The sequence below is a fragment of the Herpailurus yagouaroundi genome, unplaced genomic scaffold, assembly GCF_014898765.1.
Source record: "Herpailurus yagouaroundi ecotype Mexico unplaced genomic scaffold, PumYag 192, whole genome shotgun sequence".
NCBI classification, from domain to species: Eukaryota; Metazoa; Chordata; class Mammalia; order Carnivora; family Felidae; genus Herpailurus; species Herpailurus yagouaroundi.
The window spans coordinates 2,628,053-2,700,141 of NW_024412423.1; the positions used below are offsets into that span (position 1 = coordinate 2,628,053).

At 43.7% G+C, this 72,089-nt stretch overlaps 1 long non-coding RNA gene across 1 annotated transcript; it reads left to right on the forward strand.

Annotated features, from left to right (window-relative positions):
* The first annotated feature begins 9,901 nt into the window (after window positions 1–9,901).
* LOC121010860 (uncharacterized) lies at window positions 9,902–30,835 on the forward strand. Its single transcript, XR_005781390.1, has 3 exons — window positions 9,902–9,912; window positions 13,346–13,351; window positions 30,700–30,835. It is a non-coding gene; the product is annotated as an uncharacterized LOC121010860 (long non-coding RNA).
* The last annotated feature ends 41,254 nt before the right edge of the window (window positions 30,836–72,089 follow it).

The following is a 72,089-nucleotide window of genomic DNA, read 5'->3' on the forward strand; positions in this document are numbered from 1 at the left end:
TGAGTTCGAGCCCTGTGTCTGGCTCTGTGCTGACAGCTCGGACCCTGGAGCCTGCTTCGGATTCTGTGTCTCCCTCTCTCCCTGCCCCTACCTGCTCTCACTGTCTCTCTCAAAAATAATAAACAAAAATAAATAAGTAAATTGTAACACCTTACAATTCTACTATCATGAAGGTCTTTGCTTTCAGCTACATTAATGAGAGCATATGGCGAAGTTTCTATTAAAGACCAGAGCGTGTCATTCCTCCCAGCCAGTGGACTGAAGCTAGTTACCAAACTCTATTCTACAGCAAGGAAGTCTGGAAAAATGTGGAGGGAATACTTGGAATATGTAGTAGGTGATATGGTCTTTGCCACACTCTGTGTAGGGATCAAGAGCTACTTCTCTGAAGAAGAGACATTTATTTAAGCTAACACATTAAGCAAGAGTGAGGGTAGTCAAAAGGAATAGGCAGAAAAGCATTTCAGGCAGAAGGAGCTATGTATACAGAGGCTGTGAGGTGGAAAAGAGCCTGATTCATTAGAGGCACTGAACAATGTCCAGTGTAGCTGTAATGTGGAACGAAAGAAGCAGGGTCGGGGGAGCTCATGTTAGGGAATGGACATAAACCAGATTAGGCAGGACCATATCATACTGGTGATGTTCAAGATTTTGGATCTTCTAGACTAAATGTAATAGAAATCCATTTAAGGGTTTTAAGCAAGGGAGTGACATTGTGACTGTGTTTAAAAATATCACCCTGCCCTCAAGGAGAAGGATTTATTGGAGAGGATAGGAATAGGTCTGGGAGAGGCACCTGGGTGGCTTAGTCAGTTGATCATCCAACTCTTAATTTTGGCTAAGGTCATGATCCCAGGGTCTTGGGGTTGAACCCTTCATTGGGCTCCATGCTGGGCATGGGGTCTGCTTAAGATTCTCTCTCTCCCCCTCTGACCCTGCTCTCAAAAAAAAAAAAAAAAAAAAAAAAGGTCTGGTAGACCAGTTAGAAGGTTTTCCAGAAGTCCAGGGGAGAGGAGACCATGGCTGAGGTCAAGGACAGAGCAAGGAAAGTGGAGAGAAATAGATATATTTGAGAAATCTAGGAAGTAGAATTAACAGAAGTGGGTGACTAGTTGTAGGGGTGAAGGGAAGAAGGGATCGGCCATGGTTCTGGGTTTCTTGCAAGAGCAACTCTGGAGCCTGGACATGTTGGAAGATGTTGGAAGCACAGCTTGCAGATTTGCCAGGTGTAGGGGTGTGCTGTGGGGAAATTGGTGACACCTTCAGTCTGAGACACGTAGAGTTGGGGTTGCTTGCTAGATATCTAAATGGAGCTGTCAACAGTTGGTTAGTTATATTTTTATGGGGCATCAAATAAAAGTCTGGACTGAAATTATGCATTGGAAGCCCTTGGCTCATATGTGGTAATTAAAACCATAGAAGGGAGGGCTTCAAAGAAGAGAAGAGCAGGCGGTCCAAGATGGACTTTGAGAAACTCAAGGAGTCAAAGTTTACAAGAAGAGTTGGAGGTGTGGGTGACAAAGAACAAGAAGGAATAGAGGAGGGGGAAGAGAGAAAGCTAGAGTGTGCAAGGGAAGGGAAGAGCTATTTCAAAGAAGGATTCCTTTGGGCATGGCTGATGAGGAGTCAAATAAGATGAAGTCAGAAAGTGTCATTAGATCGGGCACATGGATGTCCTTAGTGACTGGGCCAGAACAAGAGTAGCTTTCCTGGACCATCACTGTGCTTTTAGGTTTGCAGTTAAATTACAGCCCTGTTTGGCAGGTTCCCTGAGCAACAACTCTAACAACTGGATTTTTTTTTTTTTAATATTTCAGGATTTTTTTTATAGAACAGAACACTGTTTGACAGAATTGAGCACTTAACTGTTTCAGCACGCAGCAGATGCATACAATTGATAGAGAGTTCCAACACCGAGCATTAATGAACAATGACATTCTCAAGAAGGTTTCAAAATGAGTATGCAATTGGGACAACTGTGATCTAAAAGTGAAGCTGTGTATATCTTCTTAGTGTGCCTTCTTATTGGTTCTGAACTTCTTGTCTCCAGTTTGCTTTTTTATTTAAAAATGGCAGTCATGGGGCGCCTGGGTGGCTCAGTCGGTTGAGCGGCCGACTTCGGCCCAGGTCATGATCTCGCGGTCCAGGAGTTCGAGCCCCGCGTCGGGCTCTGTGCTGACAGCTCAGAGCCTGGAGCCTGTTTCAGATTCTGTGTCTCCCTCTCTCTGGCCCTCCCCCATTCATGCTTTGTCTCTCTCTGTCTCAAAAATAAATAAACGCTAAAAAAAAAAAAAAAAATGGCAGTCATGTGGGCTTCTGTCATTCTTTGATGGGGTTCTCTGGAGATGGGAGGTCATCATGTATCTCTAAGAGATGTCACTGGTAGGGGATTCTCTTGCAGTTTTTTTTTTCCTGCCTCCAGAAAGCTTTTCTATATTGCTGAGCTGTTTCTCTGTGCATAGGTACAGCCCTTCCAATGGATACGAGAGATTTTAGATAGACTGTATGGATGTCAGGACAACAAGGAGGAGTGGGAGAGGTGGATTACACTGCAGGAAAGGAAGACAAAACTGGGTATCCATGTTGCTGCTTCTGGAGTCTGTCCGTGCACAGCACACGGGCCCCCTTCTGATCATTTTCCTTCTTGCTCCTGGACTTCCGCCATGTTGTTGGAGGCCATTGGTCTCTTGCGCACTTTCTCATCTCTAATTTTGGGGTCTCAGAGGCCCCCACCTTCCTCCTTATTTGCCTTATAAGGAAGCAATAAACAATCCATGTCCAGATTGTCAGCTTTTTACACTTTAAGTGTGGCTGCTTGCTGACTTAACTGTGGTTCCAGAATAGCATTTGTTTTCCTTTGCAGAGTAAAGCACATCTAGATGTTCTGTTTTGGCTTTTTTTTTTTTTTTAAATCAATACAGCCCTGACTCTTAAAAGAATGAATTATTCTTAAAGACTTTGAAGGTTCTGAGCCTGGGTGGCTCAGTTGGTTACGCATCTGACTTTGGCTCAGGTCATGATCTCACAGTTTGTGGGTTCGAGCCCCATGTCGGGCTCTGTGCTGACAGCACAGAGCGTGGAGACTGCTTCAGATTCTTTGTCTGCCTCTTTCTCTGCCCCCACCCCCAATCATGTTCTCTCTTTCTCTCAGAAATAAAATAAAAACATTTTTAAAAAATTAAAAAAAAAAAAAAAAGACTTTGAAGGTCCCAAACCAAATTACTAAGTGGAGTCAAATACTGGACACTTGCCTTCCCTAAATCAGTTTCTGCCAGTTTTAGCTAGTGGAAAGTTTGTTTCCCCAAATTGCCAAAAGTTAAAATAAATTTCTCCCCCTTACATTAATATTCCTGATATCGTACAATCTACATTACAATGGTGCTTGGTAGAGGAGGATATGCAGACAAAAGCATATTCACACTAAAGCTTCTAGAAGAACCTGGGGAGGAATTAAAGACAGTGAACTTCACTTCCGATCTGCCATATCCATGGACCCTCGGGTCCTGTTGATGTTGCCTCCTTGATGTCTCTCAAATATGCCTCTTCTGTCAGTTGTGCCCATTACCTGCCCATTACAAACAGTCTCTGGTGTTTTTATATTCCCAGCTTCTAACGAAGACTGGCAAATAGGAGGTGTTCATTCAAAGACTCATGAAAGTACTCATCATAGTACTCATGATTGGTTGGGTGGACGAATGAATGAGAAAGGACTCTTGATTTCAGCTCAGATCATGATCTCATGGTTCATGAGATCGAACCCTGTGTCAGGCTCCTAGAAATTTGAACCTAGAAATTTGAGGGATCCTAGAAATTTGAGGATGGAATCCTATGTAAATGGGACTGGAGAGACTATTGTGGTTGTTGTTGTTTTATTGGAAAACTGGAAGAGAGAGTAAGGGAAGTAAACGGAGGGCTCAAAAGAACAAAGTGAATTTGAAAAAGGTAGAATCTGAAGACTGCAATGAATTTTTACACATCAACTGGGCAGAGAGGGGTAGTGTGGTTCAAGTTCCTGTGTGAAGACAGCAAATTTGTCTTTATTTACAAGCTAAACTTGAGCCATTATCAGGATAAGGGAATAAGAACCAGCACCATTGTGTATCAGATGCTCACTAGTACCTAGCATAATACTAAGCCTGTCGTGAACATCACCGTGCCTGTCAGGATGATATTGATGAACATCAACATCATTAGTCCACCGTGCCTGTCAGGATGATATTGATGAACATCAACATCATTAGTCCTTATACCAAATGTATACAGGCAGAGAATATTGTCCTCATTTTTACAAATGGAGGAATTGAGATTTGGAGAAATTAACTAACTTCCCCAGGGTGACTTGGGATGAAGTTGGAATTCGAACCCAGATCTGTCTGAATCTAGGTATTGTGCTATTAGCCTCTGTGCTGTGTTGGGCAGAAATACAGTTCAGGGTCACCTGGGTGGTTCAGTCGGTTGAGCGTCCGACTCTTGGTTTTGGCTCAGGTTGTGATCACACATTAGTGGGTTTGAACCTCGCATTGGGCTCTGTGCTGATAGCACACAGCCTGCTTGGGATTTTTTCTCTCTCCCTCTGCCTCTCTCTCCCACGCGCGTGCTCTCTCTCTCCAAATAAATAAATAAACTTAAAAAAAAAAAAGAGATACAGTTCATACACAGCATAAGGTGTAGAGATGTTGAATCATATGTTAAGTACCCAAAACTAATGTAACATTGTGTGTCAACTACAGTAAAATAAAAAATAAATAAATACTGCTCATACGTTGTATCTCCCTCATTTTAGTGAGGCTGGATAATCCCGTTTGCAAGAAGGAAGCAGCATGAAGGCAGGAGTATAAGCTTAAAGGACAATGAAAAATCCAGGGAGAGGGGCTTCATCCTGACTTATTGCACAATTTTGCCTAGGGTTGCTGTAATTATCCCGGAGTGTAGGCTAAGATTCTTAATGGTAATTATATATCAGGTACACACTTAATTCCCCCCTAAATTCATTTCTTAGACGAAGAAGCTAAGGTTTAGGGAGCTTCCTTGTATAGATTCATGTAGCTAATACCCTAACTGGGATCCAGCCCCCAGCCTGTCCGTCTTGAGGCCACGTTCTTGCTGTAACTACAAAGTGACCTTTTGTGTGGTAGCCAACATTTATTAGGCAGTTAGGCATGAATGAGGAGGGATGAGGCAGGTGATGGCCACACCCTCAGGCCACCCCCTGAGGGTTACAGCCACACCTTCAGAGCCACATCTGAGGGCTAACCAGACAGGAAAGGCTAAGTAGCCACAGAGCTGGCTCAAAAGCCACCAGGGGACTTCCAAGAGCTGAGCCAATGCACACAAAGGGTGCAAGTAAGCCCTTAAATACCTTTGAAGGTCACAACAGAAGCTCATTAGACACTCATAAGAATACAGCACACGAGTACATCCAGTTATAACAGAATGCATCATGGGTAGGCTCATGCGTGAAGCCAAACTATGAAAAAACCACCAGCTGCCAAGTAAAAATGTCAACCAAAGCCAGGTTTATGTGTACACAAAGCAGACTTAAAAGAATGCAGGTGGAGCTTCTTGGGGTCACCGTCATTCCTGCTCCAGCAGTGCATCCATTTTCAGTCTTGCAAAGTGTACTGTACTTACCTACTCAAACTCTGTCTCGCCATTCTGGTCTTGGGTCTCCAATTCTTTGCTGAATCTAGGCCAAGAACCCAGAAACCTCTTAACAGATTCATAATATATATTTAAGTTTATTTATTTTGAGAGAGAGAGAGAGAGAGAGAGAGAGGCAGAGAGAGGGGGAGAGAGAGAGAATCCCAAGCAGACTTCACACTGTCAGCATGGAGCCTGACGCAGGGTTTGATCTCACGAACCATGAGTTCATGATCTGAGCTGAAATCAAGAGTTGGATGCTTAACCGACTGAGCCACCCAGGCACCCGGATTCATAATATTTTGTAGTGAAAGGATAGCAAAGGGATTACATACCTCAATTCGTTCATTTTGCACTTGAGGAGACGGGGTAGTAAAGCAAATTGACTTGATCGTGATCGCAGAGCTAGTCAATGCGAAAGCTGTGCTAGGATCCAGGCTGCTTGCGTTTTATCTAAGTCTTCTTGCTCCCGGAATAAACTGCCTTTTTGAATTTCAAGGACGTTCTTTGATGAAAGCCATATCCAGATCTGTAAACCAACACAGTACAAGGAAGGGTGAATCTTTCCTTGTCTTGGGGCAGCACTCTCAGGGAAAGTGTATTACAAAGAGCCCCAATGTGGGCTCTGATCTGTTTTCTTTGGTGATGCCAAGTGTGTGGAATTAGATACCATTGACTTGCCTTCAGGCTTTCTGTTAGACTTCTAGGAAAAAAAAAATCTGCCTGTCAGCCGCTTCGAAACCAAGCCTAATTATTCTTCATTCTGCAGTGACAGACATCGTCAGGGATGGCGGGTTTGCGTTCAAATACTGCAAATACTTGACCTACATTATATTCTAAATACATGAATATATTGCCCCCAAGCAAAGAGTGTTTCCCTGCTAATAGCTGCTGAATTGTAGAATTCAGGGATTTTATGAAGCGGAGGAAACCCTGGAGAAATTAGCTTGGGAACAACAGACTGCTTTTCAAGGATAATCCTCTGTGTCTAAATTATATATGTATTATTGTCCTTCATTTGCATGACCAATTATAGGGAAGTTCCTTATTGTGAGATGCCATAATTTTATGTAATTGTAGTCATCTCAGCAGTTTTGAGGGAGGTTTCCCTAGTAGAACGCAGTCTCAGGGAAAGCAAATTATGTTGATTTACTAGCAATTCTGCAAATGGATAGGGTGTCTTTTTTATGCAGCACAAAGAAACTGCACGCCGTTTGACATTGTAAATTGCTTGCTTGGAATATGTCAAGCTGCAGACCTATAATTGCATGGTGTTGCCTCTGAGGGGCCACCATTTTGCACTTGGATTTGGAGACTTTCTGTGTGATGATTCAGAGGAAAAATGGTACTCATTTACCCAATAGCAGAGGGCAGGGCAGTGGCTATGAACATCCAGGAAAAAGCAGAAAAGAACCAAGTCTACGGTAAATTCCTGTCTAAGACAGCTCCGGTATCTCTGTGGTTTTACTGAAATTAGCTTATATGAATATTGTCACCAAATGAACGGGAAGAGAAGGGACCTTAACTGGCTACCTCAAAATCTCTCCTAGCCTCATAAGATCTAGGAAGAGGTGGGTTTTAGAGCTAATCTAGGCTGTGCTGCTGTCTGCGCCCTGGGCAGGAAAGCTGAGAGGTTAAATGCTATGTCTGGCAGGTGCACAGATGGATGGGGGAGGAGTCCAGGCTGAATTTTGCTGGCAGGCCGTTTCAGGTTCCATCAGGGTAGAGGATCCCTGGCAGGATGACGGTATTGGATAGGGTCTTGCAGAATTTTACAAGCACTTGTAGGGCTTTTTATTTCTTTCCTATGACACCCTAGAAATTGGTGATTTTCAGAGGGCTGAATGTGAGCAGTTGCTGAAGGAGACCAGGGAGCTGATTTCTTTTTTTTTTTTTTTTTTTAATGTTTAATTATTTTTGAGAGAGAGAGAGAGACAAGAGTGCAAGGGAGGAGGGGCAGAGAGAGGGAGACACAGAATCTGAAGCAGGCTCCAGGCTCTGAGCTGTCAGCACAGAGCCTGACGCGGGGCTCGAACTCATCAACTGTGAGATCATGACCTGAGCCGAAGTCGGATGCTTAACTGACTGAGCCACCCAGGTACCCCTTAACCTGCTGGATATTTTAAGCTTTTTATCGGTATTACTCATGTGGGACTTCTCTGTGACTTTTTTTTGTTTTACACTAGATTAGAATATTACAGAGGTCAGACCCTTAGTCTGAAATAGCTTGACATCTTCTGTCCTGCTTGGCATGGTGGTGCCTCACACACAGTGGGTTCTCGGTGTTGCTAAATGAATGGACACATCCCTGACCATCTCTGGACTTTTCACTCTCTGGATCTTTCCTGTGCCTGCACAAGGAGGGTTTCTGCCCATGATTTCTCTTCCTCCCAGATATGGGGCATAATGGCATGGAGACCTCTGCTTTGGTCCTGACATCCCCCTTACTCACTCAGTTTCTTTTTTCAAGACTTGTCTAGTAACAAGAAATCTCCAGGCGGCCCTCCAGACTTGGAGCTTTGTGCACATCAGTTTACTGAGTTCAGAAACTCAGTAAAAATTTTTTTTCACTGCCCAGACAGTACAAAGTATGCTTATTATATTTCTAGTGAGTTTGCTTAATGGGAAATATAACTGCCGTCATTTTAGAGAATTAGGTCCCTTTTGCATGACCGTGCAATTTTTTTTCAAGCATCTTGCTAGCATTATCAAAAATAGCCTAACTATGAAGAGAGTCCAAATGTCCATTGACTGACGACTGGATAAAAAAGATGTGGTGGGGCGCCTGGGTGGCGCAGTCGGTTAAGCATCCGACTTCAGCCAGGTCACGATCTCGTGGTCCGTGAGTTCGAGCCCCGCGTCAGGCTCTGGGCTGATGGCTCAGAGCCTGGAGCCTGTTTCCGATTCTGTGTCTCCCTCTCTCTCTGCCCCTCCCCTGTTCATGCTCTGTCTCTCTCTGTCCCAAAAATAAATAAACGTTTAAATCTACTAAGAAAAAAAAAAAAAAGATGTGGTATATAAATACAATGGAATATTACTCAGCCATCAAAAAGAATGAAATCGTGCCATTTGCAATGATGTGGATGGAACTAGAATGTATTCTGCTAAGTGAAATAAATCAGTTAGAGAAAGACAAATTCCATATGATTTCAGTCATATCTGGATTTTAAGAAACAAAACAGATGAACATATGAGAAGGGGGGGGAAAGAGAGAGGGAAACAAACCATAAGAGACTCTTAAGGGTAGAGAACAAATTGAAGGTTGATGGAGGGACATTGGGGGGATGGACATTAAGGAGGGCACTTTTGGGGACGAACACTGGGTGTTGTATGTAAGTGAGGAATCACTAAATTCTACTCCTGAAACCAATATTGCACTGTATGTTAACTAACCAGAATTTAAATAAAAATATGAAAAGGAAAAAAAATTCTTCTAGAACAGTGAATTGTTTTTAGTGTTTAGTTTTTCTGGAGCCACTATCATTCTTCTACCCCTTAAAACATAGAACATTGTAGAACCATTATTTTGGCAATCTCTCTGTGAAGTAGATTAAAGGCTAATAGGCCGGAGGGTGATTTTATTAAGTAGGTTCTCAAGAAAAGTTAGTTTTAGATTTGTGAATAAATCTTATAATAAAGTACATATGATTCTAAATGTATTCTGTGTGCACTCCTATGTGAGAGCAGAGTCATTTGACTATATCTTCACAATTCTAAAATAGAATTTTAGTAAGTCATTGCAATATTTTAGGTGGAGTAGGAGGAATTTGAGAAGGCCCTGGAGGTAGAGCTAAAGACCAGGTTGGATAAACTTGTCACCAAAAAAGCAGGAAGTGAAGGAAAAAGCTGAAGACAGAGGAGAAGAGAGAATTGACTAGAGCATGGGAGGAAGGGTAGTTGTGGTGGAAACTGAGTCAGTGTGTTAGAAATGACAGCGAGTGTAAGATATGTGATCTGGGAGAGGGGAGGAATACGTTTGTCTATGTTAGGTAGCTGTGGAAATATGCAGTTGGAATGGCGCCTGGGAATTGTGTCCAGAGTTTAGCTGAAAAGGGCTGGGCCCCCATCAGGTACTTGGGCATTGAAACCAGGGGCACCTGGGTGGCTCAGTAGGTTAAATGTCCGACTTCGGCTCAGGTCATGATCTCGTGGTCCGTGAGTTCGAGCCCCACGTTGGGCTCTGTGCTGACAGCTCAGAGCCTGGAGCCTGCTTCAGATTCTGTGTCTCCCTCTCTCTCTCTCTCTCTCTCTGCCCCTCCCCACTTGTGCTCTGTCTCTCTCTGCCTCTCAAAACTAAAGAAACATAAAAAAAAAAAAAAAGAAACTGATTCAGAACCATTGAAACCTTTTGCTCTCTAAGCATAAGCAAGGATAGAATCACTCTGTTCTAGAAATTTTATAAACCAGAGTGCATAGGACTCCCAAGGAATAAATATTCATCCTTGAAGATGAACTCGTGTTTAAAATTGACAGAGTACATAACTGAGATCCAGCAGATCCAACCAACAAAATAATTGGTATCCAAAAATGCAAACATAAATTAGAGAGAAATTATACACTGATAATATTTAGTATGAGTGTACAGATAAAAAAAAAAAGTATTCACTCACACCATGAAGGAACAAAATAGTACGAAAAAGAGCAGGTGGAATAGGAAAGAGGAACTGAACAGATGCGTAGGTGTAAAAAAACCAAAAATGCAGTCCTTGAAATTCACAGATTGAGAGATGAGTGAAATAGGGGATTAGGTACAGAAGAAGAGAGAATCAATTAAGTAACTAACATTAAAGGGAAATCCCTAGTGTGTCAGACAGATAAGATGGAAAGAGGCAAAGAGCAATCAATAGACAAGTAATTCACAGGAATAAAAGGCACAGCATGGGGAATGTAGTCAATCATTGTTGCATGGTGACAGATGGTGGCCACACTGGTGGTGAACACAGCACAATGTCTAAACTGGTCGATTTGCTCTGTCGTTCACCTGAAACTAACATAACATTGTGTGTCCACTCTACTCAAATAAAAACATTTTTTAAAGAGTAGCTCATAGATAAAGATGACCGGATAAGCGGTATAAAGTATGCAAGAAAGAGAAGGGAGAAGAGAGAACGTTTGAAGCGATAAGAATTTTTTACGTGAAGAAAGATGGAAGTCACATTTTAAGAATCACAGTGTATTCCTAGTAGAATAAAAAACCCTGTCCCCTACTATTCCCGTTATTTAATATATCATCCTCTTCATTGCAAACCTCATATTTAATTAGTTAATTAATGAATTAGCTTTTTGAGAGGGGGGAGGGGCAGACGGAGAGGGAGAGAGAGTCCTAAGCAGCTTCATGCTCAATCTTATGATCTCATGACGGTGAGATCGTGACCTGAGCCGAAATCAAGAGTCGGATGCTCAACCGACTGAGCCATCCAGGTGCCCCGCAAACCTCATATTTTAAAAATATATCCATGCTACTTTAAGTAATGTACCATGAATAAAAGATGGACTAAAACAGCCCCTATACTTGGGGAGCTCACAGTCATTCTCAGCATCATCAGCAAGAACATATATCAAGGGTCAGAAACTGAACTAAGCATTTAGGTCAATTACTTTATTATTTAAGTCCTATTTTACAGCTTGGCTAGACTAACTGAAAGATGACATCCTATATGTCTCCTGAATAAAATAAGGGGACCAAAATTAATTTTGCAGTAAAATGTTTTATCTTTTCTGACATTCCATGGGAAAAATCATTTTGCAGATGCATTTAGTGTAATTCAAATGGATGACCAGCACAATTAGATTAGTTTCTTTAAGAAATTCAGTAGGCATTTATTGGTCACCTACTATGTACATTAAGTGGTGTAGGCACTTTAAGGTATGAGGGTTTTTTTTCTCAGTTTTTTAATTCCAGTACAGTTAACATACAGTGTTATATTCATTTCAGGTATACAGTATAGTGATTCAACAATTCTATACAATACTCAGTGCTCATCATGATATGTGTGCTCTTTAATCCCCATCGAAGGTCTAAGGGTTTTACCAATTATAGTACACGTATCAATATAGCAGGACTTACAGGCTCAAAAAGCAAACATTTATTTGCTTATAATTCTGTAAGTTGACAATATGGACTGGGTTCAGCTTGGGACAGTTCATTTCTGTTCCCCAAGTTGAAGGCTGGGCTCACACATGCAGTTGGGCTTTGGCTCAGATGTCTGGCATGGCTAGGATGGCTGGAAAAGCAGGGACCTTACTCTACATGCTGTGACACCCCTCAAAAAGCTACCTAGGCTTTTTCCCATGGTGGTGGAAAAGTTCCTTGTAAGCAAGCACTTTTCAAGCCTCTGTTGTATCACATTTGCTAATATTCCATTGGCCAAAGCAACTCACATAGTCAAGCTCAGTGTCAGTATGTGTGTGTGGGGGTGGGGGTGGGGATAGCCAATGGGCATGGATACAGAGAGATTATATTCACTGGTGCCATTTAAAAAAAAATATTTATTTATTTTTGAGAGAGAGCTGGGGAGGGGCAGAGAGAGAAAGTTTCAAGCAGGCTCTGTACTGTCAGTGCAGAGCCTGATGTGGGGCTCAAACTCATGAACCATGAGATCATGACCTGAGCCAAAAATCAAGAGCTGGTCCCTTAATCAATTGAGCCCCCAGGTGCCCCCATTGGGGTGGCCCCATTTTTAAAACAGTTTACCTCAAAGGTAATTAAAATTTTAACTGGAGTTGAAATCTCAACCCAAAATTGTAGGACAAACAACATTTGAGTTTTATTACCTTTTAGTTTAAAAAATTTTTTAAATGTTTATTCATATTTGAGAGACAGAGAGACAGCGTGCAAGCGGGGGAGGGGCAGAGAGAGAGAGGGAGACACAGAATCTGAAGCAGGCTCCAGGCTCTGAGCTATCAGCACAGAGCTCCATGCGGGGTTCGAACCCACAAACCGTGAGATCATGACCTGAGCCGAAGTCAGACGCTTAACCAACTGAAAACACCCAGGTGCCCCGAGACTTATTACCTTTTAAGATTATAAACCTCAGTCATTTCTTAGATCATGACAGTCCATCATGAAGCATTCGTCTGGGCAATTTCGTCTAGATGGGCAGCCAATCTGAATTCTGAAGTTAAAGGCAGACTCTTGTAAAAAGAGCATCTGAGAATCTGTCCATTTTAGCTGAGTAGATTGGTCTTATACAGTCCTTCAAAAGGGGTCCTTTGGAGAGCTTACCTTGGAAGCAGTGAGTTATTGCTTCTGTGGAAGGATCAAGTGACTAACCTTCCATTCATATCTCACTGCCACAGGCAAAGAATCTCTTGACCTCCTTAGAAGCTGGAAGAAAGATGATGCCCTCTAGTACATTGGACAGTTCAGCCTGCAAGAATATAATTAATCATTACTTTCTGGGTCAGCTCCTCAAACGGCTCCTTTATCATCATCCATCTTTTTCTAGAAGGGATCTTTAAATTCTACTTTGTTAAAGAAAGAATAATGTGACTGCTTTTTGTGGGGGTGGGATATGAGTTTGGGGAGGGCATCACTCTTTTTCTTTTGAGAGAGAGAAAAAGATCTTTATTTTTATTAAAAATTTTTTTTAAATGTTTATTCATTTATCAGACATGGAGAGAGACAGAGCATGAGCAGGGGAGGGGCAGAGAGAGGGAGACACAATCCAAAGCAGGCTCTGGGCTCTGAGCTGTCAGCACAGAGCCCGATGTGGAGCTCGAACCCATGGACCGTGAGATCATGACCGGAGCTGAGGTCAGAAGGTTAACCAACTGAGCCACCCAGGCGCCCCAAGAAAGAGATCCCTAAACATCCGTAAGTATATTTGTTAAAGTCTTAAAGTTTTTCAGGATACTCGCGTCTCCAAAAATTATCACTGTACGGACTGTAACAGGCATTCCTTTATCTCTTCCCAGTAACTCCAGATTTCCGTGAGGCTCAATCCCTAGCTTCAAGAACTAAAGCCTGAGATTCCAATCAGACAAGCAATGAATTTTATTCTACTGGCATCAGTTCAGATGTGGGCAGGTAATGCCAACTATTATCATCAGATTGCGTTTGTGGGAAGGTTAGGGCAACTATTTTCTTTTCTGCAAGGAAGAAAAAGCATGCAGCGTGTGGAGTGGCAGATAGCTGTGCCTCTTAAGACCACAAACGGGGCCAGTGCTAGATGAAGAAAGCCATGCCGAAGGCAGAGTGGCAAGATAGGAAGAGGTCAGGTTCAAGGTGGCATCAGGGAGCTGTTGAATCAAGCTTTACCTGAGCAACTTTTCAGTTATGTGAACCAATAAATTACCTTTTCTTTTTTTAAATCTAATTTGAGTTAGGCTATTATATTTTCTGTAGCCTACAGCATCCCCACTAACGTACAGCCGACCTCAGAGAACAGATGATATTCTCCTTTTGTGAAACCCCTTGAAGCTACAGGGTAAGAGGATACTTTTAAAGGATGTTGACGAGGGAGAGGATGATTATGACCTAGAGGAGGAGGGAGAGCTTTGTCTAATACACTGTTCCCAGCAGATCCTTGACTGAGAAAGATCTTCACAGAGGGTATTTAATGGTGCAAACACTATCAGTGATAAAGAACTTATTCAGAAATTCAGAAAAATTATTCAGAAATGGAACTATGTTCTCGTATGGAATAAGGACTGTTTTAGTTGTTTTTTGTTTGTTTGTTTGTTTTTGTTTTTGTCTGGGACCAGTCTGCCTTGGCATTCCTCTTACACACAGTCATTTGTATAAAAATTGATTTCACAGGGGCGCCTGGGCAGCTCAGTCGGTGAAGCATCCTACTTTGGCTGAGGTCATGATCTTGCGGTTTGTGGGTTCGAGGTCATCATCTCGTGGTTTGTGGGTTCGAGCCCCTCCTTGGGCTCTGTGCTGACAGCTCAGAGCCTGGAGCCTGCTTTGGATTCTGTGTCTCCCTCTCTCTCTGCCCCTCCCCTACTCATGCCCTGTCTCTCAATAATAAATAAATGTTTAAAAAATTTTTAAACACTTATTTCACAGACATTTACTGAGCATCTATTATGTGCCGGATGCTTGGAATATGGAAAATAATAATAATCCCAATACTCAAAAATTCAAAATCAGTGGAAAGAGAGTGGGAGAGGTCCAGTAAAATAAACACAACTCAATGCTACAAATCTGTAGAAAGTGTTACAAGATGATGGAACAGCCAGTTCTGTCTGTAGTCGGGGACAGTGGTTCCCAGTTATCCATGGCTGGTTTTTTTGGTTACCATTGTTTTCCTGTGGCAAAAGGAGAAAATTAAGAACAACCAAATGAGTGAAATTTTCCTAAAACCAAATTCATGAAATTGAAAAACTCTCCTTTATTCTGAGGTGATATTCTTCCTGGGCTTGTTTGTTTGTTTTTGGTTCTAACTTATCCTCCATATTGTGGTAGGTACCTGTTTATGTGTGCATGAACAAAGTCAAAGCAGACAATACTATATTAGAACTTCCTTTGTAAATATTGATAATGCCTGTATTACCAAACTTTGGCAATCGCTCATCTAGATACTTGGAGAAGCTTTGGAGGGGTTATTCTGGAATGGATCTTGAAGAATAAATACAGTTTCAGCAGGCAGACTGAAGAAGGCAGGGGCTTAGCATATGCAAACACACAGATATGAAATGGGAAAGGGCTGTTTGGGGAATGGCATGTATTTTGGCATATTTAAAGAGGGGAGGGGTGCCTGGGTAGCTCAGCCAATTAAGCATCCGACTTCAGCTCAGGTCGTGGTTCGACCTAATCTCACGGTTCATGGGTTCAAGCCCCAAGTGAGGCTCACCGTTGTCAGCACAGAGCCTGCTTTGGATCCTCTGTCTTCTCTCTCTGTCCCTCCCCAGCTCACATGCACATTCTCTCTCTCTCTCAAAAATAAATAGACATTTTAAAAAAAAGGATACTTTTAAAGGATGAGAGAGAGAGAGACAGAGTGTGAGTGGAGGAGGTGCAGAGAGAGAGGGAGACACAGAACTCAAAGCACGCTCCAGGCTCTGAGCTGTACAGAGCCCAATGGGGGCTCAAACTCACAGACTCCCGGATGGTGAGATCATGACCTGAGCCAAAGTTGGCCGCCCAACCGACTGAGCCACCCAGGCGCCCCTAAATAAACATTAAAAAAAGAATATGAGGTGAATGGTGGCACTGAAGTTGAAATAATTGGCTTCATTCCAATATTAAAAGGCCTTGAATGTCATGCTAAAGAACTTGGATTTGATCTAACAGGCAGTTGGAGCTCCTGAAGCGTTTAAAATAGGGGAGTAACACGATCGGCTTCGTGATTTTGAAAGCTAATAAAAGTACTAGGGAAATGTGTCCGCTTCTTTGACAGTTACATTTCTTAACGGATCTAAAAGTAGAAACGGCGTTTCAAATATAAAGAATAAAACTCTTAAGAGGGCTCTGATATTTATCAGCACGCGCAATTGATTAGCGATTCGTGAAAACATAGGAATGACAAATGTGGCATTTGCTGGTTATTTTTCAAACAGTAAAGGGACCCCAATCTCCCCGTCCCACCCCCTCACACACACACACACACACACACACACACACACACACAGCTCCAGAGCAGAGCTCTTAATTTTCTGAGTGGTTCCCTTTCTTTTTATTTTATCTTAGAGTTAGGAACAGATCCTCGCCTGATTTGTTGCAGAAGCCAAACTGTGTTTCCAAGGGCGCACGTTCGGAACCTCTGGAAGGCGTCTACTCACCGTTATGAGGAGCCTGGGGAAGACAAGCTGGTAGACTCTGGGTCTCTCTAAGGAGACACTCAATTTAGATTAGGAGACAGTTGTTGGTGTCATTGGCCCATTCCAAATGAAAATAAAACCGAAGAGCAACTCAGCTGCCATTTGTATCCATATCTCAACACTAGCTTAAATCGAGGCGTAATCGAGTGGAAAGAAAATCCTTGTGATTGACAAGAATTCTGTGGGAGGTCCAGGTCCTTGATTATTAGCTCTGCGACCTTGGCCAAGCATCTTAACCTCTTTGGTCCTCAGGTCATGAGCCTACACTGTCTCAGAAAATTGGTAGGAGATTTCAGTGAAATGACATAAGTAAAGCCCAATCCCTGGCCTGTCATGCATGCCCACAGACTGTCAGTTGGCTTCTCACAGAATGGTGGGCTATTCTCATGTTATGTGTGCAGGGTCTGGGCAAGAGTGCAAATGGAAGCCTATGTCCCACGTGTCTAGATACTTAAAAGTTCTAAATCAAACGAGCAAACTTAAATACATCTGTCATAAACTTCTAGGTTGGCAAATATACCTTCATAGCGAAGAGTTGAAAACTTTGGTTAAAGAAAAGTTCATAACGGGGCGCCTGGCTGGTTCAGTCGGTTGAGCGTCCGACTTCGGCTCAGGTCATGATCTCACGGTTTGTGGGTTTGATTCCCGCGTTGGGCTCCGTGCTGACAGCTCAGAGCTTGGAGCCTGCGTCCGATTCTTTGTTTCCCTCTCTCTCTGCTCCTCCTCTCCTTGCACTCTGTCTCTCTCTCTCTCTTTCTCTCTGTCTCTCAAAAATAAATTATGCCTCCCCCCAAAATTAGTAAAGTTCATAACAAATCACTGTGGATATAGTGCAAATTTCAAATTAATTTCATAGTTGGCAAAGACCACACTTCTTTCCAGGAAGACTCACTGGCACCAGGTGAGGAGAGAAAGAGGAGAGATTTCTCCTTCGCTGGCTGGCTAGCTTGTGCATGTCCCTAGGCCCTTCTAGACTTTGTCTTCCTCTTCACACAGGGGAAGCTTCAAGATTTCTCTTCACCTCTTCAGTCTTATCCTCGTTAGCTCTTACCCACAAATTGCTATCAATACCCCTCCGCCCACCAGCATGTCCCATTTAAATCTTTCAAAAGAACCTGAAGCTGGAAGGCCCGGCCGGCACATTCACTCCAACCTCTGGCCTATTGTTTGTCTCCTTGCCTTTCCATATTTGTCTTTACCCTGAAATAGGGTTTCATGTGCTGGACACACCAGCCTGTAGGTCCGAGCTCTACCCACACATCACAATAGCTGCCCTTGCCTGTCCCCTGTGCCGAGGGGTATACACAGTGGTGGCCTTTCAGGAAGCTGGATCAGGGGAGAGGCCCAAGCACAACCTGGAATTGGAATTACGACCACTGGGGCAGGAATCTCAGAGTCCCTATACCCCGTATTATAGAGAAGGGGAGGCCCAGCCTATAAGTGGGCACATCACTTCTCTGTGAGCAAAGGTATAGAAACAGAAGGGCAAGAGGGGGCCCTTTAAAGCCTAGGGCTCAGCATAGGGGAGCTTCTTCTTTTTTTTTTAAGTCTTTATTGTTTTAATTTTTTAAATGTTTATTTTATTTTTGAGAGACAGAGAGATAGCGTGCCAGTGGGGGAGGGGCAGAGAGCAAGGGAGACACAGAATCCAAAGCAGGTTCCCGCTCCAAGCTGTCAGCACAGAGCCTGACGTGGGGCTCGAACTCATGAACTGTGAGATCATGACCTGAGCCAAAGTCAAAAGCTTAACCGACTGAGCCACCCAAGTGCCCCTGTTTATTTATTTTGAGAGAGAGCAAGAGTGAGCAGAGGAGGGGCAGAGAGAAAGGGAGAGAGAGAGAGAGAGAGAGAGAGAGAGAGAGAATCTTAAGCAAACTCCATGCTCAGCGCAGAGCCTGACGTGAGGCTTGAACTCACAAACTGTGAGATCATGACCTGAGCCAAAATCAAGAGTCAGACACTCACGTGACTGAGGCACCCAGTTGCCCCAGGAATCCCACTCTTAATCGTAATGCGGAGGACACATGCGGCAGGGGGTTCATTGCTGTGTTGTGTGAGAGAATGACGTGGGGGAGGTAAAACTTTGCCTCTCCCCATCGAGTTTTCAGTTCTGTAACCAAAAGACAGATTAACAAGAGAAAAACCAACAGTTTCTTGAGCAGCGCACATCACGTGGGAGAAACCTAAATGAGAAAAGCAAGTCGAAGCCTGTGGCTTAAAATTTTGGCTTACGTGGCATCTTCAGCAAAGAACAGAAGCGCATTTGTAGAAAAGTGACAGGACAAAGGAAGGCAGTTTTAGGCCTCTGGGGGCAGCACACTGTGGGAAGGTAAATATACGGGAAGGAACTAATGAAGTCAGGGTTGTTGGCAGATTCCTCTGGTTACATCTCTGGGCTGCTGAGAGTCTGTCTCCAGTGAAAGGAGACTTTATATTCTACTTTTAGGAAGAAAAAGGGGAACTTGCTTTGTGTTTGTAGCTTCTTAAATAACTTTGGTTCAAAAGATTTAAAACAATTTTTTAAAAGCTTATTTATTTTGAGAGAGACAGAGACAGTGGAGTGGGGGTGGTGCAGAGAGAGAGAGAGGGAGAGAGAGAGAGAGAGAATCCCAAGCAGACTCTGTGCAGCCAGCGCAGAGCCTAACGTGGGTCTCGAACTCACGACCTGAGCCGAAACCAAGAGTCAGACGCATAAGCGACTAAGCCACCCAGGCGCTCCCAAAAGATTTTTGGTGTCAAAGAGACATCTTTTGGGGGTGATACTCTCTAATTTCCCTCAATGGGGAGCTGGAGGTGGTTGGGAAGTCTATTACTGGAGGAGTGGATAGGCAAATGTGGTGGGTATGCATACACAACACGGATGAATTCATAAAAGCATGTTGATGCATGAAGTCGTAGAGAAGTCATACCATTATGTCAAATAAAACTTCATATATAAAAATAACATAGATTTCATGAGAACAAGAAAATCGAGGAGCCTCGTGTGGACTCATGATAATAGGCCATGGACAACAGTGATGAACTCAACTCTAGGCACCTGAAATTCAAAACAACAACATGGCATTTTTTGGGGGGTTATCCACCCATGGTCATTGAATCCTATCTCTTCAGCCGGCCAACAGCCATAGTCTCTAATGGCTTCTTGTGGTCACAGCCTCCTTGATATTTATTGTGCCCTTGATCCTTCACACCCTAGTAAGGGTCATGGGGAAAGGGGGCCAGATTACACCCTGCTGGGGAATCATCTGGCTCTCCCCTGAGGACTCTGGGAAGGCTTTGCCATACCTGCCTAAAAAAGAAAGTCAATTTGTAGCTCTAGTTTCTGCCAGGTATGGTGGCCTCAGGACCTTGGCCTAGAGTGTACCTGGTCTCATTTACTAGTTTTAAAAAATGATAGTAAAGGTTGCTTTGGGTTTCCCTTTTCTATCTCTCCCTTCCACTTTAGCACTGTGCCAACTAAAATAAAATAAAAATAGAATTATCAATGGAGCCATAGTGAGAGTCAACTGATTTATACAGAACTGGCTTGTGGTTTTGTGCAGTGATCTCCAAGGTTGGGTGTGGAAGAGAATCCATTGAGTTGTCAAGAGAAAGTTAGAAATGTCCATTTACTTTTTATTTTACCCTTAATTTTTTATTTTCCATATTTTTAAAAAACAATAACCGCAATACATTAAAACATATCAATTTTTTTAATGTGTATTTATTTTTGAGGGAGACAGAGCACAAACGGGGAAGGGGCAGAGAGAGAGGGAGACACAGAATCCGAAGCAGGCTCCAGGCTCCGAGCTGTCAGCATAGAGCCCGATGCGGGGCTTGAACCCACAAACTGTGAGATCATGACCTGAGCCAAAGTCGGACACTTAACTGACTGAGCCACCCAGGCACCCCAAAACATATTAATTAAAGGCGCAAACTAAAAGGTAGTTGGAGACCACTGCTTTAAGGAGACATTTATTTGCCTGAACCCTTTGGACCCTTTGATATGGGTGATTTGGCATTGGCCTACACAGAGGAAAATTGTGCAGTTTTCCACAAGCTTTTTTGGGTGATTTATACTTTTGGCGGGGAGGTTTGTGGGAAGGAGTTCCCTGCTGGCTCCCAAGCATTTAATCGCTTGCCTGTTATTGTCTAAAACGTAAGCTCTTCATTCCAGGACATCTCTTGTTGGTCCCATAATGTCTCTCCATGGAGGGAACTGGTGGAATTTTGGGAGGGCAGTCCTCCCTGGTGTGGGACCTCCTGAATCTCAGGACGTTTAGCACCCACTTGAAGGCAGAGGGTCTTTCCCATTCTTGGTGATAAACCCAAATCCCCCCAAGCATTTCCTCCAGCCCGTGGGGGTAGGGGTTATTACTTACCCCTTTAAGAACAATTCTCCTTGGGGCCCCTGGGTGGCTCAGTCGATTAAGTCCAACTTCAGCTCAGGTCATGATCTCACTGTTTGTTGGTTCAAGCCCCACATCGGGTTCTGTGAGGACAGCTCGGAGCCTAGAGCCTGCTTCAGATTCTGTCTCCCTCTCTCTCTGCTCCTCCCCTGCTTGCTTGCGCACTCATTCTCTCTCTGTCTCTCTTAAAAATAAATAAACATTAAAAGAAAAAGCAATTCTTCTTGATGCTCTGCTTGCCTTTCTGGACTTGTTGCAAACACCTGCTCTTCTGCACCTCCACCAGGATCCCCTCCCTGATTGCACCAACCCACAAAGATCTCTCCCTCCTGTGAATGCACAATATCATGTATGTGGCTTTATATATCATCTCGTGGCTTCTATTACACTGTTGTCTTAGGTCATTATTTAGTACACATATGCTTTATAAACTTTCATGTGTCCAGATATTACTTTCTCAACTGGCTTACAAAACAGGGATTCCTGAAAGGTGAGGGAGGGGAAAGAAAAGCCCTCACCATGTTTCCTTTTCTTTCTCTCTCTCTCTTTTTTCTTTTTTTACCGTATAATCATAACCAGAATTATTTTACTTTTTATTTTCATTTTTTAATTTAAATTTCAGTTAGCATACAGTGCGATATTGGTTTCAAGAGTACACTTCAGTGATGCATCACTTCCATACAATAGCCCATGTTCATCACGTGCCTTCCTTAATACCCATCACCCATCTAGCCCATTTTTAAAAAAAAAAATGCTCATTTATTTATTTTGAGAGAGAGACAGAGAGAGAGACAGAGAGAGAGAGAGAATATCAAACAGGCTCTGCTCTCAGATCCACCTGTGGCTCGATCCCAGGAACCTTGAGATCATGACCTGAGCGGAAATCAACAGTCAGACGCTTAACTGTGTAACTGACTAAGGCACCCATGTGCCCCTGGCCCATGTTTGATCAATGCCTCCTTCTAAATAAGGTTGCAATGCTAAAAGCCTTCATCCTCAGAAAGCCTGGACTAAGGGGCCCCAAGCAATTTAGGGAGGATCTGAGAAATTTCTCTGTGGATTGAGAACTTTACATTTTTTTGGGGGACTTGAGTTTAGCTTTGGGCCAATAAATACGGTTGGATCAATGAATTAAGGTTTGTAGTAACCAATGTCTTGTGAGAACTTGGTCGAAACAGCTTCCTTCGCTTACTAGGGTAACTGGCAAATTTCTGTTTCTCCATGAAAAGAGGAAAGATAAAAACAGAGCAAGAGGCAAACTGTAAGAGACTTTTAAGTCCAGAGAACAAACTGAGGGTTGATGGGGGTGAGGAATGGGTTAAATGGGTGACGGGCATTTGTTGGGATGAGCACTGGGTGTTGTAGGTAAGAGATGAATCACTGGGTTCTACTCTTGAAGCCACAACTACGCTGTATGTTAACTAACTTGAGAATAAAAAAAAGAAAAAGAAAAAGAAAAAGAAAAAGAAAAAGAAAAAGAAAAAGAAAAGAAAGAAAAGAGGAAAGAGTGTTCTCTCCTGTAAAGTCTATGTCCTGACCCTGAAAATCACCTAGGATTTTGGTAACATTGTTGCTAATGCCAAAAGCTCTTTTTTTTTTTTTTTCCTCCTGATTTGATAAGTGAGCAGAAAGGCAGTGACAATTTTAAAAAGTTTTTTTTTTTTCTTTTTCCTCCCCATGAGCATCTTGGAGGAACCTGTCTTTGGTATGAAAGACTTTTTTACAACTTCGTGCTTTTAGTTACCTTCAGCTAACAGCCAATTAAACGTGCATGGGGAAGGAGTCTAGGGAGAGCTTCGGGTCGCAAGAACAGAAATGCTAGGGAACATTAAGAACATACCATCATCATGGACCAGGCCTGTGAGCTTGTTAAGCTTGAAGCAGAATCAGTAAGATTCACCAGGTCAAGGGCCCCTAGCCCCTGTGTGTGTGAGGTAAGAGTCTTAACTGATAAAGGTCCAGCAACAGGGCAGTGGGGTGTTGGCTCCTGTTCTGCCAGTCGGGGGACCAGAACATACCACCCCCAAAATATGCCATTTGGTGTAGGGATTTTGAACTGGAGGCAGCAAGGCATTTTCCCAGACCTTCCCCCATCTGACTAAAAGCAGAAGCTTCTGAAACATGGGGAGTGCTGTGAATGCTCTCTCTTGGGGAAGTTTTATGGCCACCAAGAAGAGGGAAAGAAGCAGGGCAGAGATGGGAGGACATAATCTTTATTTCCTTCGTTTCCTAGTATATTACCTCCCCAGGGGGTGCCACCCTTGAAAGCTGACCACCCTTTTCCTTTGTCTTGTCGCTTGCCTGGCAATGTACTGTTCTTCTTTGGAAGATATCACAGAAGCCTACATTCTAACAATCCCTTTGCTTGACTCCTCTCTGCTGAATAAGCATCCGTTTGGGTATTTTTCTGGTCAATCCGTCTTTTGTCAATCTAATCTCCTGGGGCCCCAGGGCTGGGGGCACAACATTCCAGGTTGCAAGGATTTAAGAGATTTTCCGGATTGGCTCCAAACAGTGCAGCTAGCTCAAAACTCTCTATAAAAATTAAGTCTCCTTTTAGTGAACTCCACAGTGCATTTGTGGTAGGAAAATAGATGCGTTGCTGGTAGAAGTCATGCTGCCAGGCCAGCACAGCTGACACCGAACTAGAATTCTCCACAGTACACGTCTGAGTGCAAAACAGTTTGGAATTCACGGAAGCCGGCTGGTGTCAGACATGCACCACTCACAGTTTGGGGCTTTCCTAATGTGCCCCAGCCACACTGGCTCCCGAGCTGTTTCTTAGTGAGCAGCCATGTGCCCACCTCAGGGCCTTTGCACTTTAAAACAAAATTTTTAAAAAATATTTATTTTTAAATCAAAATTAAAAAAAAAATATTTGTTTATTTTTGAGAGAGAACACACAGAAGTGGAACAGCAGAGAGTTCTAGAAAGGGAGACCTAGAATCTGAAGCAGGCTCCAGGCTCTGAGCTGTCAGCAACAGAACCTGACATGGGGCTCGAACCCACGAACTATGAGATCATGACCTGAGTCCAAGTCGGGCGCTTAACCGACTGAGCCACCCAGGTGCCCGGGGCATTTGCACAGTTAAATTTTCTCTGTCTTGAGGCTGGTGGCCCAGAAAACGAAGTGGTCCACTCACTTCCTTTGGCTCTTTACCCTGTTAAAAAGCCAAAATTTGACAGAGTAAATTTGAAAATATAATTGGCTTTATTAAATGATTCATGAATTGGGAGCATGTGGAGAAGAGCTAGCATGTGGAGAAGAGCTCTGTGGGAGCTCCAGAAAAGGAAACGTTTTTCAAAGTGGGGGTGTAGGGCGTGGGGGGAGTGGTGGGTGTAGGTGGCGGAGGGGGGGTGCAGTTAACAAAGAATCCATTGTTTTAGGCTTGGTGGCCCTCCTAAGGGGAATTACCTTCTGGCTGTTGACCAGGAAATTCTAATTTGGCTGGTTAAAGGTCATGGTGAAGTTTTGGGGTGATGGGGTGGTCCAAAGCTGATGGCCAAGAAAGAATTCTTTGAAAGGGCAGGCCTACGCCAGCCGACTCCATCTTGTTCTGTGTCCTTCACCTTGACCACACCTCCTCCCCTTGAGTAACCCCCCCTCACCTGCCTAACAGGACTCGACCCTTCCCCAGGACCCTTCCCCAGCCAATTGGCTGAGGCCATAGCCATTACCTCACCAACTGCCCCAAGGCCCCAATAAAACCTTTGTCCTTTTGAAACTCGCCCTCTTTCCCTGGTATCTCACCGCTGAGTCGGTGCAGGTAGGGGATTGAGCTCGAGCTAGCTCGAATAAAGGCTCTTTGCTTTTGCATCGGACTCGGCTCCCTAGTGGTCTTTGGGGATCACGAATTCTGGGCATAACATTCTTGAAGACATCTTTGGTACAAAAATGTAATTATATTCAAGCATGGGGACAGGACCCACAGGCAGAAGAGCTGCACTGGGGTCCTGATGGGTAACTCATTATATACCTTCAGGTTGGGAGGGGGTCAGGGACTGAATAAAGCTCTAAGAAATTTTGGAAGCAAGGTTTCCAGGATCTTGAGGGGCTATCTGTTGCTAGGGAAACACCATTTATTACAGTTTAATAAAACCTCAGCCATGAGACCCTTCAGATGTATATCAGGAGGCCATAAACTTGGAGTGTGATTGCCAGTATGTATCCTGGGGCAGTTGGGATAAAGGAAGTAGATTTACAGATCCTCAAGGTTGGGACAATGTTAAGCCAAGGTTCTCTTTTGCCCCCAGCAGTGTCCTCATCCAGGCAGCTGAGCTCCTGCCTGTTTCAAGGACTTGTCAGTAGGCTGCAGGCAGTAAAGGAATTTAATTTTTCATTTGCCTTAGGTTCCCACATCAACATGGCAAGTGCTTAACCCCTTTTCCTTTCTTCTTGGGTAGCTGGGAGTGACCGAGGAATATCACACAGATGCCACCTGGGGTGGGGGGTGTGCCAGTCTGTATTTTGCCATCAGCTTGCCCCAAGCTCCCTCATCAGTTACATCCTGGTGGGGGAGGGGAACCAACAGTTAGGTTAAGTGCTAAGTCTTAGTTTACTGACATGGGGCCTTAACCTAAGTGACGCCATTTTGGCCCATTGGTTTACTTTTTTTTTTTTTTTTAATTTTTTTTTAACGTTTATTTATTTTTTTGGGACAGAGAGAGACAGAGCATGAACAGGGGAGGGGCAGAGAGAGAGGGAGACACAGAATCAGAAACAGGCTCCAGGCTCTGAGCTGTCAGCACAGAGCCCGACGCGGGGCTCGAACTCACGGACCGCGAGATCGTGACCTGGCTGAAGTCGGACGCTTAACCGACTGCGCCACCCAGGCGCCCCCATTGGTTTACTTTTTAACATCTCAATGACACTGTCTTCAGAAAGCTGTCCCTGGACACCCCCTCCAAAATTGTCTTGTCCTCTCCCCCACTATCTTTCTCTCAAGCTCTTGCGATTATTTAACAGATTCTGAAATGTACTCCCCATCTTTTTTCTCCACTCTGTGCCCCAGAACAGAGTATCAGCTTCATAAAAGGGAGGTTTTGTATTTTTTGTTCCCTGCTCTATTCTCCACACCTAGAATAGTGTTAGGCACATAGTACTGATAGAAGATAGGGTTCAGTAGGCAGAGAGGGCAAGGTTAGGGCCTGAGGTCCCTGGGTGGGGAAAAAACACCTATTTTGGAAAGGTGCTGGGAGCGTCTGACCACAGCAAACCCCCTCAGGCGAGAGGTTCCTCTTCAGAATGTAACAGAGCCCACCTCCTCCCCCAAAGGTTTCCCTCGGGAATTTGACAAAAGACCTAAGTATGGCCTCACGCAATGCAATGGAGCCAGTCAGGAATGGGTAGCCCAGCACCTGGAGCTATCAAACCAATAAGGGTAGAACCTGAGAAGGAACGAGGGGGAAGGGAAGGGCGGGGGTGGGGGGGTGGGGTTGCTGAACCTTATAAAACCTTATAAAAGAACCTTATAAAACAAGGACCCTGGCCTAGCATCCTCAGGCATTCATTTTCCAATGTCCCCTCTCTATAAAGAGAGCTTTCCTACTCTTCCTCTCGGATCTTATATTCTATTAAACCTTGGCCTGCTGGGGCGCCTGGGTGGCGCAGTCGGTTAAGCGCCCGACTTCAGCCAGGTCACGATCTCGCGGTGCGTGAGTTCGAGCCCCGCGTCGGGCTCTGGGCTGACGGCTCGGAGCCTGGAGCCTGTTTCCGATTCTGTGTCTCCCTCTCTCTCTGCCCCTCCCCGTTCATGCTCTGTCTCTCTCTGTCCCAAAAATAAATAAAAAACGTTGAAAAAAAAATTAAAAAGCAAACAAACAAACAAACAAAAACCTTGGCCTGCTGCTCATTTTGTGTCCACCTCTTTGTTCTTCCAAGCGGGGAGACAACGAATCGCGGGTGTTGTGGTAAAAAAAATCCTGCAGCAGTAGGACGTCAATAAATATTGGTGGAAGGAGCTGAGGGACTGACCTCCCCACTGGCCCAGCTGTCACTCTGCACTCCCGGAGCTCAGCCACCACCCAGCGCTCACACCCACCTCGCCTCCCCCAGCTCCTGGGTCCTCAGCTCCACCAGGCTGCCCTCTTTCAGGCGAGATGCCTCTCCAACTCTCTTAACTCCCTTAAGCCACTGCAAAACTTTTAAAATACTTTTTGCTGCAGGTCACTGATGTGGGAAACAGGCAGAAGGAAATGGCAGGTAAAATTAAATTTCCTTGTAGCCTGCAGCCCATTGACAGAGCCCATGGACTTGGAGGCAGACAGAGTAAAATGTTTCTCCAGGAACTCCCTCTGTCTTAAGGTTAATGCTTCGCTAGAGGGGAAAACCACCTTAGCTTGACAACAGCTAGGAAACCTGGGAGTCTTCTTTAGCATCTGAAAATCTCATTGGAAACTTCCCCTGGACTTTACCTTCTCAAACTCTACCGTATGTAACCTGTCTCTCGTGGTCCCTGGGCAGCTCTTTCTGCCCACGGGTGCTGTCCCCGTGCGTTAATAAAATCACCTCTTTGCATCAAAGGTGTCTTCAAGAATTCTTTCTTGGCCATCAGCTCCAGACCCCACGAACCCCACTATCACCCCCAAACCTGATCGGTAACAACATGTTAAGTTTTTTATTTTGAGAGAGACAGAGACAGTGCAAGTTGGGGAGGGGAAAGAGAGAGGGAGGGAGAATCCTAAGCAGGTTCCATGCTGTCAGCACAGAGCCCAACATGGGGCTCAAACCCAGGAAACTGAGATCATGACCTGAGCTGAAACCAAGAGTCCCATGCTTAACCTGAAAGGGCCGACCTATGCTGGCCGACTCCATCTTGTTCTGTGTCCTCCACCTTGAGCGACTATGTCCCCGACATGGCCCCTTTCCGGGAAAATCACAGAAACCTCAGACCATGCTTCCTCCCCTTGAGTAACCTCCCGCTCACCCATTCAAACTTCCTGATCAAAACACACCCGGCAACCTGTGTAAGGGACTCCGACCCTTCCCAAGCCAATTGGCTGAGGCCACGACCCTTCCCCAGCCAATCAGCGGAGGCCATGACCCTTCCCCAGCCAATCGGCTAAGGCCACAGCGATTACCTCACCAACTGCCCCTAGACCCCTATAAAACCTTTGTGCTTTTGAAACTCGCTCTCTCTCCCCGGCATCTCACCGCTGCATCGGTGCAGGTAGGGGATTGAGCTCGAGCTAGCTCAAATAAAGGCTCTTTGCTTTTGCATCGGACTCGGCTCCCTGGTGGTCTTTGGGGATTGTGAATTCTGGACATAACAAACCCACTGAGCCACCCAGGCGCCCCCATGCTGGTAACTACATTGAAGAAGAGGGGTTTCATAAAATAATGATAATGGAGATGTTACCAGTTATTTATACTTTGTGAAATTCATTATTAATATTATCCCTGAGTTCCAGCACAGTTTGGAGTATCTAGGCTTCTGTTCCTCTGTACCTATTTTTCTTTCTTAGAAGAGCCTATGAGCTCTGTCCTTTTGACCTATTTTTTGTCTTGCTACCTTCTTTTCACCTTCTTGGAGAGCAAGGTGGTTTTTATCCAACTGGAAGGAGTCCGTTCACCTGCACAAAATGGAAAGCCAAACACTGTATGTAGCACTGGCCTTTTGCGGAGAGAGATTTATTGCTTGCAAAGTGGTTAAGCAAGGTGAGATAGGAGGCTGGCTTCAATCTGTAACCCCCAACTGAAATTGGAACAAGCCTTCTAATAATCACAGGGATTGGCCTTCCATACATACTGAAGGAAAGGGCGGGGAAACTTACAACTCTTCATGGAGAAAGATAGCACGTGCACGTTGAGCAAACACATGCATAACACACATCCCCTGTCTATTTAGGGGTGGAGACTTAAAATGAGGCAAAATATCCGCCCCCCTCTAACCGCCATCAGGAGGTCACGGGTAGGACAAGGAGAAGGTTGTGCGCATGCCTAGAGTGCTGGTATAAACTGGATGGAATTTGGGCTCCTCCTCCCTGGTAAGAAATGCAGGGCCTTTGCGTGTGCATAAGCTGGAATCTTTTGTGTCAGTCCAGGCCTCTGCTGAGACAGCTAATGGTTAGTGGGGTTTGAAAACAAACAATAACTGATTGGGGAGAAACAGTTCTCTGAAAACACAGGGCACACCCCTTGTTGTCTAGGGGGTCCAGGCAGATGTGACCTTGGTGTTCATGTGGCAACGGTCAAGGAGCCTGAGGGAGCTTCCCCACAGGCACGCTGTGACAGGAGGCACTGGGAAGCCCCAGGGAGACCTGCCACCTCTGGTCTTCCCAGACTCTTCTTGGATGGTCCACACCCCTTCGGAAAGGTGTTCTAATGTGATGAGGGAGCAGAAGGCAAGCTGACCCCCACAAACACTCCCCACCCCCAGGGGGGATGTGTGTGATAGTCCTGGGGCACTCCTGGTGGCTCAAGAACAAAAGGAAAGGGGAAAAACAATTGGTTAACTGATAGAGATCACAGTCCTGCAGGACTTGAGTCTCCATTAGTTTACAACTATCTTAGTAAATTCCAAAAAAAAAAAAAAAAAGGAAGTCTTATCAATAGCCTAATCTCCAGAAACCTGTAGACTCAGTTTCCTGAGCCCAAACATCACTCTTCCACAGTGATATGGGGAACAAAGGCAGAAGGAAATGGCAGATAAAATTAAATTTCCTTATAGCCTGCAGCCCATTGACAGACACTTGAAGCCGGCAGAGTAAAACATTTCTCCAGGAACTCCCTATGTCTTAATGTTAATGCTTTGCTAGAGGGAAAACAACTTTTTTTTATTAAAAAAAATTTTTTAATGTTTTATTTATTTTTGAGAGAGAGACAGACAGAACATGAGCAGGAGAGGGGCAGAGAGAGGGGGAGGACACAGAATCCAAAGCGGGCAACTCCAACCCACTAACTGTGAGATCATGACTTGAGCCAAAGTTGGTTGCGTAACCAACTAAGCCGCCCAGGTGCCCCTAGGGGGAAGAACAACCTTAGCTTAACAATAACTAGGCCTCCAGTATCCTGTGAGTCTTCTTTAGCATACGAAAATCTCATTGGAAACTTCCCCTGGACAGTACCTCCCTCAACTCCCAAATACATAACCAGTGTCTCCACAGGGTCCCGGGGAAGCTCTTCCTGCCCATGGGTCCTGTCCCGTGCTTCAATAAAATCGTCATTTTTACACCACCATTTTTGCACCAAAGAGGTCTCAAGAATTCTTTCTTGGCTGTTGGCTCCGGATGCCACACCATTACCCCAAAACTGCATCATGACTGACGGAAAGCAGAAATTCCCTTGTTGTCAGGCTTCAAGAGGATCATTAGTTCCTGCTGGAGTCTCTGGTCCCCAGAGTCCTGAAGGCACCTCCAGTAGGCCCCCTCCTTCAGGGCTGGAGGCTGAGGCGTGGTTCTAGGGGCCAGCAGGGTGATGCTGGCAGGGAGACAAAGTTAGTGACCATAATTGCAACACTTGATTGCATAATTTCTAACACAGTCTAAAGTCATTTTGCCCCAAATAGTAGGGATTCCGGACCAACAGCAGAAAGAAGGGAACCACTATCAAAGAGATGGGGTTTAGAAGATTAAAAAGAACTTGGTCCACATTGTAGGTTCTTAAACGGTATTTAGGAGAGCGGATGCCTCCAGTCTTTAGGGAAGATCTCACTAGAGAGGAAATAGGTCAACGGTCAAGTGCCCGTGGAATATGGAAGGAAGCCAGGAAACCAAATTAGAGCAACTGAGGTTACGACTCTGTTCAGATCTCCTCTTCTTACAACCACACTGCAACCTCCTTACTCTGATTTCCTATTTTACTCAGGACCCCACAGTTAAATCCTTAATTACTGTTAGGATGTCCTTGGAACCACAGTAGAGGGGACGGCCATCTTGCCAGTGCAACCCAATGAAAAGCCCCTAGTAGCCAGAACGAATTGGATGTCAACCAATCACCGAGCGACAGCACGACCTGACGCGAAAAAGGCCCACCCAGACCTAAACCCGGAACTGCTGCAGCTTAAAAACCCCACCCCACACCTGGGTGCGACTTCCCTGACTCCTCTCTCTCTCTCTCCCTGGGTCACGGAACCTCACCAGAGACATTAGCTCCCAAATAAAGCCTTTGACTGCTAAAATTTTTTAGCCTCTGACTCCTATTTTTACCCTGCCTTACGCCTGACCCTAACAATTACCTCTCATTGTCTTAAATAATTTTTTAAAATGTTTTTATTTATTTTTGAGACAGAGAGAGACAGAGCATGAGCGGGGAAGGGGCAGAGAGAGAGGGAGACACAGAGTCTGAAGCAGGCTCCAGGCTCAGAGCTGTCAGCACAGAGCCCGACGCGGGGCTTGAACTCACAGACTGTGAGATCGTGACCTGAGCTGAAGTCAGATGCTTAACCAACTGAGACACCCAGGCGCCCCACCTCTCATTGTCTTAAATATGTTTGTTTTTCTTAGAGTTTCTTGAGGTTAGGAAACGTGTCCCAAACTTCTGTGTTGTTGAGGATGTATAATAAGAAGCTCTGGAATCAGGGTGCCTGGGTGGCTTAGTCTGTTAAGCAACTCTTGATTTCAGCTCAGGTCACGATCTCACTGAGATCAAGCCCCGGGTCAGGCTCTGCATTGAAAGCATGGAATCTGCTTGGGATTACTCTCTCTCTCCCTCTCTCTGCCCCTTCTCTGCTCATGCTCTCTCTCTCAAAATAACTAAGCATAAAAAAAGAATCTGTGGAATCAGGAAGTGTGTATCTTTTGTTTGAGAAGGAAACCATGCGGTGAAGTTGTGTCAAGTCTTTTATTTGGCTCTGGGTAGAAGTGGCTTTTGGGTACCGAGGTTTGCGAGGGAAGCAATCACCTTGGACTAAATTGCTTTGTGTATTCAGGTAGTGTGTTTTCAATTACCTTTCTGATAAGAATGGGGAAGGTTGAAGAGTGTCTTTGACTTAGTGAGGTAAACCCAGACTCACATTAATTGATTAATTAGGCTGAAAGGGCCTTAGATAAGATTAAATTGGTCCCTTATCATAAAGTAGAGACTTTCTCCGCGGTCTCTTCCTGACATTCAGTTCAAAGAAGTCAAGACTCTTAAGGTCAGATTGTTTTATTAAAGCAACTGGACCTATCGTAACTAGAGAGTGTAGCCCCTTAGCCCCAAGGCTTATCTTTAACCCCAAAGTTTGTAGAACGTATTATATTTACTTGACATAATAATATGTGTTTACTAGAAGGACTCGTATAATTTCAGAACATATAGATGCCATATTGTGTGTAGGGTGTAAATGACCTGCCTCTCTAGATTTTTTCTCTTTCTCTTCTTTGTTCTCCTAATACACACTATAGTCCATAGAACTCTGGGAGGGGAGAAATCGGTTATGCTTGCTCCTCTCCCCCGCAGCTGCTGGCATTGGAATAAAGATGCCCCCGGCTGTTTCTGATTCAAGTCCAACGCAAAGCTTTGTTTCTTCCGAATCCTCACGTTAGGCACATGGCAGGTGTTCAAGTCATACCTGTTGATTAACTGACTTGTTATTGATAAACTGTCTTTAATAAGGAACCTGGAGACCAGTAGGCATTTTCCTTTGGTGTTTTACATGAGACTATGCCCGGCCCTGCATTTGGGATAATCATCCCTGCTGGACACAGACTCTGAAGCATGTGGTGAGGATACAATTTCTTGCCCCCAGAAGTGTCCTGGGTAAGTTTCCAAGGTACTAATTAAACTCTCTTTTTCTGGGTTTAAATTAAAGCGAATGAAATGCAGGCAGCGAAAAAACACTGAAGCATTATTACCTTACTGGCCCCCAAAACAACAACAACAACAACAACAACAACCTGAAATTGTAGCCAATAATCTTATGAAAAAGAATGTCATTGAAACAGAGGATGCTGCTGCTTCTGCTCTCCAGGTTCTTGTTTGTTTCCTTTACGGTGACAATTTGGTGTGGCCCGGAGTTGCCTTTGACAGCAGGATCCTTCAGGGCAGCAGGGTATTGTGTGACTTGTTTTGTCCAAGAGCTATTCTATCCCCAGGAAGACTGACAGCAAATAGGGTTCTATCTGAATAACAAGTAGGGGGCGGGTGACAGGCTGATATTGTTCAGAATTTCTACAGTAACCAGTCAATCGGCTGTACCTTGGGGTCTGCTCCGCCTACAGTAAAACATTTAGGAAAACTGCAGAAGCCCCGATCCTTGTCCAAATGGAGCAGAAAAGCTTGATTCCAGAAGTGGCAGGCAGTTAAAAAAAATTCTCCCCAAAGCCGTGCCTTTCTGAATGAAGTGCAAATGCAACAGTGGCTGGTGTCCATTACCGAAATGGCGATGTGAAGAAATCAATTTCTGTTTAGAAGACCTTTTCCCTTTAGATTTTCAAAGTCCAACGTGGGGAATAAAGAAGTACTTCTTTGTCTTCGAGAGCTAGATGTGGCAGTGTGTTAGGTTGTAAACCCAGGGAGAGATACTTCGTTGAATTGAGTGGCAATAAAGGGGACTTATTTGAAGTTAATGAGATGTAAATGACTTGAAATCACATGTATGTGAAATCTGTGTGTATAAGTGATTTCCTATATACGTGATATACACACGATAGCATATATATGTGAAATATATATCTGGTTGCGATGGAGAAGGAGGGCACCGGGTGAGGACAGTGTGCCGCTGGATGGGGGCAAAGGACAGCTGCTGATGAATGTCACCTGTTTGACACCATGGATTAGGAATACTAGCCATCAGAAGGGCAGTGACCCTGTGTCTTTTCGCCATTTCCTGATGTTCTTTGTGAATGCCCTATGCAGCAAGAAGCTTCTGAGAGTCACACTCTTGACAGGCAGAGGAATGAGTGGAGGAGCCCCAGGGAATGTTTGGCATGGGAAAGAAAGGGGAAATCATTGGTCATATCCTGTATCCAGGAAAACTTCTCCTAAGGCAAGGTGATGAATTTCCTTCTTTCTTTCTTTCTTTCTTTCTTTCTTTCTTTCTTTCTTTCTTTCTTTCTTTCTTTCTTCTTCCTTCCCTTCCCCCTTCCCCTTCCTCTTTCTTTCTTTCTTTCTTTCTTTCTTTCTTCTCTTCTCTTCTCTTCTCTTCTCTCTCGCTGTCTTTTTTTGGGGCGGGTAGAAAGCATTCATGTAAACAATACAGGGGAAAGAAAGCAAAAAGTAGAAATCTTTGTAAAAAGTTTCATCACCCAGATAAAAGCGCTATTTGCTTTTTGTACAGCAGGAGATATGAAAGCCTGTTTATTTGCTGGGATTGAGCCAGTAGAGAGGGAAACCTTGATGATGTGACAGAGAGGGGGCAATCTCTAGTGCTTTGTCCTTGAGCAGGCGAGAAAAGATGGGATCTAGTTTACAGCTGAATGAATTTGCCGTCACTCAGGGTGTGTGGACAGTTCCAGCTACAGAGAAGGAGGGTGTGTTAGGGTAATAACTATTAGGTACAGTAAAAGAATGGTTCATGTAGTTCTCCTTCATATCACAGAGCAGAGCAGGTCTGGCTTCTCTTCTAGGCTGTCCCCCTCTAAATGGTGCTTCCAGAAATGGAGCTCCTGCCATGGTGTGGCTCTGCCCTACAGGGATCCTTTATTCCCAACCCTGCAAGGGAGATAGAGTCAAGAATCTCAATGGAGATTTTAGGGGCCAGGTATGGAAATGGCTTGTGTTCCTTTGGCTGCTATTCATGCCCTACCCCAATGGCAAGGAAGGCTGGAAAATGTAGTCTTCTGTGTTTTCAGGAACAAAAGAGAGAATTAATGAGCTTCCAGCCAGGCTCTGTCATAGGAAGGAAGGCAGGGCATCATCCAGATGCCAGTGAATTTTGTTGTTGTTGTTAGTTAATATGATTGTGGCAATGAGTGGAAGTTCTTTCCACTTCTTAGTGCAATGGGAAGTAAGGGGGTAGGGAGGCAGAAGAGTTGAAGGTTGGAGGAAAGAGAGAACGGTGTAAAATGCTAAAGGAAATGAGTGTAATACCTCTGAGGGAATGGTCAGTGGGTGAGCACAGGGGTTCGGCTTGTGGCTGATGTTGGTTGGCAGGGTTAGTAGTAGGGAGATGGGGCAGAGAGAGGAAGAGAGGGAGAGAGTGCAGAGCACCGACCCCCCAATCCCGTCCCCGCAGTGCAGGCCTCAAACTCAGGAACCTTAAGATCATGACCTGAGCTGAAGTTGGATGCTTAATCAACTAAGTCACCCAGGGACCTCTGTGTCTCTCACTTTTCTGACAGCTTTGACCTTTGGATAGTACCAGTTGCTGCTTCATTTCTGCCTCCTAAACATCACACACGTTCCTTTTTGGTCAAACTCTAACCAGCAGCCCTAGAGACAATGGAATTCTGGGAAGTATAGTTCCTCGCCTCAGTCAAGGTGACAAAAGCCCACTCCAAAGCCTACTTTATTTTTCACCAGAGTGTGTACCTATCACTTTCTGAAATGTTGTATATGTACTTTCTTTGTTTTGTTTTGTTTTCTTGTTATTATAAAATTCAACTCTGTGAAGATCCTGGTTTGCTTTGTCCCCTGTTATTATCCTCAGCACCTAGAACAATGTCTGGCATAGAAAATATTTGTTGAGTGAATGCATGGGTGTTTTGGGCATCCTTCCAGATGTCTTTCTACGTATGTACACACATACATGAACAGATATAGGAATTAAATTTTACAAAGATGGGATCACACTCTACATTTACAGTTCTATAGTCTTCTTTTTTTTTCTTATCACAAAATCAGACCTATTTCAGTAACAATAACTATCTGTCACTATCACATTTTAAAAATTGTTATAAGAACTCCTTCATGTCTATCACAACCTAACTAATGAATTCCATTGAGTATAATTAATTGACCCCTGATTGGTAGACATTGTGTTAGCCTGGCTCTAGGTTGATAAAACAGTCTTGATGAAAAACACAGAAGGGTCTTGATTGGATTCTTTGAAATTTAATAAATACAATATGACTTTTTAAAAAATTTATTTATTTATTTTGAAAGAGAGTGAGAGTATGTGTTCTCGAGTGGGGGAGGGCCAGAGAGAGAGGGAGAGAGAAAATCCCAAGCAGGCTCCGTGCTGTCAGCGTGGAGCCTGACACGGGGCTCAAACTCATGAACCATGAGATCATGATCTGAACTGAAATCAACAGTTGGATGCTTAACCGACTGAGCCACCCAGGTGCCTTTGACTTTTTCCATATAATCTCGGAATCACAAATCTGTACCACTATAGCTTGGACTTTCCCCCAGCCATACAGTGCTCTTTAAGGGGCTATCTATGGGCTAGCGGTTAGGGTGGTAGGATGTGGGATATACTCACCAGAAGGTCCTTATCAAACGGTAGAGTAGTTGGAGAAGATAGGACAGCTTGTGTTGACTTAGCAATATGGTCGAAGGCCCATGAAACTCAAACCTTAGCATGGTCAATTTCACAACGTGTCAGATGCCGATGTACCTTATTCCTACAAATTTTCGCCATTGCTCTGCTAACAGGATGTGAGAGGCATGGACCAATAAAAGATGAAGCTTACGGCTTAAGTGGTTTGGAGTAACCACGTGAAACCCAGTCTTACACAGTCCCCACTGGGGCTGAAGGCTGGAGGCTTCAATTGGGGAAGTGATTGTATAAGAACGCTCAAGGAGGAAATAGGCAAAAGTCTCTGAATCCAGGCCCAGGAAAGTGCAGAGTCTCTCTGTCACGTAGAAAAATATCCTGAGCATCCTTGAAAATCAAAAACCATGAGCATCCTTGAAAATCAAGAATGCAAAACCTTTGCAATATATCCAAACCACATCGTCCTCACCACAGACCAATTAAATCAAGTCTCGGCCTTTGCGAAATCTGACACAGTGAGCATGAAATTTGCCACAGGTAGACACGTTTCTCCAATTTCCATCTGTGCTTTGAGTCAGGGGGTCAGGGGGTCTGTGACTGCGTGAGGTGGGAGAGAGCAGTCTGGTGGTGGCGGCTTCAGGAGCAACCTGGCCAGAGAGTCTAGTTATCAGCGACCAGTCGGGACCTGCTGTCATTTACAGCTGGCAAAGCGCGAGCTTGGTCTGCCGAATAGTGCAGAACAGAACCCCGCAGCACGGCATGCCCCTGGGCTTGTGATGTGGCCACGTTCACGTCAGTTTTGATGGTTCGGTCTCAGCCTGCATGCACTAATTAGCTCTCCTTTCTGCTGTCACACAGATGGCAGCTGTGGCTTCCGTTGGCAAATATTTCTAGCTAATAATACACTATGTGTATAGTGCTTACCCCCTAGACGGAAGCCCCCAAGAGATCTCAGGAAGACGGTCTCGTTATGAATTTATAGAAATATGAGTATTTGTATGTTTCTCATGCAATTGTCCTAAGATTACAGTTTGTTTTGTTTTCCCTGAGAAAACTATGTTATAGTAAATATATATATAGGATCATCCATTTTTATAAAAACTAAGGTGGCCAAAGCTTAAAAGGTTACTAAATCTTGGTATGTTCTTGGAGAAAGGAATGGGATAAAGCATAATGTTGTTAACATTAGTATCTGGAGGTAGGAGTGGGAACAGGGCTGAGATGGGAGAGGGATAATGAGCGACAATTTTTGGATTGCGTTAATCACAAAGAGCACATTACTTTTGGAAAAGGGATTTCAGAAAAATCTCAAAATATATAATCAGAGGGATTTTTCAATCCCTTTTTGTTCAATGCACACTGAAATGGAGGAGGGCTTCTTATTTATTTAATGAAAAAAAATTTTTTTAATTCTTACTTATTTTTGAGAGAGAGAGAGAGAGACAGACAGACAGAGCATGAGCGAGGGAGGGGCAGAGAGAAAGGGAGACACAGAATCCGAAGCAGGCTCCAGGCTCTGAGCTGTCAGCACAGGGCCCACGAGGGCCTCAAACCCATGAACTGTGAGATCATGACCTGAGCCAAAGTAGGATACTTAACTGACTGAGCCACCCAGGTGCCCCTGAAGGAGGGCTTCTTATAGAAAAAGATGTTAGGGGTGCCTGGGTGGCTCAGTTGATTAGGCATCCGACTCTAGATTTTATCTCAGGTCATGATCTCATGGTTCCTGAGTTCAAGCCCCACATCAGGCTCCGTGCTGGCAGTGCAGAGCCTGCTTGGGATTCCCTCTCTCTCTCTCTCTCTCTGCCCCTCCCAGCTCTCTCTTGCTCTCTCAAAGTAAATAAACTTAAAGAAGTCTAATCTTACAAAAAAAAAAAAAAAGGAAGAAAGAAAAAGATGTTGGCATCTTGCTATTGATATTATTACCAGACCTGCAGTATTTGTTCATTCGTTCGTTCGTTCATTCATTCATTCATTCAGTGAATGTTAACTGAGCCATTGCCATGTCGCAAGTATTGTTCCAGGTGCTGGTACAGCAGCTAATGGGCAGGGTCTCTGTCTTCTCTTGTGGTCAGTCAGATGTTACACAAATGAAATATATGTCTGGTACTGTGGAATAGTAGTGGGGAAAGCTAAAGCAGGGTATAGGGATAGGGAAGGGGGATGGTGGTCAGGGAAGACCTTACCAAGGTCTGCAGAGATTTAAATCAAGCAAGGGAGTGAGCCCTGGAAAGATGGGGGTGGGTAGGAAATAAAGATCCAGACAAAGGGAGCAATATGTTCAAAGAATAGCAGGAAGGCATGGGTGCCTGGGTGGCTCAGTGGGTTGAGTGTCCGGCTTTGGCTCAGGTTGTGATCTTGCAGTTCGTGGTTTCAAGCCCCAAATCGGGCTCTGTGCTGACAGCTCGGATCCTGGAGCTTGCTTTGGATCCTGGGTCTCCCTCTCTCTCTGCTCCTCCCCTGCTCACACTCTGTCTCTCTCTCTCTCTCAAAAATAAAATAAAAAAAACATAAAAATAGATAGATAGATAGACAGATAGATAGATAAAAGGATCAGTCTGCCTATTGTGTGAATAGGGGGACCAAAATAGAAGTCAAGGGTTATATAGGAGACTGTTTCATTAGACCAGACAAAAGGATCTGGGAGACTGTTGATCTCTTTAACTTGCCGGCCAGTTCTTCATTGTTTTGGGACCTATTCTTTGTTGCTCTTGACCATGAGAAGAGCAAACCTCAAGAGTAGCCCCTGTGAGGTCATAGGTGTGGACAGATTGAAGGTATCACTACCAAAATGGATTGCCTGAGAGTCTGAGCCACTTGATCAAGTAATGTATTCTTGCATCTGGACCCACTCAAACCTGGTCTCCAGTGTGTCACTTTGGAATGCTCCCGTCCTTATGATCTCGTCTATGAGACCACACAGAGTTGTCAGTGGGCACTCAATTCGTGTAGTCAGTGGTATCCAGCGATCAGACCCACAGTTCCTACTGGGGACTATTAGCTCTGCGGGAGCTCTTTGTCCACAGGTACATAGTTTTCTGCCGTCAGGGCATGCCCCTGTTCTAGAATCCCAGGGATTCGTACTGTCTCCTGCTGGGGCTTGCCGGACGCTATGCAGCAAATTCATTGGCCAGAGACCTCCTATACAGTCGCACCTGCTGGCACACACAGCCCAAGAGAATAGAACACCTGACCGCAGCTTAGATATGCTGCGGAGCTTCGTTTTGAATGGGACCCTACCAGAAACTGTAGCTTTTTGCTATCTGATTAATAAGTGGGGCTCATTTTCCAAAGTCCAGCATAAATGGCTTCCAAAGCCCAAAGAGCCCTAGGACGTGCTATGCCTTTTGCTTAGTGGTATAAGGTACAATAATCTGTCTTTTACTTTTGCTGGACCACTGAATCCCTGAAAACATCACTGATGTGGCAGTTCCCTGATGTCAGGTTTGCTGCCAGTCCTCTGCATGCGTCTGTCTCACTAGAGCATCTTGGGCACCTGTCATTGTCTGCTCGTCAAGTTCAGTTGGGGTGATGTTGTCAGTATAGTGAAACAGCATGATGTCCCGTAGCTTGTCAGGGTGGTGAATTCTTTAGACTATACTTCGGAGGAGCGTGGGAGTGTGAATATAGCCTAAGGTAAAAGAGGGATTATGGAATACTTTCCTGGCAAAGTAAAGTTGATCTTCATACATTATTGGTGTGGACATCTTTGCAGAGGACATTATTATTATTCTGCCTTCCACAATCCTGATCCAACTGCTTCCTGTCAAGAGTATTCTATAGGTGAGGACTCTCCTCCTCCCAGCAAATGTTGTTAGTCTATCTACCAGAAAGATGGTCATCAGCATGATGACAAGCAGATTAATCTCGCTCAGTTGTCTTCTTCCCTTTCAGTAACTGGGATAGAAATAGAAGATTTCTTCTATTCCTTCCTTCCCAGATTGATCAGTTTTATACCACGGGAACAAGAATCTGGGGAACTCAGTTGTCAACATCTTTCTGTTATATTTATCAATCCTATTCTCTGTGAATCTCTTGACCTATCCATCAACTCTGTCCACCCATCCACCCACCCAGCCACCCATCCATCCATCCATCCATCCATCTACTCATCCTTCCACCCTTTAATTTGTACATCTGCATAAATTCATTCTGATGACTTATTTAAAATCATGGGCAGAAACTTTAGCTCAAATGTTAAGCATAAACAATCCATAAAACTAAGTAAAAGTTATTTGCTAGGAGAGGTAGGTGAGAAGACAGAGAAGTTGAAAAGGGACAAGGGAGAGGTGAAGAACTCCATCCTGGGAGAGACTGGGAAAGTCAGGTCTAGTAGATTCCTGGCCATTGTTTTATGAGTCAAAATGTGCCCCGTGAAGGGGACAAAAGCAAGCCATCTAAGGAGAGCTGCTCCCCTGAGCATTCTGTCAAAAGCATCCCCCTTCTCTCCTGTGTGGCCATGAGAGTAGAGAAGTCTCATTCTTCCCATGTAAGAACTTCCCAAACTGGGCTCGGTGTTCTCCCCTTCCCTCTACCCCCACCTCTCCTTTATTATTGTTGTCATTTACTAGGGAAATACAGATGTAGGGGAGGATGAATATCTCAACCTTAGTAAAAGCCTTTCCTCTGGGGGTGCCTGGGTGGCTCAGTCAGTTAAGTGTCTGATTCTTGGTTTCAGCTCAGGTCAAGACCTCACAGCTTGTGAGTTCGAGCCCTACAGGACTCTGTGCTGACAGTGCGGAGTCTGCTTGGGATTCTCTCCTTCTCTCTGCCCATCTCTCTCTCTCTCTCTCTCTCTCTCTCTCTCTCTCTCTCTCAAGTAAATAAATAAACTTAAAAATAAAAAGATTTTCCTCTGGGTTTTGTTTCTGATTTTTTGCCAGTTTTCTTTGGGACAGTTTTTTATGAAAAGAGAAATAAGAACTTCAACAAGGGACTTTATTTATTTCTTTAATGTTTTATTTATTTTTGAGAGAGAGAGAGAGAGAGAGAGAGAGAGAGAGAGGAGGACCCATGGGGGAGGGGCAGAGAGAGAGGGAGACACAGAATCTGAAGCAATTTCCAGGCTCAGTTGAGGGGCTCAAACTCAGGAACTGTGAGATGGTGACTTGAGTCAAAGTCGGACCCTTAACCGACTGAGCCACCCAGGTGCCCCAAGAGACTTTGTTTTTAATTGAAGTACAGTTGATACACATTATTGTATTAGTGTCAAGTGTACAACATAGTGATTCAACAATTCCATGCATTATGAAACTCACCGTGATGCGCATAGTGATCACCATCTGTCAACATACAAAGTTTTTACAATATTATTGACTATATTCCCCGTGCTGTACTTCTCATCCTTGTGACTGATTAATTTTATACCTGGAAATTTGTATCTCCTAATCCTTTAATATGGAACTTGGCAATTAAGACTTCACTTACTGGTCCCAGGCTCCCTTAAAAATTAACTTAAATGATGGGATATTTCAAACATGTTGAAAAGTCAAAGGAAAGGATATACATAGCATGTACCCATCACTAAGATTAAATGCATGTCAGACTGTTGATATATGTACTCAATGTTTCTCATTGTCTTTCATTTTTTAATTTGTAGGGAATAAAACATTACAAATGGGTTAAACCTAACCCCCACATCCTGACTTCCTCCTACCCCAGAAGTGCATTTTTATCTTTTGCAAGTATAGTTTTTTATGCTTTTAGCACACATTTATGTATTTATGAATACCATCCTGTTGCCACTTGCTTTCTGCAACCCACATTATGTGTTTGGTGTCTGTTCATGTTGATTCATGCAGCTCTCCTTTTAATTTTAATAGCTACATAAAATTTCATTATACAACTGAACTAGGCTATCTGTTGTCTGGTTCATTGACAGTTAAATTTTTCTAGTTTTTCTATTGTAAACAGCAGTGTAATGAGCATAAAGAGCCGGTTTCTTTGTGAATATTTGTAAGCATTTTTCCAGGATAGATGATAGGAGTAGATTTCTGTTCATTGTAGATCATAACGTATGTATACATGTGTCTCCCTATCTATCTATGTATCTATCTACCCTTCCTTCCTTCCTTCCTTCCATCCATCCATCCATCTCTCCTTCCTTCCTTCCTTCCTTCCTTCCTTCCTTCCTTCCATCTATCCTTCCATCCAACCATCCAACCATCCATCCATACATCCATCCATCTCTCCTTCCTTCCATCTATCTATCTATCTATCTATCATCTATCTATCTGTCTATCTATCTATCATCATCATCTGCATATATCTTCAACTTGGTCAATTTGTCTTCAAAGGGGTTCAACCAATTTACACTCCACTCACAAGATAAAGGAGTTGCTGTTACAGATCTCTTAAGTAGTTTGTGCCAAACTAGATACAGTGGTGAAGTAGGCCAGATTTGTCTACCAGCTGCCACTCTTTGGGAGAATTCTCCTTTTTTTGGCATCTCCACTTCTGAGGTGCCCAAAACACTCTGGGCTTGACTTTAGAAGTTGTACCTATTGAAAACGTCTTACTTTCTCATATATCAGTCACTGGGTTTATTAGACATTTTAATGTTTTGCCACTTTGATGGATGTAAGTTGTATTTCATTTTGCTACTTTCATTCATTTTAATAGCTGTACAGAACTTTCAATGAATAGAATTTCTCTAATTATTAGTGAGGTTAATCATTCTTTTATGTATTCAATGGCCGTTTGAATGTCCTCTTTTGTGATTTCCCAGTTCTTATTAATTATACATTTTTTCCTCGGATTGTTTGCCTTTTTTCATAAGTTTTTATTTGGCATATGTATTATTAATATCTTCTCACAGTCTGTGACTTGCCTTTTTACTTTGTGCTGCCTTTTGTAATAAAGTTGTTCATTTTAAGGTAGTTATATATATAATTTTCCTTATAAATTTGGCTTTTTGTGTTCTGTGTAGGAAATTAACTTAGGAAGTCATAACGATATACCCCAAATTTTAGAGGTTTGCTTCTTGTAGTTAAGACAGTAACTTACATGCATGAGTTGGAGATCTACTTTTGTGTTTAATTATATGAATTACCAAAACTTTTGCTGCCACTTATTGAATAGTGTATTTTTTCACTGTTTGATTTGTAGTATCTACTTTGTCATGTGCCAGCTTCCATATGTATATGGGCTCCCTGAGCCAGTGTTACATTGCCTAAATTATAGTCTCATAGTAAGTTGATACTTATAGAAAGAGTCCTCATGTATTCTTTTGACTGATGCTAAGGTGGCTCAGTTGGTTGAGTGTCCGACTCTTGATTTCAGTTCAGGTCATGATCCCAGGGTCATGGGATCAAGCCCTGCATCGGGCTCTGTGCTCAGCATGGAGCCTGCTTCAGATTCTCTCAATCCCTCCCTCTGCCCCCCTTCCTTCCTCACACACTCTCTTTCTCTAAAAAAGCCAAAAAAAAAAAAAAAACCCACACAACAATTTTGGCTGTTGTTGGCCTACTGAGTGAGTCTGGGGATCAGCTTGTCAAGTTCTATAAAAGTTTGCTGGGACTCTAACTACAGAGAACAAACTGACGGTTGCCAGAGGGAAGAGGGGGATGGGCAAAGGGGGTGAAGCGGGGAGGGAGATACAAGCTTCCGGTTATGGAGTGAACAAGTCATGAGGATAAAAGGTACAGCGTAGGGAATATAGTCGATGGTTCTGTAATGGTGTTGTGATGGTGGCAGATGATAGCCACACTTGTAGTGAACACAGCACAAGTATGGACTTGTCGAATCACTGTGTTGTACACCTGGAACTAATGTAACACTGTGTGTCAGCTGTACCTTAATTAAAAAAAAAACTCTTGAGAGTTTGATTGAAATTATACAGAATATATTAATAGATTTTCTAATGTTGGTGGCCCTTAAATTCCTGGGATAACCCCTGTTTCCCCCTGTTGTATTATTACTTTTCAGTATTGCTGTGTGCAGTCTGCTAATGGCTTCTATAGGACGCTTACTTCTGTATTCATAAGTGATATTTGCCTTTTCCTTCTTTTTAAAAAATTTTTATTTTATGTTCTACTTTAGAGACAGAGAGAGAGAGTGTGCATGTGAGCAGGGTAGGGACAAGGGGAGAGAGAGAAACTTCAGCAGGCTCTATATTCATCATGGATCCCAATGCTGGGCTCGATCCCACACCCCTCACCTTTTCTTTTTTACCCTAACCTGATTTGGGGATTAAGGTAAGAAAAGTCTCATTAAGTGAGTTGCAGAGATTTCCCCCTTTCCCCCTCATCTAGAGCAGGGGTTGGTAAACTATGCCAACTGAATTCAGTCCATTGTTTATTTTATAAATAAAATTCAGTTGAAGGGTGCCTGACTCGCTCTGTCAGTAGAACATGTGACTCTAGATCTCAGGGTTGTGAATTTGAGCCCCAAGTAGAGTCTAATTAAAATTTAAAAAAGATTCAGTCGGAGCACAGTTTTGGCCGTTGGTCAACGTATTGTCTGCAGCTGCCCTAATGCTGTAGCTCAGAGTTACATCGGACACTCTATTGCCCGCAGGTGAAAACAGGGCAAACGCATCATAAGTGGGGGAAGGAAATCATAAAACTGAAAGCCCACATTGATGAAAAAGAAAGAGAAAATAGAGAACACCAATAGAGCCAAAACCTAATTCTTGAAAAATGTGAATGAAGAAGATAAACTTCTTGCAAGATTATTCACAAAAATGAGGAGAAAATAAACATCATTAAGAATGAAAAGGGGGCATAAAAATGAATGCTACAGTTCAGGGTTCAGGGATATAAAAATCACAGTAGAATATGAATAATGTTATTTCAATCAAATCGGAAACTTGGATGAAATAGATATTCAGAAAGTAAAAATTGCTAGGAGAATTAGTTTTGACTCAAGAATGAATAGGACAGCTAATAGATAGATAATCATTAAGGAAACTGTGGTTAAAAATCTGAACACACACACACACACACACACACACACACACACATACACAAAGTGTCCAGTAGGACCAGATGATTTTATAAGCACGACCTATCAAATTTCAGGAACAGTCTTACATAATGTGTTCTAGACAAATTGAGGATATCATTATGAAATTAATCTCTTTAAAAATGACTATTATTGGATTGCCTGGGTGGCTCAGTCAGTTAAGCGTCTGGCTTCGGTTCAGGTCATGATGTCGTGGTTCTTGGGTTCGAGCCCCACGTCAGGCTCTGTGGTGACAGCACAGAGCTTGGAGCCTGCTTTGGATTCTGTATCTCCCTTTTTCTCTGCCCCTCCGCCACTCACACTTGGTCTCTTTCTCTATCTCTCTGAAAAATAAACATTAAAAAAATTTTTAAAAATAAATTAAGAATTACTGTTATTAATTTCTAAGCTCAAAGCTTCTTGGGCCAACTGACAGGGTCGAATTAACTCTGAGTCTGTCCAAGGTGTAGGCTCATGGTTACAACCTCTGAAGGAGACTTCTTTTCCTTATTCCACCAAACTCCAGGTTGAGGTAGACTCTCTTGTCAGTCTGTGATAGTGGGTAGATGCTATCAAGCCCGTATTTTCCCTGAGGGTACAGGTCTTTGAAGACCTTGTTTCTACCACTTGGCTTTACTTAGGCTCAAGACCTTATCTCTTGTCTCTGAGGAAGGACCAAAGCCCTTGGTGGCTGAGACATTCACCTTTGCACCTCAGTAGTCTAACTACGGGCAAACTTCATAACAGACATATACATTCCTCTAGAAGAAAAAAATCAAAATCAAAACCATGACCTGAGCTGAAATCAATGGGACACTTAACTGACTAAGCCACCCAGGTGCCCCTTCCTTTTTTTTTTTTTTTTTTTAGTTTATTTATTTATTTTGAGAGAGAGAATGTGTCCTGGTTAACATGGTTGTAGCCGAGTGCATATCTAAGTGGTTTTGGAAGCCAAAAGTGGCTTTCTTCGGGTCTAGAGGCACTGCCAGAGGAGTGGTCATATTTAAATACAGGGTTGGGAGCATTACAGATGAGGAGTAAAATTGACCATCAAATATATTAGGATGTTGAAGCTGAAAGAGTATTTTAGAAATAAGTAAGCAGCCATTAAGATAGGTCAGGTGGCTCTAAAAACAGGGCCATGAATACAGAGATGGTGGGAAGATTATTGGTTAGTTAATTGCAGGAGATGCAAATATAATAGAAAGTGTCTTGTTCTTTGCAAAATACGAAACACAGAAAGGTAATATTCTTCTTATGCATTTGGGAAAAAACCAACTAGTGTTATGTTATCACCAAAAAAACAAAAATGCTGCCAAGGTGCCAGACTTGGTCAAAGAATTAGGAGCACTGTGGAACCATCCTGCCCTAACCACTGCCTGCTATCCAATCAACACAGACACACACACACACACACACACACACACACATAGAAAATATTATTCTTATATGGAACGCACTGGAAACCTGGATAGACTCAATGACAGGATAAACAAAGAGGGATGGGGTCGATTCTATTTAAACATGTAGGGGCACCTAAGTGGCTCAGCCTGTTATGCATTTGACTCTTGATTTCGGCTCAGGTCACGATCTCACTATTTGTGAGATCGAGTCCCCCGTCAGGCTCTGCGCTGATGGCACAGAACCTGCTTGGGCTTCTGTCTCTCTTCCTTTATCTCTGCCCCTCCCCTTCTCATGCTGTCTCTCTCTCTTTTTCTCAAAATAAATGGAATAAACATTAAATTTTTTTTTTAACATGTAAAAATAATCAGCGTGTGTTCAAGAATTGCTCTGGGTATGATCAGCTGTGTTACTGTCAGTATAAATACAATCAACATTGTGGATTTGCTTTGCTTTGCCCAGGCACCTCCTAACACTTGCAGGACCCAAGGCAGAAGTAGAAAATGGAGGCCTAATACCATATTATAACAAGTTAGAATTTACAAATTAAGGCACCTGTGGAAAGAATAAAAACATGTTCTACCATTTTACCTCTGTGTGAAAGTAGGTTCAATGTTGCAATTTTGAGACTCCTAGGAGTTCCATACCAGAATGTGGCCTCATGAGGCCTTCTGACCCTTTCTCCATGGTCCTTCCCATTCCTCCAGGTGACTCTCACCATCACATAGAAGATTTTTCCTCTTTCTGCCAACTTACAATTCCTGGAACTAACAAAATGTAAGAAAATCTGTTTTAAACATTGTATTTCTTATTTTATTCATTTAGCTTTCTCTTCTTTCTATGCTTATATCTTCTGGTCGATGCATACAAAAACAGATCTGTGACTCGGTTCACGTTGGATTCTCTTTCCTCCTAATTTCAACCTTCTGAGAAACAAAACAGGTAACTTTATTTTTGTTTCAATTTCAGAAGACAATCTGTGAGCCTAGGACAGAGATGTAAGACTAACCTTGAGATACTTGAGCTGTTTGCCTCTTACTGGCATCAGAAAGTGGGAACATGGAGAAAAAGCTGAATAGATGTTTATTATTCTAATGCATTCACTAACAAGTTAATTAATCACATGCTAAGACTGTCTAAGGTTAAGGGTGTTTTTTGTGTGTGTTCCCTAACCCAACGTTGCAACACACCTACCCATGTGTGCACACATGCACACACACACACACACACACACACACACACACGGACTGTATAAAAATGATTTATAATCTTTTTCTGAATGGTCAGACCACCTTGCAGAAGAATCAAGAATCTAGAGATGAGAACAATTCACTGCACATGGTGGGGGGGTAGTTTCTAGCATATTTCGGTCCCTGTGTGTATATGGTTTGCAATATGGGGAAGGGCGCAGAATTTAATATGTAATTTATTCAAATCAACCAGTTAGAAAAAATTTTTTTTTGTTTGCCTCCTATGTGACTCGGTAGTTGTCCTGTTTTGTGAACTTTAGAAGATTTGTTTTTGCCCTCATGGGACTTGCAGTCTGGTTCATGCATGTCTGAGTCTCCTTTTTCAGATGTGTAATAGGCAATGAATAAATGAAATCAGTAAATAAACACATGAAAAATTCAGCTAATAAACCTAGTAAGTGGCTCAGATGAAATATTTACTATCAACATAGTACATCACTTGGTAAACTCATTAGTGAGGCACTCAATGTAAAGAGAATTAATGTAATTTCCAAATTTACACAGAGTGAGAGTGGAAGAATAAGACAGGCTCATTTTTTCCTTTACTATTTATATAATGCTGGGAAAACGGGTTGGGAAAATCGTCACTGTTCTGTATCTCATTTCAAAGTTTTTTGGTTGCATTTGTTCATAATTTGTGCCTTTGTAGAATTTGATGAAATCTTGGAAACACGGGTCTATTCTTGACATCACATCTGTTTACTAGCAAGTCTCTATGCTCTGCTGTCTCACCAAAGGGAATCCTGACTTTTATGGAGCACCTGTGTTTTACATACAGTATTTGAAAAAAATTTTTTTTAATATTTTATTTATTTTTGAGAGAGAGAGAGAGAGAGAGAGAGAGAGAGCATGAGCAGGGGAGGGGCAGAGAGAGAGACACACACAGAATCTAAAGCAGGCTCCAGGCTCTGAGCTGTCAGCACAGAGACTGACAAGGGCTTGAACTCACTAACTATGAGATCATGACCTGAGCTGAAGTCAGATGCTCAACTGACTGAGCCACCCAGGAGCCCTCATACAGTATTTAATGTGTGTGTGCATGTGTGTGCAATCAGTATCCCTATTTATTAGAAGATGTGGAAACTTTTAATTGAGTGGTACAAGTAAGTTGTGTTGGGCTGTAGAGCTAAAGAATGATAGATTTAGTATTTAGAACTTGGTCTCACTGCTAAGTGCATGCCTATGCTTCAAATAATGCCACCTCTCTAAAAGACTGAGTTGAATGATGCTCTCAGTTAATGGTCTAATGACACTCTTTTTAAAAACAAATTTTTAAGTTTATTTATTTATTTTGAGAGACACAGAGACAGTGTGAGTGGGGAAGTGGCAGAGAAGGAGGGAGAGAATCTCAAGCAGGCTCAGAGCCTGATGTGGGGCTTGAACCCACAAAACTGCAAGATCATGACCTGAGCCAGAACCAAGAGTCAGAAGCTTTAACTGACTGAGCCACCCAGGCACCCCTAATGACTGTTGATGCTCACTTGAGTTCACTGTAGAATCCTCTATTGAGTCTTCATTGGGAAGGAGGAAAAAACTGGGTATAAATTGAGTGTAATTTTTTTTCCCATATACTGTTCAAACTCCCGGAAACATTCTTTAAACCAAATAGTTTTCAGTAAAGCCCAACTTCTGGAGCCCTTGTGAAAGGTCCACACTAGAAAAGAACTAAACCTTGGAACATGATTGCATCATACATTGTTAGTCGAACAGAAGGCCCTAAGTCCCTAGTGATAAATATAGTTAATCATATCGGTGAGAACACTGACTTTCTACCAAGACTCATACTTTGCATTTTATGTCATAACAATTAGAGCAACATTGTTTGAATATTTATTAGGTGAAGGATACTGTGTTTTGCATAAATTATCTTCCATTTAATTTTTTACAGTATCTCAGTGAGGTAGAAATATATTATTTCCATTTTACGTATGTGGGAATTGATCTTCAGGGAGGTTGAGTTGCCTAAAATCACATGGCTGGTTAGGAACGGAGCCCAGAGTTGATTTGATTTTCTTTTCTTTTCTTTTCTTTTTTTCAATTTATTTTAGAAAGAAAGAGAGAGCAGGAGTGGAGGAGAGGGGGAGATGGAGAGAGACAATCTTAAGCAGGCTTTATGCTCAGCATGGAGCTCGATGTGTGACTCAATCCCACGACCCTGGGATCATGACCTGAGCCAAAAGCAAGAGTCGGAGGGTTAACCGACTGAGCCACTCAGGCGCCCCCCAATTTTTTACTTTCAAGTAATCTTTACACCCAACATGGGGCTCAAACTCACAACCCTGAGGTCTAGAGTCACAGGCTCCACTGGCTGAGCCAGTCAGGCACGACACTATGGGGTACATTTTTAGAAGCAACAAAGATAACAGAAAACATCCATGCTCGTTTGCTTTCTGAAGGAATACTCTCAGAATGGCCAGTTTCCTGTGAATAGTAGTTGACAGCCTTAACGTCTCCTACAGTAGCCCTAAAGTGTGACTTCAGTGGAAACTGAAGATGTTAATAATTGACCCATAGTCGCCATAACTACTGTTTTTTTTCCCATTTAACTAACAAATAATGACTTAAATCTATCGAATTCCGTTCTTGATCCTCTGTCGGCAAAGTAAGAATTTTAAGTATGTTGATAAAGAGGGAATGGAGTTTTGAGTCTTTAGCTCACTGCCTTAAGTTCTGTGAGACGTGGGAAGGCAGCATTTTGTTTTAGGTAGAGTCATCTGTATGCCTGGAATTTGGGTTGACATAATTAAGCTCACACATATGTGCGTAAGTGTGTATATAAATATATCTCAATTCTCTCTGTATCTAGCTAGCTATCAATATGTTTTATATATAGATATTTTTGGGGAGTTCCCAAGGCTTATTGATTCTAAATTCCATAACATCTAAGTTAGTGCTATAAATTTCTTTGCTTCATCTTTATGTGAAAATTTTCCACTTCAGAAAGCTAGCATTTTACCTATTGCTCTGTACAAAAGCTGCTTTGCTAGTGATGTACAGGGCCTTTAGAAGATGGCCAGGCCGGTTCTTACAGTAGCATCAATGATGATTGATTGAGCTTTGACTCTTTCATCAAATGTTGTCCTAATTTCACAGTGAAAAAAAAAATGGATTCTTAAATTTTTTATTTTTTATTTTTTAAATTTTTTAAAATTTATTTTGTGGTTGAGGTCTTTGCTGACAGGCAGCATCATCATCATGGTGTGGACTTACCATTTGTGTTATAAGTTCTCTCTATTGTGATGACTTCAGATGAAGTTTGAGGGTGGGTTTCCTGTCCTTACCAGCCAAAACCCATTGTACCCTATAAATAGGAGTGTAGTGGCAGGGCAGATCTCTGATAGCATAGGCCTACCTGGAGCCTGTACAGTTGGGCTGTCATTCTTAAGAAAGGGAATACAGGGGCGCCTGGGTGGCTCAGTCGGTTGAACGTCTGACTTCAGCTCAGGTCATGGTCTTTCAGTTCGTGAGTTCCAGCCCCACGTTGGGCTCTGTGCTAACAAACAGCTCAGAGCCTGGAGCTTCCTTCAGATTCGGTGTCTCTCTCTCTCTCTCTCTCTCCCCCTCCTCTGCTCATGCTCTGCCTCTCTCTGTCTCTCAAAGATAAATAAATGTTAAAAAAAAAAAAAGGGAATACACAAATATCTTAGTTTTGTAATCTACGAAATCTTCTGCCAATGTTGGGGAGAAAGAATTTACTATGCCCTTCAAGGTCTTTCTGGCTGGAGTATGAATCAAATTGATGTGAGATTAACAGGAGAAAATCCAATTTAATAGCGTATATATATATACATAAGTATGAGGAATCCACACCGACATGGAAATTTCAAACACACCCAACGGATTGCTAACATGGGCTAACAGAAGAAGAGGCATACAAATTTTTATTGGATGTTAATATTTTAATGTTTGTGTGTACGGAGGGCTTCATAGATAAGCACAGGGGTCCATCAGCAGGAAGGTGAGAGGAGATGTTTGGAAGACAAAGGCGCCCTGTTATGTAGATAAGTTTCTTCAGTAAAGGAGACTCTCTGTTACTAATTCTCTTCCTGGTACAGGCAGGCAGTTGAAGGGGACATAAATAGCTTTTCCGCATTCTGCTGGGCTTTGATTGCTTTTAACTCGAAATAATGTTCATGCCAAAGTAGCCTGTCTTGGGGCGGCCGGTTCTTGGCCTCTACACTTGGAACCTTCTTTCTCTGAAGGAACCGTGGACGTGAGGGCTTAGGTTTCATTCACAGTACATTTGCCTCTGGTTAGTGCTTGTCATACTACCTTCAAAATGCCTTTTCCTATTTCTCTTGCTCCCACTTAACTCCAAGCCCTTGGGGGCAGAGGCCATGTCTTTTTAATCTTTGTATATTTAAGATGTTCACAAAAATGCTTGTTAGACTGAGCTGAACTGGAAAATGCATTAGGAACTGGCAGCCTTGATGTTCTCACACCTTGTCCTGCAGAAACTAGGTCAAAAGATCTTTAATAATGTGAAGGAATCCTTACTCATTAGCCTTACAGCATTTCTCCCTTTGACAAATCAGGGCATGATCTTTTGTTGCGAAGTGTCATGGGTAAAAATCTGACTGTGATTATTTTCCTTGCGGTGCTTAACGCTAATGTAGAAGTCACACTTGAAGGATGCTTGCAGAGTAATTGCTTTACATGTAAGGAATAACTGTTGGTTGACCTATATTGGTGAAATTATTAGGAGCAGAATGGAAAGGAAAGAAGGAAGTATTTTGCAAAGAGCTGGGGTTTGCTCCCCGTATAGTTATCCTTAGTGAAAGCCTGAAAACTGAGTGGAACTCGGTTCTGGAGACTGAGGAACCAATTCAGGTCAAAGCAGGTGTGCAGGTATGCTGCGTGTGAAGGGGTTTCCCTCCCAACAGGTTTGAAGAATTGAGATCACTTTCCCAGACCTTTTGTATTTTGATCCATGGAAGGGTAACCTACGTAAGAAGTATTAAAGGTAAAAGGAATTTTTTTTTTTTACTTCAGAAAAATCAAAGTGGCTATGTGTCAAGATCAGAAGTGCCCTAACTCTACGTTTCTGCTTATTGATTGATCAACAAGTTATTGAGGGAAGAATTTGTGAGGGAAACAAGTGTACCAGTCAAAATTGCCAGGCTGTTTAAAAGGATTCTGGGAATAGGATTTCTGGAATACATTCTGGTAAAACCATAGAAGGGGAGTGTGATTTCCATGTAATTAAGACCAATGTGGACCCCTATGAAAAGATTAAGTTAACTGTGAATTTCGTAAGAGGGTTTGTGATATGCAGATAGCATAGGGAGGGGCAGAGAGAGGGAGAGAGAGAATCTCAAGCAGGCTCTGCACTGTCAGCACAGAGCCTGATGTGGGGCTCAAACTCATGAATGTGAGATCATGACCTGAGCTGAAATCAGAGTCTGACGCTCAACTGACTGAGCCACCCAGGCACCCCCAACATATTTCTTATGGAAGTATATTTCCAGGACTACTTAAATATTGCTATTTTAAAAAGAAAAACAAAATGGAAAGGTTTTCTGTGGTCAGATAATTTTTGGCAATGTTGGGTAAAACTGTATTTGGCAGATTTCTTTACTGCAACGATTCTTAGTGCGAAAGTGCTTCTTAGAAAGGGATATTTCTTGGGGCGCCTGGGTGGCTCAGTCGACTGAGCGTCCAACTTCGGCTCAGGTCATGATCTCATGGTCCGTGAGTTTGAGCCCTGTGTTGGTCTCTGTGCAGACAGCTCAGGGCCTGGAGCCTGTTTTGGATTCTGTGTCTCCCTCTCTCTCTGACCCTCCCCCATTCATGCTCTGTCTCTCTCTGTCTCAAAAATAAATAAACGTTTAAAAAAAATTAAAAGAAAAAGGGATATTTCTTGCTGAGTTGTCCAAGAAATCATATTTTGAGGGAGTCCATGGAACAGACTTTGGGGGTTGATACTCTATTCTGACCCTACACACTCACACAAGTCCCAAAGTGATTTCCCTTGTTACATGGCTGGAAGAAGAACCATGGCCCGAGTCCACATCTGCCCCCCAGGCAGACCTCTACATCACAGAAAGTCAGTACTGATATGGGTCTGCACAAACACACTTTAATAAAATTACCCTTATCTCCCATTAGTTTCCCCTCCTATATTTACCTTCCCACCATTTACCACCCCTGGAAGCCCAAACCCCTTTTCCTTTTTCTTGTCACTTCACAAATGTATCGCCCTTTGTTAAAATGAGTATATGAGTCCTTGCATCCAAACACCCTTTTGGGATCCTCATATCTCATCTATGAAGGCTTCATTACATATAAACATTAAAATGTTAACGTCAAGTAAAATTTGTATCCCTTTTCTTCTGTCGACCCATCTTTTGTTAGTTTAATTAGCATGCCCCAGGCACTGAACATAAGAGGGGAGAAAATTTTTTTTGCCTTTCCTACACCCTCCAACCGTACTTACCGCTGTAAAATTATCTCCACCACATCCATGTGTTCTCGGTCCACTAAATCAAATCAAAGAAGTTAGGGTCTGAAGATGAAAGAATACAGCCAAAGAAAGTGTGCCATATTAAAAGGGAATACTGTACATTATCTATGATTTCAAGTCTTTAAATCAAAATATGATAGGACATGTGATTCTACTTCTCAACAGATGTATTAATCAGTGTGACCTTTTATTTGCACTCTCTCTCAAAATAAATAAATAAACTTACAGAGAAAAAAGAAATACTTTGGGTGTGCTTGGGTGGCTCAGTCGGTTGAGCAGCCAACTTCAGCTCAGGTCTTGATCTCATGGTTTGTGGGTTTGAGCCCCCTGTCGGGCTCCATGCTGACAGCTTAGGGTCTGGAGCCTGCTTTGGATTTTGTGTCTCCCTCTCTCTCTGACCCTCCTCTGCTTGTGCTCTTTCTCTAAAACATAAATAAACGTTGAAAAAAAAAAAAAAAAGAAAGACAAACTTTGGAAAAACCTGAGCTTAAGGATCTCTCAAATACCTTGCTGGTCTTACCGATTAAAATCTTAAAATTTATTTTACTTTAGGAAATAACGTATTTGTGCATAGCTAATATGTTGAGTATTCTACAGAAGGGGTCAGATAAAAGTGCATTTGCTTGTCAAGAAGACTTAATAGCTATAAACACAGAAAAATAAATAGACCTGATAATATACAACAAAGACATGGTAGTAGGGGCAGAAAAAGAAATTCAGCTAATAAGCAGTAATATGTGTACCATTGGCATGCAGTGGTTGCCTTGAGGAAAAGGTTTGTGGGACTTTTGGTTGGGGGAGGTTTGTGAGATGTTAATGAAAATATTCAGAGCCACATGGGAAAAGCTAATGAGCTAGGAAAAGGGGTAGAGTCTTCTATGAAGAAGATTTGTTGTGTATATGCTCTTTAATCTTGAATAACTCAAGTAAGCCATACGATGAGTGATCCTGTATTGATAATCAATGATGTTAACAGTAAGATGTGTCTCATGAGGGATGTGCAGGAACATGGGGCGTTATGTTCCGGGGCGGGGGGGGGGGGGTTGTGTAATCAGTTTAATTATATATATAATGTGCCTTTGATTATGTTTTTGAGTTTTAGTAGACAATCGTCTTGAGCCCAGATCATTTGTGGGGGCCTTTTTCATTTTGCACCAGGGGCAAAAAAGCCTTTTTCACAAAACAGGAAAAAGTGTGGTTTAAGGTGCTAACATAGAATGAAAATATGAACAAAATTCTAAGCAAAAAAATTAACAATTAAAATGATCAGGGGCGCCTGGGTGGCTCATTTGGTTAAGCATACGACTCTTGATCTCAGCTCAGGTCTTGATCTGGGGGTCATGAGTTCAAGCCCCACGTTGGGCTACGAGCTGGGCATGAAGCCTATTTAAAAAAAATTTAAATGATCAGCTTGAATTTTATTATTCATCTTCATATGCAAAATGCCGGTTTTAAATACAAATATGGAAGCTTTCATTTTTCCCGACTCTTAAAGAGCCTTTAGCTTGTATGCAGAATCACTGAAGTTACACGATTTGTGTCTTGCAGCTCCGTCGTATATATAGATAGAAATAATTGCTTCTGACATTTGGATGGGGTCTTAACGGTTTATGGAGAACTTTCATGTACCATTACTTTGTATACAAATTAAGGGATTGGCTGCTATGATCATTTTATGGGTGATCCGACCGGGGCTCAGAGAACAGAGCACATGCTAACTAGTCTCTCAAGAGAGAGACTCTTATTTAAGATTCTATTCTATTTATGCTACGTTTCGATCTCTTAAATTATATTGCTGTTGTAAAAACGTTGAAGTGTATAAAACAGTGGTTTTCCTGTAGCCACTGCCCAATCAGATCCTTTTTGCTCCTGTGCTTGCAAAAGGCTTTGGGCTTTTTTCTGATAAGGAGTGGTATGGTGGGTAAGAAGGCTCCCACCCCTCCCTAGCTGCCACGCCTTGGACCAGTCCCTTGGGGATAAAGACCGCGCCTAACTGCCTGGGTTTTCAGGAAGGTTAAGTGAAGGCGCTGTATGTCAAACACTTAGAGCCGTGCCTGGCTGTCACATGCAATCCATGCAGAAAAAGCTATTGTTAAGCCTGTTTTTCTGGGGGGGGGTGGGGGTGGGGTGGGAATCATTTTGTTGCTCCTTAGCGCTTGTATTGCAGAAGGAAGATTAGGGAAAGGAAAGCAAATCCAGTATTTGTTAGTTTTTATCCTTTCCAGAACTCTGGTGAAAGATTTAATTTGGGGACTCCTTACAATAAAAGAATGAGACACTTTTTAGGTTTTATTTATTTTAAAAGGTTTATTTATTTATTTTTGAGAGAGGCAGATGATGAAGTTTTGGGGTGATAGTGGGGGAAGGGTCCGGAGCCAACAGCCAAGAAAGAATTCTTGAAGATGTCTTTGGTGCAAAAAGGTGATTTTATTAAAGCACGGGACAGGACCTGTGGGCAGAGAGAGCTGCACTTGGGGGTCTGACCGGTAGCTCATTATGTACCCTCAGGTTGGGAGGGGGTCAGGGATAGAGTAAGTCTCTAAGGAATTTTGGAAGCCAGGTTTTTCCGGGACCTTGAGGGGCTAGCTGTTGCTAGGGAAACACCATTGATTACAGTTTAATAAAACCTCAGTCATGACACCCTTCAGATGTATATCAAGGGGCCTAAACTTGGAGTGTGATTGCCAGCATACATCCTGGGGCAGTTGACATAAAGGAAGTAGATTTACAGGATCCTCAAGGTTGGGACAATGTTAAGCCAAGGTTCTCTTTTGCCCCTAGCAAAGTGTCCTCGTGGAGGCAGCTGAGCTCCTAGAGGGAGGTCACTATCCTGGTTTCAAGGACTTGTCAGTGGGCTATAGGCAGTAAGGGAGTTTTCTTTTCGTTTGCCTTAGTTTCCCACAACACCATGGCAAGCACTTAACCCTCTTTCCTTTGTTTTTGGGTAACTGGGAGTGACCGAGGAATATCACACAGATGTCACCTGGCGGGGAGGGGTGATGCTAGCTTATACTTTGCCCTCGGCTTGCCCCATGCTCGCTCATCACAGAGACAGTGATGAGTGATGACAGAGACAGTGAGCAGGGAGGGGCAGAGAGAGAGGGAGAGAGAGAATCCCACTGTCAGCACAGAGCCCAATTTGGGGGGGGGTGTGGAACCCAGGAAACTGTAGATCATGACCTGAGCCAAAACCAAGAGTGGGACGCTTAACCGACTGAGCCACCAAGGTGCTCCAAGACCCTTTTTAAATCGTTTTAAACTGCAGTTTCATCCATTTCGAGGTCCCCAGATGCACCCCCCAATTGATCTGGTAACTAGTTTCTCTCTTGGGGGTAAAAGCATTAGCCTCTTCTGGACAGTGAGTGCGAGAACCATAAAAAAATAGCACATTAGTGAAAAGTTCTCTTCCCTGGAAAGAAACAGGCCTTTGGGTCTCAGCTTTAGAGTAAATCCTAAGCTGCTCCTCCAAAATTGGGGGATTTGGAGAGACCCAGCCGAAAAAAAAAAAAATCCTTTAACTTGGAATCATAAATTCTAAAATTCACCTTGGGGATGGGTTATTGCCCCAAAGCTCCTCTTTTATAATGCAGACACCCTGGGGAGCTGTGCCACTTTTAAGGGACTAATTTACCATTCAAAGCTCCTCAGCTTGTCTTTTAAGCTGAAGGGTGGTCTGGAGTTGCCTGCAGAGAATGGGCTGGAGGGGTGGGGCAGGGCTGAAAGAGGAAGTGGAGGGGAGAGGGAAGAGTTGATGCCCACCCCAGGAATCAGTGAGTCAGGACACCTTGGTCTGCTCTGGTGCTGCAACCAATTCACTGAGCAGCCTTGGGAGGTCAAAGGTCAACTTTTGGAGGCCCCGCCCAAAATGGTCTGCTGTTCTCTGTGGTGCTCTGTCCTGTGTTTCATCTGTTAGCTCCTACCGCTCCGATTTTAGGTGGAGATCAAGAGATAGACCTCAAGGGCAGGCGAACAGTATCAAACTTTCTGGAATATTCCAGAAAGGTTTACTTGCATGCCGGCTTTTACCCATTTGGGCCCTCAGCATTATTAATCACGGCTGTTTTCAATTCTTGGTCTGATAATTCCAACAACCCTGCCTCCTCTGGGTCTGACACCTGTCCTGTGTCTTAAAACTGGTTTTTTTTTTTTTTTTTGGTTTTTTGGTTTTTGGGGTTTTTTTGGCCTTTTCGTATGCCTTGTAATGTGTTTGTGATAGCCAGACAGGACTGACCGGATCAAAGGAACTGCTGAACTTCTTGCTCAGTTTAAAGATCAAGAACTTTTTCTTTCCTTGAGAGGGCTCCAGAGGGCGCATGAGGACATTTGACTGCGCCTCCGTGCCATCTACGAGGCCAGCCCAACCCTGACACCTCATCAGTACAGGCCGGGAGACTGGGTCTACGTCAAGAGACACTGCCGAGAGACCCTCAAGCCACGCTGGAAGGGACCCTACATCGTGGTGCTGACAACCCCCACCGCTCTCAAAGTAGATGGCATCGCGACCTGGGTCCATCACACCCACGTTCGGCCAGTGGACCCCTCCATGATCCAGAAGGACTTTGTCACGCGATGGGCCGTTAATCAGGACCAACACAACCCGCTCAAGCTCAAGCTACAGCGCATTCAACCCACCTAATACTGGTAACTCTGTTAGCTCTGCTTGTCACTGCTCATGCTGCCGCGAGTGCCCCCCCCCCCCCCCCCCAAACATCACCTGTCAGATCATAGACACCAGCTCGGGCACAATACTTACTCAGACTTTCCAGAGCCACCCCAGGGACACTTGGTTCCCAGAACTTTGTGTAGACCTCCAAACTCTGCTCCCCTTGTCACCATACGCCCCTGGATTCCATGCGCAGAACCTTTATTTCTATGTCTTCCCCGGCCACTCTTGCTCAAGCACATGCGGGGATGCGGGGATGCGGCTGACTACTTTTGCACCTCCTGGTCATGTGTCTCGACAGGGCACATCTGGTGGACCCCACCATGCACTGGAGATCTCATCGTGGTAAAGCGGCCCAGTGGCCCCTGACCGCCATATGCCTGGGGGCGCGGTAATCCCATAGTTATATCCTTTACAAGCCAAGGTAAAAAAACAGGATAGGAGAGTGGAAAAACCTGGGGACTCAGGATATACTACCGGGTTAGGCTGGGAGCCAAGGACAAGGGAACGTTATTTACCCTCCGAATGCAAGCGACTCCCCTTGCCCTGCAGTCCCCCACGGGGGTAGGACCCAACCAAGTACTAGTTCCCCGACCTGCCCACGCCCGGACGGCCACGTGCCCCCTGGACAGTCACATCTCTGTAGTGAAACCCTAACAGTCCCTAGGGAGACAGTGTATCTACTTCCCCTTGAAAATGCATGGTGGGCCTGTTCCAGCGGCCTCACTCCCTGTGTCCACTCCCAGGTCATTAACTCCTTGAAGGAAAGTTTCTGCATACTCGTGCAGTTGATTCCCAAGTTAGTGTACCATTCGGGGGAAGAAATACTTAACAGGTTAGGCTCTGCTAACCCCCGAAGTAAAAGAGAGACTACTACAACCTTAACTCTGGCTGCGCTCTTGGGACTGGGATTATCTGGGGCAGACACCGGAATATCCTCATTCGTCATCCAGGACAAAAAATACCGAACCCTAAGGGCAGCCATTGACTTAGACATAGAAAGAATTGAGAAATCAATTTCTCATTTATAGGAATCCCTTACTTCCTTATCAGAAGTAGGACTCCAAAACAGAAGAGGATTAGACTTATTATTCATGCAGCAAGGAGGACTATGTGCAGCCCTAGGGGAAGAATGTTGCTTCTATACTGATCACTCAGGGGTCGTAAAAGAATCTATGGCCCTCATAAGGGAAGGGCTACAAAAACGTCATAGAGAGAACAATCTCAGTCCTGGTACGAGTCTTTGTTCAACTGGTCTCCCTGGTTAGCTACCCTCATCTCGGCCCTTGCCGGACCCCTCACCATCCTGCTCCTACTAGTAACCCTTGGACCCTGTATCAACAGGCTGGTCCAGTTTGTCAGGGACCGAGTAGGGGCCGTCCAACTAATGGTTCTCCATGCTCAGTACAAGCCCTAATAACAGAAGAGACAAAATAGAAATGCAGCCGGTCCTATGATTGGGTCTGTAAGCTACATGACAAGGGGGTAATGAAAGAGCGGACCTAGACTGGCCGACTCCATTTTGTTTTGTGTCCTCCATCTTGAGTGACTGTCCTGACATGGCCCCCTTTCCAGGAAAACCGCAGAAAGAAATTCCCGCTCAAACTTCCTGTTCAAACCACGCCCGGCAACCTGCACAACGGGACTCTGACCCTTCCCCAGCCAATCGGCTAAGGCCACAACCACTACCCCATCAACTGCCCCTAGATCCCTATGAAACCTTTGTGCTTTTGAAACTCTCTCTCTCTTTCCGGCATCTCACCACTGCATCGGTGCAGGTAGGGGATTGAGCTCGAGCTAGCTCAAATAAAGGCTCTTTGCTTTTGCATCGGACTCGGCTCCCTGGTGGTCTTTGGGGATCACGAATTCTGGGCATAACAGTGACCTCCATTCTTTTACAAATCTAAGAAGAGTTGTTGATGTTTTCAGTCTGTTCAGCTTGAGATGGAATGGTGACTTCCAAACTCCTTGTATGTGGGGTTGGGAAGCAGAAATGTGGGAGGTTTATTTTATCATAGCTAGTGTCAATCGATTCTGAAGTATGGCCTTATCTTTACAGGACAATCTGTTACTCTCTGCCTCTGGGTTGATGTTAAAAAACCCTACTGATGAAGTTTTGGGGTGATGGTGGGGTGGTCCGTTGCTGGCGGCCAAGAAAGAATTCTTGAAGACGTCTTTGGTGCAAAAAGGTGATTTTATTAAAGCACGGGACAGGACCCGTGGGCAGAGAGAGCTGCACTGGGGTTGTGATGAGAACTGATTATGTACCTTCAGGTTGGGCGGTGGTCAGGGATAGAATAAGTCTAGAGTAAATATTTTGGAAGCGAGGTTTCCAGGACCTTGAGGGGCTAGCTGGTGTTAGGAAAATACCATGTATCACCGTTTAATAAAACCTGAGTCATGAGACCCTTCAGATGTATATCAGGGGCCATAAGCTTGGAGTATGATTGCCAGCATATATCTTGGGGGGAGCTGGGATAAAGGAAGTTTCCAAAGGAATTTTTGTATGTTAAAGCAGACTTACAGGATCCTGGAGGTTGGGATGATAAGCCAAGATTCTCTTTTGCCCTCAGCAAAGTGTCATCATTGAGGCAGCTGAGCTCCTAGAGGGAGGTCGCTCTGCCTGTTTCAAGGACTCCAGTGGGCTCTAGGCAGTAAGGGAATTTTTCATTTGCCTTAGGTTCCCACATCACCACGGCAAGCACTTAACCCTCTTTCCTTTGTTCTTGGGTAGCTGGGAGTGACTGAGGAATATCACGTATTCCTCTGGGGAATAACATGGTGGGGTGGGGTGCTGCTAGCCTGTATTTTGTCCTCAGCTGGCCCCACACTCCCTCATCACTATTATCTCTGGTCTTGCAGTACCTCAGGGGTCTCCGGGTTTTTTCAGGGATAAAACTCATTTTTCAAATTCTCGAAACAAATAAAATATTCGATTCCAGGTGTTTTTTTTTTTTGTTTTTTTTTTTTTTTTAGAGAGCACACACACACACACACACGCATATGCGGTTGGGGAGCGAGGGACAGAGAGAATCTTTTTTGCTTTTAAATGCTTGTTCATTTTTGAGAGAGTGCACGTGTGCAAGTAGGGGGGAGCTCAGAGAGAGAGGGGCCAGAAGATCCCAAGTGGGTTCCGTGCTGACAGCAGAGAACCCGATGTGAGATCATGACCTGAGCCAAAGCCAGCTGCTTAACCGACTGAGCCGCCCAGGAGTGCCTGAAGGAGGATGTCTATACTTGGAACCAAAAGTATTGTAAATAATACAAGATGAGGGAGGGGTGGGTATCTCAGGGAAGCTCAGTTTAGGTTCAGGAAACGTCAAAACAGGCAAAGGCTAAGAGATGCGATGTGCCATCATTTGGAGGCACGGGGTCACGAATGGCAGGCTGAATTTGAGGATTAGAATTTTACAGCTGAACAGAAATCTAAAGATCACGTGTTTGACACCTTCCTTTGTCCTACGAGGAAACGGATGGTCAGAGAGCTCTGTGATTTTTCAGGGCTTGAGCTTGGGGGGTGGCAGGCTTGGTAATAAAAGCTTCCATTCCGTTCCCTGGATCCCATCTGTCTCCTCACTACTTACACGATCACAGTGCCTGGTCTGAAGACCAGTCTCCCTCCCTTCCTCCTCAATGTCCCACGTCTTTGCAAACTCAACTAGGACCAGATGGAACTTGTCATTTCTGCCTGAGCCCTTGTTCTTTGCCCCATGTGTCCTGTCTTTAGTCACTTAAGACAGAGATGTGATTTTTTTTTTTTTTTTTTTTTTTAGGGGCGCCTGCGTGGCTCAGTAGGTTGAGCATCCAACTTCTGCTTGGTCATGATCTCATGGTTTGTGAGTTGGAGCCCTGCATCGGGCTCTCTGCTGTCAGCACAGAGCCCACTTCTGATCCTTTGTCCTCTTCTCTCTCTGCCCCTCCCCTGCTCTCTCTCTCTCTCTCAAATAAATAAATATTTAAAAAATTAAAAAAAAAGATAGAAATGTGATTTTTTCTTTCCACCTAAATGTTCGTCTTACGTGATCTTGCATAACTTCTGTCAACCGCTGTATCCTGGTAACTCCCAAACGTATAGCCTTAAGCCCATGTTTTTTAGGCTCTTGTATACATCTTCCACCTACACATTTTCCCTGGAAGTTCTCAGAAGTATATCAGACTGAACACGTAAATGTCGATTCTCCCATTCTTCCAAAAGCAATTATAGCAGACGCGTGGGTCCATTTGTCAATATTTTGGGATTTCTTCCCAGTACCTTCTCTCTGAATTGAACCCTCCCATCCTCAGTAACCAGTTGGTTAGTACTGGTTTGTACTCCTTATAATGGCTCTTTGTAATGCTTTCCATTTCCACCCAAACCCCCGACATTGTTTTTAATCAGGTCATCAACATTTCTAAATCAGAAATTAGAAGTCGGCTGTACCTGGGGTGGCTCAGTCAATCGCCTGACTGTCGAGAGTCAGCTCAGGTCTTGATCTCAGGGTTGTGAGTTCAAGTCTTGCATTGCGCTCTGCACTGGGTACAAAGCCTACCTTAAAAAAAAAAAATTAGGGGCACCTGGTGGCTCAGTTGGTTGAGCAGCTGACTTCGGCTCAGATCATGATCTCTCAGGTTGTGAGTTCGAGCCCCGCATGGGGCTCTATGCTGACAGCTCAGAGCCTGGAGCCTGCCTCAGATTCTATGTCTCTCTCGCTTTCTACCCCTCCCCCACTGATACTCTGTCTCTGTCTCTCTCTCTCAAAAATAAATAATAAAACATTTTAAAAAATTAAAAAAAATTAGAAGTCAAACGCCTTGCTTCTAGTCTTGCATTACTTCCAGTCTGTCCCCCCACCTCCACCCCAACTGCCAGTGATCTTTCTAAAATGGACATTTTAGGGGCGCCTGGGTGGCGCAGTCGGTTAAGCGTCCGACTTCAGCCAGGTCATGATCTCGCGGTCCGTGAGTTCCAGCCCCGCGTCAGGCTCTGGCTGATGGCTCGGAGCCTGGAGCCTGTTTCCGATTCTGTGTCTCCCTCTCTCTCTGCCCCTCCCCCGTTCATGCTCTGTCTCTCTCTGTCCCAAAAATAAATAAAAAACGTTGAAAAAAAAATTTTTTTAAATGGACATTTTAGATGACAGTGAGTGGTGGTCTCCCCTGACCCCAGTGTCGTGGTGTTTCCTTGGTCGTTTCACTTATTTATGCTGCAGCCAAAGTCTCTTTCCCCCACACTGCACAGTTTGATGGCCTTGCTCAGATTTTCCTCCCTGTTTTTATCTTCAGCTCGGCTACACGGGGTTCAGCATAAACCACTGTTGGCCAAAGTCATGTTTCAGGCTCCTTACAAAGCCATATGAGTTTTAGCCTTTACTGGTGTGTGTGGTTTGCTGCTATACAAATCAGGTAATTGTGTCATTGTCATGTGTCAGTTTTGCCTACCTTTAGCCTGGAGCTAGTAGCTTGGAGGCTCCCTCTGGTGGCTCTTGAGACGGCACAGTTTGGGCGTAAGCATAGTCTTCCAGACTGGCTGGGAATGATTTTTAAATTAAAAACATTTTTTTTAATGTTTATTTATTTTTGAGAGAAAGAGAGAGACAGAGGACAAGAAGAGGAGAGGCAGAGGGAGAGAGAGAGGAGACACAGAATCTGAAGCAGGCTCCAGGCTCTGAGCTGTCAGCACAGAGCCCGATGCGGGGCTCAAACCCACGAACCATGAGATCATGACCCGAGCCGAAGTCGCATGCTTACCTAACTGAGCCACCCAGGGGCCCCTGACTTTGGTGTTATTTGTAAGCCTGTAGGAGTCGCTCCCTGGGGGGACAGAGCTTATTGTCCAGCCAGTGCTGGGTCAGAGGCTGTGCTGGAGCCCCTTGTACTAGTGAGCCTTCTGTCCTGTGTTGGTGGATCTATATGGCTTGGACTGCTTTCAAGTCCGCTCTGTCCTGCTGTGACGGCTCACCAGTGGGTGTAGCCTAGCCTGTGTGCACAGCTTTCCTGATTCCCAGGTTACCTCCAGGAGGGCTCTTCTTGACTGTCTCTACCCCTGGTTCTCCGTATTCAGTTGGCCACTCTGCCATTTGGTTTGTGTCATGAAACCACTGTCACTGCTCTCCACCAAGATCTCTGTTGCCTTCAACAACACCCTTAGGCACGGAGTTCGCCACTCTCCCTGGGCACCAGTGGGAGTGACACTCTAGGGGTGAGGACTAGAGAGGGGGGGAGCAGCCCCTCTCTATGTGGAGCCTCTGTCCCATGTGCCAGTGGTGCACAGCAGAGAAGGAGAAGGAGGATATGAATAAAGTCCTAAGGCAAATACAGATATCAAAGGACTACTCACTTCCAGGCAACAAGAGGCAAACAGCTACGACCAGAGACCCACAGGTATATTTGCCACTACCCTTGAATTGGTCTCAGAGAGCCACAGTGTCCCATTTGAGGCATAGCATTGCTTCATATCCCCTGGCTTTACACCTGCCCGAATCCAGGCAGCGCTAGGTGGGTATGAAGAGTTAAATGTTTGGCAGGTCAATACTGCCCAGACATGGGTCACTTTTGATGGTCTGATGGTCAACCCACTTGAGACATTGGGATTTTTTCTACATACTGTGCTGACCTGCTTCCTCCTTGAAAAATTCAATGATACCCTTGAGGGGAAATGGGAATCCCCTCTTTTTCTTGGGCTGCAATAGGTTCATTCCTTTTGCTAACAGAGTATTTGTGTAGAGCAGAAAGAGCTTTTACAAATGAGCTGCGATGGGGGTGATCAGGGCACAGCATTCTGGGCTTGCTGTGTCTGGGGTAGAGTATCTGCCATAGAAGTGGGGCTGGATGGGGGCACCTGGGTGGCTCAGTCGGTTAAGCATCTGACCTCGGCTCAGGTCATGATCTCACGGTCCATGAGTTCAAGCCCCACGTCAGGCTCTGTGCTGACATCTCAGAGCCTGGATCCTGCTTCAGATTCCGTGTCTCCCTCTCTCTCTTCCCCTCCCCTGCTCACATTCTCTCTCTCTCTCTCTCAAAAATAAATAAACATTAAAAAAAATTAAAAAAAAAAAGAAGTGGGGCTGGATGGGTGAAGAGAGACCGTCTCCTCTTGGCTTGGCATAGAGCTTCTGCAACTCAGGGCTGGGGGTGAAGAAAAACACCAGTGGTCCGCTCCTTCCAGGGTAAAACCAGAGCCACAGACTATTGCGTGCAGGGGTGGAATATGGGGTGGTGCTGGAAGGAGACCCGCCATCTTCTTGGCTACAGGTTCTAGGGGTAGAGCTTTATGACATGGAAGCGATTGGAGGTAGGTGGAAATGGAGTGGATCCTGGCTCAGATGGCACAGATTCTCACTGTTCTTGTTGGAATTTAATAAGATTTTGTTGAATGAATGTTTCTCCGTTTGCTATATGCCTTAGGACAATTTCCAGAGCCTTTAAAGGATTGATTTACAGAGTTGACCCTAGAACCACCCAGTCTGAATTATGTGAGTTCACCTACATGCAGATTTTTTTTGTAAATATGGTATAGTTCTGTAAATGTATTTTCTCAATAATGTCCTTTTCTCTAGCTTACTTTATTGTAAGAAGGCATATATAATAAATATAATACACAAAACATGTATTAATCGACTGTATTCTTGGTAAGGCTTCTGGTTAACAGTAGGCTGTAAGTGGGGCACCTGGGTGGCTCAGTGGGTTAAGTGTCTGACTCTTGGTTTCAACTCAGGTCACGATCTCACAGTTTCATGGGTTTGAGCCCTGTACCAGGTTCTGTGCTGACAGCACAGAACCTGCTTGGGATTCTGTCTCTCCCTCTCTCTCTGCCTGTACCCCACTCACGCTGTCTCTCTCTCTCTCAAAAATAAATAAATAAACTTAAAAAATTATTTAAAAAAGTAGGCTATTAGCAAAGTTTTTGGGAGTCATATATGATGCATGGATTTCTCTCTGTGCAGAAGGTAAGTACCCCCAAGCGCCATGTTATTCAAGGGTTGACTATATATATATATAGTCATATATATATATATTCATACATATATATATATATATATATATATATATATATGTATGTATTTCAACCGATTGTCTTGGTGGGAGTGGCCTCACTGGGCTCCTTACTTCATCATTCCAGAAGTCCCGCTGTTCATTTTTAACATCCCAGAATATTTAAAAACTGGACATGACCTAGGCTTCTCTCAGCTTCTGCATGGAGAAGAAAGATGTGGGAGGTTGTTGCAACCGCTGAGTGCATGGTGTTCTCCTTTTCTGATCCCTCCTCCCCCACTCTGTTCTCAACCAGAGAATTTAGGCAATTTAGGAATACTGAGTTTTCATAATCTTAAATCTTGGGGCACTAGAAGCAGAAGATCTTCCAAAGGTTCCGGGATTAGAAGGATGGGAAGTGTAAATCTACCTCTGCCCCCCCGCCCCCAGCTTGTACCTCAGTCCACGACTTTCTCCCCAGACTCTGAGTGTAGCAATGGCTTATCATTCTGTGATTCACAGTATCCCACTCTATGTCCGCTAGAAGGCAACAGAGTTGGCAATGAATGGAGTAAAGGCAGGCAACCATTTCCTGCCAAATCTGAGCGTTGACATTCTTTGAGGATCTTTAGCAGTGATTAATCTCTGCCCTGGCATGGAAGGAATGAAAGATGGATGGCAAAAGCATTCCACTGAACTTTACAAAAACTCATTTTCAGGAAAGCGTACAGCTGGTCTGCACCTCTGTTTAATATGGTTTAGTCTTTTTCCATGAGTATCTTTGGTTGATGCACCAGAGAAAACACGTGTGACTTAGGAGTCCTTTTCACTAACTAGAGCCCCCAAAGTAACCGTCATAGGGCAGTCTTTTGTAACAAAGCTCATTTTATACCGGTTCTAGACGATGAGAGACATTCATCTATGATAATAATGGGCTGAGGCTAATTTCCTGTTTTTCACTGATGCTTACGAATATTGGAGAGGAAGAGTGAATGTGTAAGAGGCACATGTGAAATCTGGCTTTATTTTCAGAATTGAAAAGGCTCATTTGTTTGGGACTGAGGTGGTCCACAATCTATTTTTTCAGTTATATACCTTCTGTGGTAACCTGAGCCTACTAGTTGCCCCTTTATCATCTTCCTCTCTTTAGTGCTAATGGCACATCGGATTTTTAACTGGCCATATAGCCACGTAAAGACTACCTTTCCCAGCATCCCTTGCAGATAGGAGTGGCCATGTGACTCAGTCTGGGTCAATGGGAAGGAGGTAAAAGTATCATATGTGGCTTCTGGGAAGTGTCCTTAAAGGGAGAAGTATGCTAGTCTCTGTCTTTTTTGCTGCTGGAATGACTTTATAATGGCTGATTCTCAAGGAGTTACCTTAACATATGATGGGGCAAAAGTTGTAGCCTTCTGGGTTCCTCATAATCTGTGGAACTTCTCTACATCCCTGGGCTATCCAACTCTGGACATTTTAAATGAAAGAATAAAATCATGTTTTTAAGCCAAAATTAATTTGCCTTTACTTTCATGCAACACTGACTCTGATACTAATCTAATCTCCTTGATGCACCTCTAGAGAGGTGGAGGGGCAGAGGGAGAGAGAATCTTAAGCAGGCTGTATGCTCAGCAAGGAGCCCCTCATGGGGCTTGATCTCAGGACCGTGAGATCATGACTTGAGCCAAAATCAAGAGTCTGATGCTTAACCGACTGAGCTACCCAGGTGCTCCCACTAGATCAATTTTTAATTAGAAAGTGATGAACATGGTGTTAGGCTATGTTTGAAAAAGCACTGTGCCATTTTGTGATGGAAGTGGTTAATCAAAGATCACAATGATACACTGCTTTAAAAGAATAATCAGGGGCACCTGGGGGGCTCATTCGGTTAAGTGTCTGACTTTGGCTCAGGTCATGATCCCACGGTTCATGAGTTTGAGTGCTGCTTTGAGCTCTGTGCTGACAGCTCAGAGCCTGGAGCCTGCTTCAGATTCTATGTCTCCCTCTCTCTCTGCTCCTCCCCTAATTGTGCTCTGTTTCTCTCTCTCTCTCTCTCTCTCTCTCTCAAAAATAAATAAAAACATTAAAAACATTTTTTTAAAAACAGAATAATCAGATTTTAGGTATAATTGACATACAATTTACAACTATATGTGTTTAAATTATTTAGCATATTAAATGTGACATACGTAAACATATCCTGTGAAATGTCATCCCAATTAAGATGATAAATATTTCCATCACACCCAAAGTTTCCTCCACCCTTTGCAATCCACCTTCCTGCCTCTTTCTGCTTCCTGCTCTCAATCCCCAAACCCAGGCAATCAGTAAGCTGTTTTCTCTCACTATAGATTGTGACTGAGGTTTTTTTTATTGCGGAGTAGCATTGCATTGTAAAGCTATCACAATTGGTTTATCCATTCATTTGTTGATAGTCCTTATGTTGTTTTCTGTTTGGGTTTCACAAATAAGGCTGATCTAAACACGTGTGTGGCAGTATTTTGTGAACATCTTTTTTCACTTAACTAAAGACTTAGGGGGCACCTGGGTGGCTCAATCCTTTGGGCGCCCGACTTCGGCTCAGGTTATGATCTTGTAGTCTGTGAGTTTGAGCCCCGCGTCAGGCTGTGTGCTGGCAGCTCGGAGCCTGCTTCGAACATGTGTCTCCCTCTCTCCCTGCACCTCTCCTGCTCATGCTCTGTCTCTCTCTCTCACTCTCAAGAATAAACATTAAAAAATTTTTTTGAAGTAAAGGTTTAGAAGTGGAATGGCTAGGGCATGAGTTCAGCTTCTGTATAATGTTTTAAGAAGCTGCCAAATGGTTCTCTAAAGTTTTATCTCCTCACTAGAAGTACACAAGGGTTCAGTTCCTCCACATCCTTTGTTTTTAATGTTTATTTTGAGAGAGAGAGTGAGAGAGAGAGAGAGAGAGAGAGAACAAGCAAGCTAGCAGGGGAGGGGCAGAGAAAGAGAAGGTGAGAGAATCCCAAGCAGTCTCCATGCTCTGCAGAGCCCCACCTGGGGCTTGATCCCAAGAACTGTGAGAACATGACCTGAGGGGAAACCAAGAATGGGAGTTTCTTCCACCTCCTGTCACTTGATATGGTCAGTCTTTTAAATTGAAGGCATTGCAAGAGTCTTTTTTTTTTTAAATTAATTTCTCCTGGTTTAAAATTTTTTTTAAAATGTTTATTTGTTTTTGAGAAAGGGACAGAGTGAGAGTGGGGGAGGGGCAGAGAAAGAGGGAGACACAGAATCTGAAGCAGGCTGAGCTGTCAGCACAGAGCCTGACGAGGGGCTCAAACTCAGGAACTGTGAGATCATGACCTGAGCGGAAGTTGGACGCTCAACTGACTGAGCCATCCAGATGACCCGGCATTCTTCCTTCTTATATTTTTAGGTGTTTTTTTTTTCCCCTGAACTTGGGCTGTTTGCTTATATGCACATACTGATCTGTGCTTAGCTGAATGCTCAAGGGGAACTCTGCACATTATTCTAGAGTTTCTGTCTTTGTAGCTCACTTCCCTCTGATACTCTGCAAGCTCTAACCAAGCTCTAGTCTCTCCTCGAACTACCAACTCTATCTCCTCAACTAAGGAAGACTGCTAGGCTTTGCCTGGACTCCTCTTCTCTGTCACTTGGGTCTTCTAGAAGGATGACACTGAAACAGAGCTAGGATTACAAGAGATATATTAGGGGGTGTCATCCATGAGGAAGAAGCCAGACTGTACAGCGAAGGCTTCAGACTGCATGAAGATAGGAAGCCGATGAGAAGAAAGGGGAATCAAAGAAGGATTTGGGGGCAGCAAGTGCTTTAGAAGACAATGGATCTGACAAAGTTTCCAACCAGTCAGCAGGGGGCGCTAGAGCAAAGACTCCTGGAGAGAGTCTTCTTGAAAGAAATGGCCATAGGTGCTATGGCATTCTCTGGGAGCTACATAGAAAGAACATGGCCTTGGTTACAAGTTCAGGCAGATCCTGAAGGTGCTTAGAACCGTAGCCCTTAAAGACAAACAGAAAGGGGGCGCCTGGGTGGTGCAGTTAGTTAAGCGTCCGACTCTGGATTTTGGCTGGGGTTGTGATCTCAGGGTTGGTGAGTTGTAGTCCCATGACCAGCTCTGCACTGACCGTGTGGATTGGGATTCGCTCTCTCCCTTTCTCTGCCCCTCCCCCGCTCATGCTCCCTTTCTCTCTCTCAAAATAAATAAATAAGTAAGCAACAAACAAACTTAAAAAAAAAAAAAGACAAACAGGAAGTTCTTTTCCTGAGAGATTAAACAGCCCACCTCTACACTGCCAATTTCATTGTACTGAATAATTATAGCCTTTCTTAGTGAATACTAACACTAAAATGAAATCTATAAGTTATAACATATGTTCTTTGTTGACGAAACCCCTTAACACTTACCTAATAAAGATTTATTGAGTCTCTGCTATGTGCTCAATACTGTTCCAGGCCCTAGAAATATGGTGTCGAATAGACCTTGTACCTCTTCTCAGGGAGCTCACCTTCCAGTGGGGATGCATTCAGTTGGGCCACGTCATTATGGACTTAGGTATCACACAACCTAGCAAAGTATACACACCAAACTTGAGTTCTCTGGGACTTGAAGTCATTAAGTGTGGCCAGCAGAGGTGTCTACAGGCAGGCTCCCAGAGACTGTTGAAGGCCAATCCACAGGATTTCTTCATTCTTCACTCCATGATGACTAGCGCCAAGGAGCTGCCTCTGGAAAAAATATGCAGGCCCTCCAGCAACCGGGGAGCCTCCGAGGAATATTCTGGCATTTACTAATGTAAGTCCACCCACCTCTGAGAATCAGTACTTCTGGTCTTGTAACAAAGCCTAGGTCCTATTCCAAAGGCTGTATGTGTGACCTGACTTCATAACAAGGGCCAAATGCCAGTATGTTAAAAGCTCCGCGTGGGCCCAGGCTCCTCACTCTCTCTGGTATGTCCTCATTTTATAACGTCAAGCTGTCAGTGCTTCTAATTCCATTCCAAAAAGTGAAAATTTAATTCCTGTCTCCCTGGCTCAATAACACACACACACACACACACACACACACACACACATAAAGTCTGTCATTTAGTAAAATTGTTGCTATTTGTTAAAAAAAAAAAACCAGACAAACTAGAAGATTGTAGGTGATAAGAATGTATAAAAATGCATAGCGTGAAAAAAGGCTTTGTAATACGTTGTATTAATTGTATTTAATTTAATTTAATTGTAATTAATACGTTGTAATAATTGTCCAATTCACCTGTTATAAAGTAAGGCACAGACCAGACTGGCTAGTTGAGAGAACATAGTTCTTGAGGAATGGGGAG